The 71,339-nt window shown below is 48.8% G+C and overlaps 2 long non-coding RNA genes across 3 annotated transcripts; both read left to right on the top strand.

The window, feature by feature from the left end:
- Positions 1–10,743: 10,743 nt before the first annotated feature.
- LOC125613323 lies at positions 10,744–24,303 on the top strand. 2 transcript variants are annotated; one of them, XR_007343853.1, is made up of 4 exons: positions 10,744–10,807; positions 12,830–13,656; positions 18,955–19,190; positions 23,936–24,303. It is a non-coding gene; the product is annotated as an uncharacterized LOC125613323 (long non-coding RNA). The 2 variants fall into 2 exon arrangements; XR_007343852.1 differs by having other exon boundaries at positions 18,955–24,303.
- A 13,270-nt stretch (positions 24,304–37,573) lies between these two features.
- On the top strand, positions 37,574–56,050 carry LOC125613347. The gene is made up of 6 exons (XR_007343886.1): positions 37,574–37,590; positions 51,788–51,841; positions 53,312–53,471; positions 54,050–54,124; positions 54,507–55,064; positions 55,543–56,050. It is a non-coding gene; the product is annotated as an uncharacterized LOC125613347 (long non-coding RNA).
- Positions 56,051–71,339: the final 15,289 nt, after the last annotated feature.

The following is a 71,339-nucleotide window of genomic DNA, read 5'->3' as shown; positions in this document are numbered from 1 at the left end:
GGTCCCGCCTGGGACCTGGAGCCTCAGGCTCCCAATTCAGAAGGTGTGAGGCCTCCTTGGGAAAGCCCCTACTGCTTCCAAAGAGGCAGAAGCCCGGGCAGGTGCAGTGGCCAGAGTCCCTCCATACTCCACGGAGCTTCAAATCCAGGCTGGGCGGTGGAGGTGGTGGAGATGTCACTGTCAGCGTGGTGCTAATATGGTCTAGACAAGGGTCTCAGAAAAGGTCCCAGGGAGAGAGGGCTGTCCTGAGCCCCTTTGGAAAACATCCCTGGACATGGGTCAGTACAGGGAAAATGTTGAGAGCCATGGTCTCGAAGCTTTTCTATTTCTTCTCACTATCAAGAAAAAAAAAAAAAAAAGGAAAACAAACCCTCAGGTCACAGTCAGCCACATACGTACACATATTTGTTTATTCGTTATGTACATTTTATTATACTGTGAAAATGCAGATACAGAAATTTTGAAATGAGATGTTAAAATGTAAATAGCCTTTCTGTTACTCTTTTCCCATAGACCACTGCGCCCTGCCCTAGGGTGGGGGGGTCTGCACAACCCCTGGGGAGAGTGTCCAGAGGGAACAGGGCTTTGGAGACGGCAGACCTGCTTGCAAACCCAGGACCTTCTTCCATTACCGTGTGGCTGGAGGCCAGCTGCTGGGACACAGTTTCCTCCTCTGAAAGCCAGATAATGATTCCTACTTTGCTGCGGCTTGAGTGAGGTGATATGTGCCAGGGGTCTGGAGTAGGGCTCACAGGCTGGACTAGCTCCTGCATGGTAACCATGGTGATTATCACTATGATCAGCCTCACCCTTTCTTGCTGACATCAGTAAACCTCAACTCTAAATATCAGGATTCTCAAGCCTATTTTCTAGATGGCCCATTGTTAAGGGAGATGCTAGGTCACAGCTAAGCATAAACTTGTTGACCAAGATGACGGTTCCCTTGCCCTGAACCCGAGGCCCTCAGTGTGGATGTGGACAGCCGGACCCGGAACTCGGCTGAAGAAGGCTGACTTGGCACCTGGAGGATGGAGCTGAGAGGCTGGTCAGATTTCAGCTTCCTCTGTGTTCCTTTTGAAATAATTGAAGTGTCAGCTTGGGTTCATGGGCTGGTCACGGTTTCGATCCCTCCCTAACTTCATAAGGCAAGTCCATGAATTATACAGTGCCGGAGCAGACGGCGCTAAGAGGGATGCTTCACAAGCCGGGCTTAATAAGGACACTCCAGCTATTCTTGGAAGGCATTTGCAAGTCAAAAATATGGTGTATGGAGATCTGATGTCGACTTCAAATTCTGAAGATTTCAGCTGGGTCAGCACTATTTTATGTCACGTCCCATCAACAAGAAATGAGGAGGGGGCACAACACTTTGTTTGGCTTTGTTTTTAATTTTAACTTTTTGGTGATAGCACAAATGGTCAAATGGGCCTGTCTCTCCCTCCCCCACTCCCAGAAAAGTCAACACATACCGTCATGGACTCAGATGGTGCGCAGAGACGTTCCCTGGCTGTGGAATTGGAAAGCTCTCCTACCATTATAGTTTCGTGCTAAACAGAGAGAAGATGAAAGCTTTCTATCTTCTTTTTTATTCTTCGCTACGATTTTGTATGGCCCATTATCTGCTAGTCTCTATAACGTGATTGTACCACGTTCAGCGACTCAGCTGAGAAAGGGGGAGGAGGAGAGAACACATATTTTACCGGTTACCCTAAAATAGCACCTGACGTTTTATTTTAAAAAGCTAAATTGCACAGAGAGAGAAGAACCATAGTAAAAACGGGCAAGCAGTGTTTCATACAAAACACCCTCAGGTGGGAGGTCCGACGGTCCCAGATGGCTCCTTTGGGACTCAGAGAATGGCTGTGTCACTTAGCAGATGCTGGGTGCCGGTGAAGTTGGGGTGTCACTTGGACTTCCCTTTATGGGTGTACACGGGGGCGGGGTGTGTGTCTGTTTACAAACGGTATTTAAGGAAGAGGCAAGTGGGCCTCGTGTACCAAAAGGCAAGAGGTATCTCTGAGCTCCTTTTCTGGTCACTGATGAGGACCTCCTAACTCACTTCCTAGGATCCTGGAGAGCTGGTAGCTTTTATCTTCATGTATACAGGGGCCAGATGTGTTTTGGGAACTCCTAAGTGTACACCCAGTGTGTTGCTAATGTGATTATTTATGCGGCAGTAAAGTGTGGGGACAACCTGTGATTTGAAGCCAGTGGGCTGGATTAGTCCACAGGCTCAGAGGCAGAGCAGCACTTCTCAAACTTCACTATGTTCAAAAGTCCCCCCAGGACCTTGTTAAGATAAAGCCCTGGTTTTGGAGCGGGCCTGAGATGTTGCATTTCTAGAAGTGTCCAAGCAAGGCTGATGCTGCTGGTCCATGGACCCCCACTTTGGGTAGTTTGGGTGTAGACTAGGTTCATTCTTCCAAGAAGAGTTGGGGCCAGACTTTTGCGTATGTACCCTGGGTTCAGGTGCGGTGATGGTGGGCACCTGGCTTCATGTCTTCTTGACCCTGTCTTGGATACACAAGGCTGGGCTTGCTGGGCAAGTGTGGCCAGAGGACATGTATTGGACCATGAGTCAGGAGAAGCACTGGGTTCTCCTGGTACCACCTGGCTCCACTGCTCATGGGTGACACTGAGCAGCTTTGATGACTTTCTTGCCTTCCTCTGTGGGTCTGCCCTGGGTGAGGGGCATCCACACAGCACCCCATACAACTGGGTAGAGGTGAGATTCAGGGGCTGGATGACGCCTCAGACTACAAGCACTGTGGAAGAGGATGTCATAACTGAGTTCGAATCCTGGTTCTAGGACCAGTGGTGTGTCCTGGGGTGATATTCTTGTCTCCCCAAGGCTCAGAGATGAAGACATTGGCTGGATGACTGATGAGCACGACGAGCCCAGGGCCTTCTGGAGAGAGGGATGTGGGCTCTGCCTTGGTGTCCTTTCCTTTCCCCTCACGAGTGGAAAGATTGGACGGTGGCATTTCTAGGACAGACACAGGCCAGGTCTCCGTGCAGGTCTCCCAGCCCAAGCCTCTCTGTGTGAACCCTGCCAGCTGGCAGGAGCTGAAATTTAGAGTCCAAGGCCACAGTGACACACAATGGGTCTGTCTGAAGTCGGCCCATCTTCAAAGGAGAGTCAGCCTATGGAGGAATATCACTTCTCATCTGGGCAAATCTGACAGGTGCAGTTTTTCTCCACTTTATCCCTCAGTGTTACAACAGAAAATGGAGGAAAGTGCCTGCTCTCCTCCTGATTAGGGATAATGTGAGCCAAGGAAGACGACTAGAAAGGACACTGGCTAAGCATCCATAATATTTGCATTCCCTCTGAGACTCTTTCAAATGCCTTCTTTCATAGACACTTGTCCATCATCCTGGGATTTAGTCCCCCCCCCCGCCACCGCCCTTCTGAGCAACAGCTCTGCTTTTATTCCAGGTTCTTATTTGGGTCCACGAGGTCTGGTTGAGACTCAAGCCTCAGCTCCTGGAGTGGATCCCGTGACTGAGGCCTCCCCAGTCAGAACATGCACCACTCTGACCTTGAGCCTGTGACATGGGCTGGACAATCGGAACAAGTCTCTGGATCTTTGCTGGACTTGCTCTTTATCTCCACTGTCATCCATCACTGCATCCTTGCTCCAGTGGCACCCTCTTGTCAGCATCTGTTCCTAGGGGTGTCTGAGATTTGCCATCCAGTCTGGTCTTTACACATTTTTTTCCCCTAGCCTTGCTGACATCAGCTGAGAAGTGACAGTATCCTCATCCGATTCCGTATGACATCCTCTCCTGTTTCTGTGAGTCCCCTGGGAGGCTCTGCTTCTCGTGTAACTTCTTTATGGAGAAACCCATCTGTTCTTTCTGTACCAGGCTGGGTGAGTGGGGCTGTCTGGGTCCAAATGTCTGGGATCCTTCACTGGACAGGGAACCCTTTCCAAAGAGGGCTATCATCCCAAGGCCTCTCCTTCTCATTTCTTTCTTTCTTTTTTTTAAAAAACTTTTTAGTTGTAGTTGGACACGATACCTTTATTTTATTTATTTATTTTTATGTGGTGCTGAGTCTTGAACCAGTGCCTCACATGTGCTACGCAATTGCTCTACACTGAGCTACAACCCCCTGTAACCTCCCTTCTCATTTCTCAATCTCATCAGAGACATTTGGTTCTGTGACTTCCTCTCCCACTGAGATCTGAGCCATGAGAGGACTAGGGATGTGACTCCCTCCCCCAGCCCAGCACATCAGCAGCCCCTTCTCCCTGGTGCTCCCCTCTGCCTTCCCACCCTGTTGTCTATCCCGTCTCAACAGCTTGGTCCTCCAGCTATCCCTCTCCAGTCTACACTCTGCAACTCCATCTTAGCTTTGCTCCTGATGACACTTTTAGATGTGAAAAAAAAAATGTTTTTGCAAATCAAGAGGCTTAACTTTCCGGAATTTGTCTCACTATGAGAACCAGAAACCTATTTTTAAATGAAAAGTGTTGACTGCTTTCTCTCTGCATTCTTGGTATGACAATCATGATCTTTCTTGGAGTCAAGGAACCTTGACCAAATGGACACGGAGGGGAACCATGATTATCCTGCAGTGGCATTGGTGATACTCTCAGGTGCCAGAGATCTTGCTAGGCTCTTGCAGAACTCCAAGAAGAACCAACTATAGAGCTGGGTCACTCAAGTTCTGCTGTTTACTTGTTGCACGATCTAGGGAAGTCATTTAATCTTTCTGAGCCTCACTTATCTTACCTATAAATGGGGAGAGTGACAACTTCTTGGGGTTGTTTTGGAATCAAGGGAGATGACATCTATCAAACTACAAAGCATCCTGGAACATAAGGCAGCCTTACTTTTAAGGTTTTACTCAGATTAGCACTTCATGGTGCAGCCTTCCAGAACTCTTGCCAAATGCTTCCCTTTTGGTGTCCCAGGACCACTTGTTTATAGAGCTCTGCAAGTATTGCATTGTTTTGAGCTTACTTAATGCATCTGCTGTTTCCTTGCACTATACGTGAGGACTTGGAGGGCAGGGTCCACACCTACTTCATCTTGGCATCTCCAGCCCTTAGCCAGGGTTGGGCATGAAATAGGAACTTGGTATAAGTTTGTTGGTGAATGAGTGGGCACTTACTTCCTGTTGGAGAAGTGAGTAGCAATGGGACTGGGGTTTCCTTAGACTAGTGGTTCTGAACTGGGGGCAATTTCATCCAGATTTTTGACCCTCTGGAGACATTCTCGGTTGTCTTAACATGGGAATTCCTGCAGGTATTCAGTGGGTTGGGGTCAGGATGCTGCTCACAACTCTACAATGCACAGGACAGTCCCCACAACAAGGAAGTGTGCAGCTCCCAATGTCAACATGTCAACTAGGAAAACTGCTGTGGACTTTCTTTTTAAATATCTCAAAGAAAGAAATCCTATGAGACTGGAATTTGAAGGTAATCAGTGCAAATCTCAGTTAAAATTGGATTTTGGGTTGGAAAATGTTTGAAATTGGTTCTTGGTTATCTTTGATGAAAGGAAAGCAGGTGGGAAGATGATAGCTTAATAAACAATGAAGATCCTGAAAATTGTTTTTATGTGGGTGTGGAAGAGGAGAGAGGCTTTGGAAAATCCCATGCTGAAGGAGATAAATAGGGCTGGCTCGAAGCAGTGTGGGGCTGGGGCTAGGGAGTCTGGGAGGGACAGGAGGAACTGCTCAGTGGGAGAACTTAACAAATGTGACCTGGGTTCTGTGACTGTCCATCAGCTCCTGCCCTTCTTCTTGTAGGAGGCATTTTCTTCCTGCCTGTTGAATTCAGGCAAGGCCATGGGACTTGGTTTGGCCAGTGAAACACGAGGAGAAGTGACATTCAGTTGAGGACAGACACTTTCAGAGTGACTATGTACTTCCCCTTGTTCCCTGTGTGGTTGCTTAGTCAGCCTGGAACCCAGAACCAGGCAACAGCAACACAGAGCGTGGCCTGGAATTGCCATGAAGCCTGAGAGAAATAAATCTTGACTGTCATGAACCACTGCCATTTTTTGAGGGAATTATTTGTTTTTGAACCATAGCTTAGCCTATTCTGACTGATATACTATAGTTGGGCTGATTGAGAAAGTAATCTTGTGGAATTGGACATTAACTAACACTGGTCTTTCTTTTCCACCTTTTAAGTTGATTTGCATGGGAATCCCTGGGAGGTCTTGGTTGGTGAGGGATGAGTACAAGATATATTGGACACCCCATTTATCCATCTGGGTTCTTGGCACTTAAAGAGTTAGGATTCAGAATGGAAAGGACCATGGGAAGCCAAGAAAGGCTCCCAGGGGCCCCTTTCCTTACTGGTTAAGGTAAATGCCAACTTTACAGAAAGATAAGATGGTTCTATTTTTCAGTCACCACAAATGTCACTATTATCACAGATGACATTAATTTTTAAGAGAAAAGGAAGAAAATATGTCACAATTCTGTTTTGTGCATATGCTGATTGAATGAAAAGTTTATACCAGATGCCAACTTAAAATAAGGACATATAAATATTTAATTGTTTGTATGTATGTATACATTTCTGTAGCACAATATGTGCCTATATAGACACAGAGTACTGGTTCTCAAGCGGGGAGGGGGTGATTTTGCTTCCTAGGGGAGGGTTGGCAATGTCTGGAGACGTATCTGATCATCCCAGCAGGGGGCAGGGGTGCTGCTGTCACCCAGCCGGGGGAGGCCTAGGATATTGCTGATCATCCTGTGGTGCTCAGACAGCCCTTGTTATCTGGCCCCAAATATCAATAGTACTGAGGTGGAGAGATCCTGTCCCAGGTCCACACATGAAGCCAGACTCTGGGTGTGTATGTGTGTGTGGGGGGGTGCATATGTGTGTGGACGTGGGGTGCTGGCTCCTTTCTCCCAAGCGCTGTTGTCATGCGTCTGCTTGATGCACTTGACACGCTCCTCTTGTCTGTTTATGAGAAACCAGGGATCGCAGGCCAGAGGGCGGCCAGCCTTCATGGCCCTGAGAGACACAGTCTCGGGTACTCTGTGTTCCCTGAAAGCACACATGGGTCAGGCGCAGCTGTCCTGCTTGTTCCTCAGGATGACAACTGCTGATGACGTCTAGCATGCTGTGTGGCACACCTGGGCTGGGAGCTGCACCAGGAGAGGTGAGGAGGGGCAAGAAGGAGGCCTGAGCAGCTGTGCCATTTCCCATCTTAGGAAGGTATGAATTTCAGCTCATCGTTTTAAACATTACCCCTAAAAGAACTGCTTAGACATATTTTTTGTCTCTCTATGAAGATTCTGATTTTATAGCTATACAGGAAATATTTATACGTGTATCCAATTTGTTATACACATTAGTGATGAGGCTAAATAGCTACTGTCCTCACAGTAATTAGTAATTGAGAAATTTCCTTGATGATTCACTGGCCTGGAGAGACTCTAAGGGCAAAATGGTCAGCTGGAAGCCACTTAACAAGCTGGCCTGCTGGTGAGGATGCAGGCCTATAATCCCCAGCAGCTCGGGAGGCTGAGGTAGGAGGATCACAAGTTCAAAGCTGGCCTCAGCAATGGCGAGGCCCTAAGCAACTCAGTGAGACCCTGTCTCTAAATAAAATGCAAAACAGGGCTGGGAATGTAGCTCAGTGGTTGATGCCCCTGAGTTCAATCCCCGGTACCGCCACCCCCCTGCTGCCAAAAAAAAAAAAAAAGAGTGCGGCTCTGTATTATGCTGTCATTATAAAAGAAGAAGAACAGCCAGAGGGTGGCTGTAGGTAGCTTGTCAGGCAGTGTGCTCAGAACCACCCCAGGATAACTCTCCTGTCCCTCTAATACTTTCTGTAGCTGGTTTGTGCCGCTGGTGGGAAGAGGCTGGGCTTTGTGACCCATCCACGCAGTGTGTGTCGAGGTGCAGTGTGGTGCGGGCCTGAGGCTGAGCATGCTGGGGCCTTAGTCCGTGACCAGGAAGTCTCAGGGAGGCCTGGGACACCCGCGAGGCAAGGGTTAGTGGTTCTGGTCATGTGGATCTAGACTCTAAAGGGGCTGGGGCTCCAGCTGACAGTTGGGGAGCCACATATACTCCACCAAATGGTTAGAGCAGCTGCTAACTTACTTCCACAGCTTGGGGTGGGAGATACTGGAAAAGCACTTGGGCCAAGCAGAGCCAAGGATCTTAGGCAGACAAAGTCACCAAGGGATGATTCCAGACACAGCTGCAGAAGTGGGACTAAAACTTCCAGGGAGGAAAATTCCTGAGATTTCTCACCCATGTGCAGGGTTAGTCTTTCCCATTTGGGAACCTGGGCCAGGGTGAGAGGAGGCGGGGCTTATGGCATCCTGTCCTGGACTGCTTAATTCTCCTGCAGGCACTCAGGGGCTGGGTGGAGAGGCCTGTCAGCAGCACACCCTGCTGATCTGTGAACTCTTGCTGAACACAGAGCGAGCGCTGTGAGGCGNGGGGGGGGAGCGGTGAGGCTCTCCCATGCTGCAGGCCAGGTCCTTACTCTGAGTTCCCCAACCTGGGGCATTTTAGCTGGGACCTGAGGCGGGTACCAGGGATGGCCCTCAACCTCATTCTTACCTCCCTCTAGCCTTCCCACACTATAAGTTTGGGAAGATAAAAAATGACCTTTCTCAGACTGCCTTGCAGCCAGAGCTCTGACAGTGAACTTAGTTCTGCTTATTAGATTCCATCAGGCTGAGATTTGGATGCAGAAATGAAGTGAAGGTCACTTTTCATGGCTTTCTGTGGCTATGTGGGCAGGAGCTGGGGGACACGCCTGCCTCAGTGGGGTCCCTGCTCCGGCCTTGCTGAGTGGAGTGGAACAGTCAACATGGCTTTGTGACTCTGAGGTCTGGATTTGGATCCCTGGCCCACAGCTAAGGGACAGGGTATGGGCCTCCTGATTCTGCACCTTCCTGCTGTGTCTCCTGATGGGTCAGCTCTGTGGGTATTCAGAGAGACATTCTTGGAGGCCCAGGCAAGACCCAGTTGCCCCAGGCCTTCCTATGGAATTTTTGTTTGTTTGTTTGGTTAACAAAAATAAATCCCCGTATTGCATCATTTTCTGTTGGCAATAGCTACACCATTTCCGTTGACTGACACAGGACTTTACAAGGGCAGCCACAGAGCAAGGAGAAGTACTGAACTGGCACATTGGACTTAGAGCTACAAAGTTCTCAACCCCAGAGAGCCACAAAGTGGGTAGAGTGGCTTCCAGTTGGTCAGCACTTCCTCCTCGCTAAGGAGCGAGGGTGACCCTGTATTCTCATGATGGAGGGGACTGTCCCTCCTGCTCTGGGCCACTCAGTTCCTGCCTTCTGGACTGAAGTCCGGAAGCAGAAATGCCTGGGTATAAAGTTTAAGGAGGCCCTCACTCTCGGGCTGTGCAAGAGCAAGGTCAGCCACCAAGAGTGAGTGACTCCTTAAATTTTGTACCCTGAGTGCCTCACTAGCCTGGTCTTGGCTCTGCTTAGAAGTCAGGTCTGGGTGGGTCTTGTTGGCCTCCGTGCTCAGTACAGAGACTTCTCAGCCTCTGCTGAAGCTTGTCTTGACCCATAGTGTGTAAGAACTTTCTCTGGAGGGGTTTTGAGGCTGCCCTGCCCCTGTGCCCATGTGAGGGTTGAAGTTTGAGAAGCTCTCTGTGTTCCTTCTGCTGTGTTGTCCTGGTCCCACTATTGGGATAGAGTCCCTGAGGCCCCAAACTTAAAATGGTCCCCACTAACCCACTAGCCGCACCAACACGAGATTTTTGTGACACATCATTAGACACTCCCATAGACAGAGTGCTGGGGACAATAGCTACACCATTTCCTGGGAAGTGTAGCTGGGGACATCCACCTGTAAATTCTTCATGTCAGTACCCAATCATGAGGTCGCATGAACAGAAGTATAGCATTCCAAACAACGGAGAGGAGAGTTCTGCTCCACTTTAGCTGGTCAGATGTGTCTGGAGAGATCAGGATTCCAAAGGGAAACTGAAGGACTGGAGCCATTGAGAGGAGCGCAACTGGCAAAAGGGTAATCAACACACAGGCAAGGACAGGATGCTCGACTTTAATAGGAAGTGCGAATGAAAGCAGCAGAGTGGGAAAGCTCTGTGTTCACCTATCGGATCGTCAGAAATCAGAACCGCGGGTGCTCCCAGTAGTGGGACCTGGAGTTCAGTGCTGTCTCCTCTCAGCAGCCATTGGCTGAGAGGAGCAGGGAGGGCAATGCCAAGAGCAAGCTGGTAGTTTTTAAAGGAAGGAAATTATAGTGGGCTCTTCTTGCTCTGGCTCACGATGCCCACAGGCCTAGTGAAGGGCAGATAGCCAAGCCGTGGCTGCCCTTCCATCCTGTCTACTGTTGCCTCTTATCTGCTTGGAAGGCTCCCTGGGAGCTCAAGGGAGCACTTGCTGAGGCGCCTGGCAGGGCAGGAGAGCTGGCCTTTCTCTGCTTGGAGATAACCGCCTCAGAAGCCATTCAAACAGCGCCATTCTGCTTGCATGTGCTTTGACGATTGCCCAATCTGGGTTTCCAGAAAGCCCTGGGAACAACTGGGAGCTCCTGTGGAGTGGGGTGGAGGACGCCAGCAGACATACTCAGGAGCTGGCCTTACCTGCTGTCACCCGAAGGAAAGGGGGTCCCTGGGTGCTGGGTGGAGACAGGGTGCTGGGGCCAGCGTGGGCCCAGAGCGACAGGAGGCGGGAGAGGGGAGCTCTTCACATGAGGGCTGGGGAAGCGCCACTGCGCATGCGCCAGAGGGGAAGGGGAAGGGGAAGGGGAAGGGGAAGGGGAAGTGGGAAGGGGCTGCTGTCTCACCAGGAGGAGGCCTTGGGTGGCTCTGTGGTGAGGAGGTAAGTCTGACCTTGGCCTCACTGTCTCAGTGTGACCTGAACCTATTGGCTTAACCATGGGAGTTCCAGGGTGCTGGCTGTCAGGTGGTGGCACTCGTCCCAGAGTGTAAGGTTGAAGTGAGAACATAGGAAGCCGGGTTGAGATGCTTCGGTTATCACACACATGCAAAGGGCTGGGCCGCGCACCTCTTCCTCCTGAGCGGGTGGTTCTCGCTTCTCCAGCCTGAGGTCTGATCCTTTCCCTGGCTCCTTGTTACTCTGTCCCCAGCCTTACTGGCCTTCCTTTAGACTGTAGAATGAACTGTGTGCTCTTTCCTTCCTTGGTCCCCTGTTCCTGCACTGCCCTTCTATCCTCTGTATGTCTGGCGGGGAGAGCTCAGCCCAGAGCTCAGCCCAGGCACCCCTCCTCAGGGCAGCCCTTGGTGATCCTCCAAATGGGCCAACTCTTCTTTGTAGCCACATGAGCCAAAGCACGCCTTCCTCACTGTGCTCACCTCCACTGCCGTTTACATGCATTTGTACGTCCCCTGTCTCATGGGGGCATGTCCTGAGGACAGTCAGGCAGCCCTACCACAAGGCTCCCCAGGAGGAACTGAACCCTTAGCTGGTTCCCACCCACAGCCATGTGACTGAGCCACCTTGAAGAGTATCCTCCAGCTGTGTCAAGCCCTCAGATGGCTGCAGCTGGAGGTATTGGGCCAGAGCCACCCAGCCAAGCCACTCCACCTCCTGACCCTGGGACTCAAGAGCCAATATGTGATGACTGCTGCTTCCAGCAGTAGGTTTGGGGTATTTGTTACACCAAATAGACAACTAGTGCAGATCCAGGTGCCTGGAAGTGGGGTGCTACCATGACAAATGTGGGGGTGGCTTTGGGACTGGACATGGGCAGAGCTGGAGGGAAAGGCATTTGAAAACTTAAAGGGAGTGTTTTAGTCAGCTGTTTTTTGCTGCTGTGACTTAAAGACCTGAGCAGAACAATTATAGAGGAAGAAAGGTTTATTTAGGAGCCCACGGTTTCAGAGGTCTAAATCCATAGAGAGCAGGCTCCCTTCCTCAGGGCTCGAGGTGAGGCAGAATATCATGGCAGAGGGAAACAGCTCACATGTTGATCAGGAAGCAGAGAAGGTCTCCCATTGTCAGAGACAAGTATATACCCCAAAGCGATGCCACCAGTGAACCACTTCCTCCAGCCACACCTCACCTGCCTCCAGTTACCACCCAGTTAATCCCATCAGGGGGTCAATACACTGATTAGGTTAAGGATGAAACCTTCTTGCATTGTCTCACATGTGAGCTTTTGGAGGACACCACATCTAAACCATAGCAGGGAGTTCAAGAGACTCTGATGACCTCCTTAAACATCAGTAAGAACAGAAAAGAAAGTGAGGACATGTTATTGGAAAATGGAGGACAAAGGTTCTTTAGTATGCTATCATAAAAAGTTCAGCGGTGCTGCCACTTGTAACCTGGAACCCAGAGCATGCTCCTAATGAACTGGTGACCAGGCGTGGAGTTTCAGGCAGTGTTGGAGTATCATTACTGGGAAATAGTGGGACTGGATTCTAACCAAGGAACTGTGGACATCAGCTCTTCTGGATTTCAGAATTGCTGTGGACCAGGACTCCTGCAGACCTCCTGTTTCCCCCCTTTTTGAGCAAGGAGAGGGAATCCAGAACAACTATCCCACCATCAATTCCTATCCCACCATGGAAGCTGGGTGTGTGGGGTGCAGGTGATTTGCCTCTTAAGCTGGGAGTCCTCAGTTTGAGAGAAACTATCCTCAAGGCACCGCAGGCCCATTGCTACCCCCAGATGTGATTTGGATGATGAGACCCTGAACCTGCAGCGTATATGGTTGGGAGCCATCTTGGGAGCTTTGGAAGCCTCAGGAGTGTGGTAATTGTAATGTTGAAGGAATGTAAGTTACTAGGGGCCAGAAGACCATGATTCCAAGTGTCTGAGATGTCCCCAGTGAGCCCGCCTCAGGGTACGCATTCCCTTTGTTGTTCCCTCCCACAGTGAATTCAACCTTTGTGACCAACAGACTCTGTGGAGATGGTGCAGCTGTGACTGCTGAGATTGCTCAACAGCTGTGTTCATGTTAGTCTCTTGGACGACTTGCCCAGGGAGACATCAGCCACCATGTCAGGAGGACACTCAAGCAGTGCACGAAGAGGAACTGAGGCCTCTAGCTGACAGCCAGAACCAACCTGCCAGCTATGAGAAGGAGCCACTCTGGAAATGGACTTTCCATTCTCTACCCCCAAGGTCAAGCCCTCAGGGTCTGCCATCTTGGCCAACAACCTAGCTTCCACCCCATGAGAGACCCTGAGTCAGGACCTGTGGGGGATCAAAAGTGACTGCCATTGTTTTGGACCACTAGTTTGTTAGGCAACAGTAGAGGATAGCATAGGCCCCTTCTGCCAGTTTTCTCTTTTCCGGCCTTCTTTATTTTGGTTCGGTTGGCTGGCCTTAGCCTTGTGTCCACACACCTGAGCAACCAGGATGAGGGTAAGGTGAGGCAGGCACCCAGGCTTCCTTCAGTTTTATGCCCTGGCTGCCTGAGCTTCTCACCCTCGTCTGGCCCTGTATCTGACTTCTGCACAATCCCATAAAAGGCCAGTCCTGGTGACCTTGCCCTTGACCTAGCTGCCTGACTCTACTGCTGGTCCCTGTGCACCTGCCTTACTTCCTGTGGAGAAACCTGCAGGTTTTATGGCTTATTAGGGCTGAGGGTAAACCCCTGCTGTCCATTAAGAAAGTAGGTGGAGAAACGGAGGGGTTGGCCACCACCAGTTGAGGACGCCCCACATGGACCTCACCGTGGCCCTTGCACCAGCCCTGAGGTGAGTGGAGAGGGCTTTGGCTGGGAAGAGTGGGTGGTTGGTAGCACCTTGACCTTAGAGGGGAAACAGGCCTCTTTGCAGCCCCAGAATGGGCCAGGAAAGGATGGCCTTCCTCAGGGTAGGGAAGGGAAGCCCCCCTGGAGCCTGGTTGGGACATTCTCCTGAAGGAACAGAAGAAAAATCACACTAGTAACACATCAAGTGACTCCTGCACATGCTTCCTCTCATTCAATTCTCCTGACAGCCAAACCCACCTGTTTCCGGTCCTCAAAATAAGCTGAGTCCCTCACCCCCAATTCCTCAAATCTGCAAAGCTCTGACAACCAAAAGATTTTTGAGGACAGAACTGAGGTGAGGTTATATTTGGTCTTCATCATCCCATGGACTGTAAATATCAGAATGCTTCCCTACAGAAAGATCAACGTGTTTGTTTGCAGGGTGCCCCCCCAGAACCCACTGGGTGTTGGGTCATGCACCAGGTAACTTTTCTAAAATCTAACATTTCTGACTTTTGAAACATCTGGTCCGAAGATAAAGCACAGCGGCCCTGAATTATTTCCATTTTTACCTACGAGGAAAACTGAGTTTCCTTGAAGAACAAACCTAGCCCAGAACCAGGAAGCTTCCAGGGCAGGTGCAGATTTGAACTCAGGGCTCTCAGCCAGCACATCCCACTCTCTCAACCCAGGAATGAGCCCTGGGCTCCTTACATGCCTGTGAATTCACAAGTTTAGCGAGACAGTGTTTGCTCCCTGCACGGTGACAGTCTGTCCCATCCTCTGGTCCTAAGGAGCGTGATGGCCCCGGGCCTGAGACTGCCATCCACTCCTCGACCCACCAATCTCGAGGCCCATTAGATCTGGCACTCTGAGATCTTCATGGAGCCCGTTCAGTCATTTTTGTAATGAACTTCAAAAAGCTTTCTGTGTTTGGGGTATTTATTGTTCCTGGACCCAGTGGCAAGCGGAGATTTATCCTCAGAAAGCCTGGGGTTTAATGAAGCTTTTTGTAGTACAAATATGTTCATGTGACTGAAATAGAATAAGCTCTTGGGCATTTCTTCTCATTGTCCCCTTTTGTGTCATCTCTCCCTCACTCCAAACCCTTGCTTATCCTCTGGCCCTGCCAGAACTTCCCTCTGATCCTATTCTCCTTCAGTAATTAACTCATCCAACAAGCACTCAGTGAGTCCCTGTGGCTGCAGACAATGTGGTAGAAGAGGTTTTATGGCTTATTAGAAGAGCACTGGTCGGACAGACAAAAGATCGAGGTCCTGGTGCTGTAAGCATTTAGACAGGGCCCTTCTCTGCTCTGGACCTCCGCTTAACCATGTGTGAAGTAAGAAGATAATTGAGAGGGTGAAAAACACATCAATCACAAAGTGCAGAAACTTCAAAGATTCAACAATAAAGGAGTATGGGATTTGGCACAGTCTGACCAAGGACTCTGGCTCTACAGTTCTCTTGATTTAGACTTTCTCTGGGAATCCTTTTAATCTTTAGGGTGGCTTGCCTCATAATTACAAAAAGGCTGCCAGTGACATCTCCAATCATATGCTTCACAGCCATGGAGAGAGAAGCAGAGCTACTTCAGGCATTAAGCATATTACCAAAGGGATTGTTTAGAGCCAGGCCTATTCTGATTCATAGGTTTGTTCTCCTGTGAATCAGAGCCTGGCCTGGATAAGTTATAAAATATTTTGACCATCACTCCTGGAAAGAGAGTATCATTAGCAATCATCAAGCAAATGTCTAGGATTTTAAGCTGACTGCCATATTCTAAGTTACCCATGCCAATCCCCATGGTCAGGGCGGGGGGCAGTTAGGATTGCCCCAGGTGGCTTAGAACAGTCGGGACCTCCCCTAAAACTGGGGTTCTGCTCAGGACCTCCCCTAAAACTGAGTTCTGCTCAGACTGTGTGGTTACTGCACCATGGATGGTAGCAACAATTTGGGGGTTGTGTCCAGGGGTGCAACTAAAATGTGTCTTTTTATCTTTCCCACTTCCCTCTCTCACTCTTCTTCACTTCTACATTTGCACTTCTGATGCACGACCTTGCAAAGTGTTTTCGCTTTCCGCCACTGTAACAAAACACCTGAGGGAATCAACTCAAAAGGAGAAGAGATTTCCTTTGACTTATGGTTTTAGAGGTTTCAGTCGGCCCTGCTGTGTTGGGCTTGTGGCACATAGGACATCATGGCCCGAGCACTTGGTAGAGGAGGCCTGTTTACCTCACGGAGTCCAGGAAACACAAATATATAGAGATGAAGAGATAAAGAGATAGGGAGAAAGAGGGTGAGCACACGCACCTTGGTGTCCCCATATCCTTTCAAGGACATGCCCCCAGCGACCATCTTCCTCCAACGAGGTCCCATCTCCTCCAGGTTCCACCACCATCCAGCAGCACCATAGGCTGTGGCCAAGCCTTCAATACACGAGACTTTGGGGACATTTAAGATCCTTCAGCACAAAGGTTACCTCCCACCTTAATATTCTGTTGAGCACTCATTTAGTTTAGGTTAGCGGTATTGTCTGGGGGCTCCTACCACTGTCTAGATTTCCACCCTCCATTTCTAGTCTTTCATGAATGTTCTTCTGAATCTGTGGACAAGGAGAAGTAGAAACCCAGGTATGGGCACTGCCGGTTTGCAGCATCTCCTGGGCTGAGCAGCGAGGGGTTTGCTGAGGGTGAAGCCTCTGTGTCTGAGGCCGCCCCTCAGCGTGGCTCACAGTTGGTATGTAACACCCGACTTTGATTCAGCTTTTCAAAATGTAAGACTAATAAATGGCTCATTGTAAAAACTTCCGATGGCTATGTGGAAAACGCTCTTTCCTGTCTAATACCTCTGCTTCCCCATTCCCAGTGTCAATCAGAGTCACATGTTCTCCCAGTTATGTCCTATTACACCTCCTGATATGTACAAACATTAATGTGTGAGTGTAATCAAAACCTCCTTCTGTCTGTAGGAATCTTAGTGGGAATGTGTTTGTTAAATGAACAAATGAATACCTAAAACAGCAGGAATCTCTGCCTGGGGAAAGTTAGGGGGTGAAGCCTTATGCCATCCACAGCGGCCAGTCAGAACAACAGAACCCATTATTTTAACAAAGAGGTTTTAAAATAGAGAACTGAGGACTGGAAAGAAGTTACAGAGACAGTAACTTCACCCTAAGAGCAAGGGACAAAGAAAGAGATGGGGGTTTCTAGAAGTTGGAAGCTCACAGAAAAAACTGTGCAGAGCTGGAGCTACTACTTGTAGGCTGGGGCGCCGGCAGACTGCTGCTGATGTCTCTCAGGGGCATGTGCCATGGTTGGTTCTGAGTGTGTGACACGAGAGATGAATTGGAATCCACCGTGGCTGCTGGTGAGAAGAAGGCTGGCGGGCGATGCTGCCAGGAATAGGAAGCAAACAGTTTGGATGCAGCCCCTCCTTCTCCTCCTTCCTCCTGTGGTCCTCCCAGCATTATGAGGAGGGAGCCAGGAGGTGAGTAGCTGGCAGTGTGGTTGGCAGCAACCCCCTGCAGTGCCACAGAGTGAAGGAGTGAAGGGCCCCCCGGAGCGCGACGGCAAGGGTTAATCACCAGCTCAGCCTGCTTCCTCTCACTGAGAGCCTTTGAGCAAGAAAAAAGTGCCCCTCTGGGCAGAAGTGACCTGTGTCAGGGAGAATGTTTGGTGATCAGAGGAAGGCACTGTGCTACATACACCAGGATGTCCTGCTGGGCAGGGGAATAGAGACTGGAGTTTAGTCCCGAATGTCCTCTTGACCAGATGCATGCATACAGGCGACAGCCCACACGCTCATTCCCCACCCCATGTGTAGTGACCCTGCATCTGCCCAGCTACAGGCAGACAGTGCATTCTGTGATACATGGACGTAAATATTAGACACAAATCCAGGCGCTATAGAGAAGTGCTTCTGCAGACAGATTCCTAGAAAACAGAGACGCCACTTCCAGCGAACCCAGGCCAGGAGGCCATTTCTAAGGAATCTGTGCTGAGCGGGTGAGAGTTTGGGGAGTTAGGCAATTCCAGGAGGGAGGCACTTTCCAAATTCTTCAGAATTAACTTTTGGATGGGATGAGATTCTAGACATGATCTGTCCTTGAGGATGATGATCATCGTGATATTTAGGTTAGGCTCTCTGGAATCAGACTTAGACAGGGTGGGGGTGTGAGAAGCTGGGGTACTCATGGGAGACACACCTGTGGGGAGGGGAGGAGGCAGGTCCACCCGAGGGACCAGGCAACAGCCAAGGCTCAGGCTGGTGCTCTGGGAGCTCCGGAGCTAGGATGGCCCTCCAGAGCGTCTCCAGATGAGGTAGGAAGGTCGGCCATTCATTGGCCGTGGCCCCCTCAGGAGGAGTGCGACCTTGGAATGGGCAGTTTGCTGCAGCCTAAGGCAGTTTCTAGTGAGAGAAGCAGAGTCTTCCAAACCGTCAGCTGGAGGTTGGTGCGTTGGCTCTGAGGAGGAGAAGTGTCCACTTCAGGAATGATAATAATAAGAAGGGCCGCCATGGTTGCCACCCATTGACCACCTACACCGAGCTGGATGCTTTGTGCGGAACCCTGGTCCTCCCACGCCTTCCCATCACAGTGAATGGCACCCACATCCAACCCCACGGCTCTGGACAAAATCGTTGGTGTCATTCTTGATCCTTTCCTTTTCTCCCCTTCCTAAATTAGGATCCATCAGTGGGATTTATTGGCTCTCCCACCAAAATACACCCTGAATCTGTCGACTTTACTCCACCCCTATCACTTTCGTCCAGCTCATCAGTCTTCCCTGGCCACCTGTCACGGCTCCCTGACTCTCTCCGACCTGGATGTCCTGCCATCCATTACTGTTCACACCACAGCTAGAACGGCCTCAAATATCATTCTTCTGAGCAAAGCTCTTGAATCACTTCTGCTGTACTTAACACAAAGACCTAACTTCTTACCATGAATGATTTTATTGGCTCCATCTCAATCTCCATATTTTTCCTGACTTGCCATACCAGCTCTCTCTTGATGCCTTGAACATGTCAGGCTCATCCTCGCCCCAGAACCCTTGCTGTAGCTCTTCCCTCTGCCTGGAATGACCTTCCACAGAGCCTGCTGGGCCCTCCTTGTCATTCAAGCCTCAGCTCTCCCATCACTTTCCTAGTCAGGCCTCCCCTGACTATTCCAGTTCAACTGTTATGGAGACCCTGGTCCAACCTGGTGTCAAAGACCAGGCTCCCTCTTGCAGCCTGGGGCCAAACCTCCCTCTGCGCATCACAGTCTGACAGCAGGCTATGTCCTTTGGTCTATTTTCAGGATTCCAGGGTCGTCTGGAGATGGCTATGGCACATCCCAAGTGGACACTGCATAGACGGAATCAGGAGACATAACTCGGCTTTGCTCCTGCCAGTGAAACAGTCACCTAGTGGAAAAGAAAAGCCCTCCACCACTGAATCTATCATTGCACCGGAAACTGCCCAGCCCTTGGTGGAACAATGAGGGAAATCTGGTTACGGGTCTACCGGCCTGGGGCGAGCAGAAACAAAGATGAGGTTGGAAATATTTTTAACATGTGTGTTTTCTTGGGTCATTAAAAGAGAAAAACAAGTTCCAACACTGTTTGAAGGAAACCATCATCCAATTTACAAGTACTTATTGGGTTCTGGCTGTGGCCAGAAGGACTTGGGTGCGGCTTTGGAGCCACTGGGATGTGGTAAGGTCCCTTTTTGTCAGGGACTGACATCTAAGAAGGGAGATAGTGCAGAGGAAAGGGGGCCTGGGGACCACGGCCATGGGGATCCCATGCTGCCTCAGTTTCTGTGCTAGGGGGGCTTATTTATTCGAGCTCCTGACAAAGAGACAGCAGGCCTGGGATGCCTTGAACCAAGGGCCTGGGTGGGCGTTGAGGGCAGAATTCCCAGACAGGAAGCAGTGGGCTCCATGGAGCCCCGGAGGTGAGAACAGTCTTCCTGCAGATGACGGACTTGGAATGGATCCCAGCGAAACTGCGGGCTTTAAACGAGCAGCAGCGGAATAATGGGCCATCTCATCCATGTCTTCAGCAGCCTCTGTTTCTCTGTCCTTCTTGTCTCCCCACCATTTCCCTCCCCAGCTGGGGAGCACGCAGGAATGCCTTGCTGTGCCCCGTCAGCGCCCTACCTGGCTGATGTGTGATTATCTCCAGCAAAACACACACCAGAGCCGGTGTCTCTTGGCTGGGAAACACGTTGGCACCTTGGAACTGCTTCTTGGAAAAAGCACACAGTTGGTGTGTGACCTTCTCATTGATGCCTCTGGAGGAGGCGGGAGCCACTGCCCAGAGGGATGCCGGGGTGAAGTGGAAAAACATGGGCTGGCTTCAAAGTGGAGCATGGGGAGGCTGAGAACCGTTCTGCTTTGTGAACAAAGTCAGGTGAAAGGCACAGAGAGAACATGAGAGTGAGGCAGGGAGAGAGTCAGCACTTGCTAATTTGAAGTTAATTTTGAATTGCCTTGAAAATCACCACGCAGCATCCAGTTCTGCCTTTGATGGTCGAAAGAAAGCAGCTGCTTTTATTCCTCTTCAGGACTTGGTTTCCCCCCAGCAGTGAGGCATATTAGGCTGAGCAGCAGTGGAAGTTGCAGTCAGTATAATTTCCCAGGAAAAGGTCAGGCTAATTGTTGGTGAGGAGCTAATGGAGATGGGGCACACTATGGGTGGTGCCGTTTCCCCCATCTGCTCCATCCTGCTCCCGGTAATGGCTCTTTGGCATCCTCAAAGAGCCAACTCGGCTGGCTTTGTTACAAACTGAGGCCCCTTGCCCTAACCACCAGTGCTCAGCATGTAGGGGGACACGAGGCAGGGGAGATAGGTTCTCTTTGTCCACGTAGGGCAACAGGAGCAGCAAATGTTGACACATTCAGCAAGATTCCCTGTGACGCTGCTGTTTATTTGCAACTTGAGCAGCTCAAGTGATGGCCCAGGAGGAAAGCCTCGCTTATTTCGGCTGCCTTCTTTTGGTCAACAACTCAGTTGTAAAAATCAACATCATGGCGGCTTCCTTGAAGGTTAGTGCATACCTATCTCATATGCACCTCGGCATCAAACATAAACCGCTATTTGGGAAGCTGGCCTGTGCTGTTCGCAGCCTTTGTAGAGCTGTTTTGAATGTGCAACATGCTGCCGGGATGTCCCCTGCCCCAGAGAAGGGACAGGTAGGGGATTGATCCTGTGATGGGTGGAAGATGGAAAAAATTGTCATTTCAAAATCCCCAGTGGTTCCTCTCTTGACAGAGGTACAGAATTTCATCTGTAGGGCAGACTTGTCTTTATGCTGTTGAGATCACCCTTGGGTTCAGGAAGTAAGTTGGCGCCTACTGTTTTGGGAAGCTGAGAAGTAACTGAATCAGATATTTTAGATGAGCGCGAGGGAGATTAGCTTGTGGCAGATGTTTATGCCACAGCTGGGTCATTCCTTTCTGTTTCCACCTCTTCCTTCCTTTCTTCCTGGCCTTTGACTGTGCTTCACTCAGAATTCAGATTCTACCCGATCCTTCCTAGGAATGATGTGGCTTTCTTTCCTCCTCCAAATGGAGGCCTGGCAGAGTCAACTTAGCTCAGACTCGGCCACCTGGATTCTGTTTATGGATTTATATGATCTCTGGCCTTCGCATAGTGACCACTGGATGAGTAGACCTGGACCCCTTCCAGGGGTCCACTTGAGCCAAAGTTGGGGATATAATGTGTCTCTGCATGTTTTATGATAGTGCTCTTGACTCTCTTACATCTGGGCAGGAATATGAGCAGGAGATTATTGGAAAGAGGGTGACATTGGTATCTGCTGGGCTGATATGGTGGGCAACAGCCCTGGCACCCCGGGCAGGGAAACCTCAGACCTTCACTTGTCCTTAGAGGTCTGGGATGGTGGAACATGAATGAGATTTTTCTTTCTGAACCATTCTTGGAGACTTCATCACAGAAGACACTTCCCTAGTATGGTTCTCCCAGACCTTCGAGTGCCTTCCATTAACTGGCTGCTGCGCCTATCCGTCCCCTGCAGCTGGCTCTGATGGTGATTTGGTCCCCATTTCCCTTGTCCCTTGTCCTGCACTTCCCAAGCAAGGCACCTGTTAACAGGTGTCTGGACATCTGCCCCACCCCTATTCTTAGTGTCTTTACCCAATCACTCCTTGAGGTGGGTGAGTGTCACCTGACAAGGGGTGTGGACTGTCAGAACTGGTTGGATGGACACCCTGGGGGAGGCTCCAGAAATTAGGGCTGCACTCCATGCTATGCCAGCTGAAACTCTGACAGCTCGTCCGGCCACCCCTGAGAGGCTCCACTGAAGGCAGCCAACCTATGCCCCCCACTGATGTGGCTCCCACTTGGGGGTCCCCAATAATTCTAAATAATAACCTTCTTTTTAGGGTCACCATGTGTACCCCTGGGACTCCACTTCTTTTGTGGAAGCCAGACATTAACTTGTCTCCTGGCCTGATCCTTAGAAGTCATCCCAAGAGACCTGCAAGTGCTTAAGCAAGCAGCCCTGGAAGGTGATCATAGTTACCCCGGGAGCTTCCCACAGGGGCAACTATTGCTGTGTACTCTGTGGACCGTTTTCTCTATAATGGGAGTCCTCCTACAAGAAAGGGGACTTTGAATTTGTCCCCATTTGGCCCTAGGTCCTAGAAGGCAGTCATGTCAGCCTGGACTCACTGGTCAGTACTGTCACAGTTGATGGAATGTCCCGAGTCTTTTTCCTTGCAGGCCAACGTGGAGCCTGTGCAATCCCTACTTCTCTGCTTGGATCCCTGTCTGGGTCCAAGTGGAAAAGTGAGTCCAGTGACAGAAGGAGGACTCTACTTTGCTCCTTTAAGATAGACCCTGAGTGCATGTGCCTTCCATTTAGATGACTGGGCCTATGACGCTCTGAGGGTGTGGCTGGAGTCCTGTTGGCCGTGGCCTTAATTAAATGCTGGAGGAGAATAACTGAACAGGTTTGGTCCCACCCTCTTTTGGTCAAATTAGAGTGGCTTATCAAGTAGAATTACTCAAAGGGAGACTTTGCCAGAAGCTAAGACTGTAGAAACGAGGAGTGGATATTGTTGGGAGACAATTCTGCATGGGTCTTTTGAATTTCTGCATGTTTTTGGAGCAGAGGCATGGACAGCCTTTGTTCCAGATGATCTTTTCAAGGATGTTGTATTACAAACAACCTTGGCAGATAGTGTCTCTCATCAGAGCCAAGGGCAGGCAAGCTTAGTGTTCATTTGAAAAGATTTACCTTCCCTACTTGGGGGGGGGGTCTCTCTCCTGTGATGCAACCTCCTGTGCAGGTGTCATCTGGCCCTGATTGTGTTGTCTTATGAAATTTGGGGCTTAGGGAACCAATACAAGAAAATGCTGCTACTCTGGCCTTGCTACTTCTATGAGCAATGAACTCCTTTGTCTCTGACCCGGGAGCCTTGTATCTTCTGCCAGATGAACACCTCTGCTCTGACCGGGGAGCCTTATATCTTGCGCCAGCTTCTATGCAACTGCAGCAAGCTCATTGTTAGTTTGAAATAGGATGATATCTCAAATACCTCACAGGTCCAGGCTGTGTCTGGCTTGGGCCACCCTGAATGTACTGTGTATGTGGACATTATCTATTGTGGGCATCCCAGGAAGATAAAAACAGAGAACCACAGCCTCAAGTTGTGCTAGCCTGAACTGGGTGGCATGGGGCAGTCACCATCTGGCTCTTCCCCTGCTCAGTGCATGCAGTCAACCCTACATAAAGCTCTGGAAGGTTGGCTGGAGAGGGCTGGGGGCAGCCTCTGGGGTCCAACCGTGTGAATTTCTACCACAATTCTCCACGTGTCATAGTCTCTGTTTTCCCATCTGTCAAGCAGGGATAACAGCAGCACTCGCTTCTGAGTGGTTTTGTGGGGACAAATAGTTGAGTTGGCACAAACAAGCCCTGATAAAAGTGGTGATTATCATTTCCTCAATGACCTCACCGCTCCTACCTTGACTTATTCTTTGTACGGCTGTCTCCCCCTCTTAACATCCTGTCTATAATCTAAGTTTATCTCTTCTCCTCTGAAATTGGCCAATTTACATGGCACCCCTCACCACGGTCTCTGAATGTGCCTGTAATCTAATTAGACTAATTTCAATTTCCTGGATTTAATTACTTTTAATTCAATTAATTTAGAATGCAGTACACAAGGTGATTAATTAGGAAACATTACTGAGAGATTCGGAAGGTGAATTGCAGTGTGTAAGTGTTTAAGTATCATTGTGGCCACAGCCACCCATTGTCACTTTGCACAGGAGACCACCAAGACCCTGGGAAGGGCAGAGTTGGAGAAGCCGGCAGGAAAGGGACTCAAACGGAAGCCTCCTGGCACCAAGCACAGAGCCCTTTCATCGTGTGGCTTCCAGCATCTCTCAGGGGAGGCAAAAAGGAGCAGTTGATTCCAGTTACAAGCAAGTCGGAACTGAGGCATGAACTGTGGGAGGTGAGGACAAAATTTGTCTTTCAACAGAGTGATATTTCACAGTGTGCTTTTTCTGTACATGGTATGTAAGCCAACCTTAGTGCTCCCTCTGAGCTACCATGCATGTCCCTTTCTTCCCCTTTCTTGGCTATTCAGGTGTACTGAGTACCTGGAATAATGAATAAAAATAATCTTAACAAAGATGTATGGAGTGCTGCATTCCAAACACTGTTCCACATGTGTTTATATTGATCTGCTCATTTAATTGTCATAGAAGTTAAGACACACGTCTCTTAGTGATGGGGACACTTTCCGAGAAATGTGATGTCAGCCCATTTTGTCATTGTGTGAACATCATGGGGTGTGCCTATGCAAACTAAGATGGCTACGACGTCACTTAGTGACAGAATCTAATGGAACCACCATTGTGTATGTGTTCTGTCATTGACCCAAACATCCTCATGCTGTGAATGAAGTACTCTTATGTCCTCTGTCTAGGGGAGGAAGCACAGAGCTAGCTAATTTGTGTCATCCTAAGGGACTAACCATAGTGAATTTCAGGCTATAGCAGGCAGGTATGGGGACAAATGAGGGCTGGTCACTGTTTTGGGTGGCCTTCAGATTTCGTTGTTTTGCCTGGCCACTTCCAGGAGGTGATAAGGATCACATCACTGGTAAAGCCCCTGCTGGTGACCAGGTACACTTTCAGATGCTTGGCATGTGTTGATTGAGACATGGCTTCTCCACCTCTGCTCCCTGGAAGGGAGCTGCCTGGGACTTCCCCACAGCTCAGCTGGGGTTCCAAACCTGAGGATTGGGTGAGCCACATCATCTTCTTCCCTCTGGGCCATTGATTTGAAAAGGCCATGAACCCTGCTCACGGTCAGGACTTCAGATTGTAGTTTTGATGGGCCCTGGGAGCCAGAGCTGGGCCAGAGCCTCTTCTTTGATCTCGACCCTCCACTCTGAGCTAGACCCTGCATCCTGAGCTATGCCCTATGCGAGACCCTTCTCTCTGAGCAGGCTCCTCTGTTCTTAGCTAGACGCTCTGCCTTGAGTGAGACTCTGCACCCTGAGCAAGCCTCCTGCCCTGAAATTAAGCTCCAATTCCAACATCATTCATTTACCAAATGGGTCTCTTTGGTATTTTTAGGGCTTTGACCCCTGTCTCTTAGAACGAAGGAAGGAAGCCAGCATGGTGTGGGGCTCCATCCTCAGATGCACAAGCAATGTCAGATAGGCCTGGACCCACCCATAAGGCATGTTCTGTGAGTGGGCGAGGACCAGTGACAGAATTCATAGGATAACTGTGAAAATGGATTTTCAGATAGTCAGAGCTGGCTTAGCTGGAATGGGGCTTTTCAGCAGCCTGGGAGCACACGGAAGCTAAATTGACAATGATTTTTCTCATTTGGTCTTTTCTTTCTGGATTGCTCTTTCTGGTCCTTTTTTTCTAGTCCTAACTCCTATTCAACCTTTGAGAATCAGCTCATGAATCATTTCCTCCCTTCCCTGAAACCCCTCACCTCCTCCCCAGAATGGACAAGTGACCTCTGTATTCCCATAATGCTCCAGATTATCTTTATTATTGCATTTGCCATATATTGCGATGACCTGCTTATGACTTTGTCCTGCCCATGTCACACTCTCCCCCTCAACCCCCATCATCCTCAAAATAGGCTTAATTTTTCCCAGTTGAAGGATGAGGATCCTGAGGCTCATAGTGGCTAAGGACCTTGCCAAGAGGAGGCAAAGGATGCTGGATTTGTTCCCCAAGCCATGCTATGTCTACCACAGGACACTGCAGGACTCCAGATTTTGCCTTTTGTTGAGGCATGGACTTGTGTGCGGTTTGTGTAATTGTATTAGTCAACTAACTGCATTACTACAAGATTAACTTATGAAGGCCATTTAACTTATGAAGAAAGAACGACACATTAATTCACAGTTTGGGAGATTTAAAGTCCACCACCAGGCAGTCCCCATTGTTTCGGCCCCTGGTGAGGGCAGTGGGCATTAGCACATCATGGTGGGCACCGGTATGTGTGGAAGAGCTCACATCACCAAATAGGAAGTGAGTGTGGGCGGTGGATACTCTGGTGTCACACAATCCCTTTTGAGTGCACTCCCTCAGTGACCTAAGGACCTCCCACAGTTTCCAGGGATTCCATCACCACCCAGTAGCACTGCCTTGGGGACCAAGACTGTAGTCACAAAGGACCCTTGGGGCACACTTAGACCACATTCAAAGCAGCAGCAACTGAAGCAGCAGGGGCAGTGCCACCAAGGGGGTGGCACAAGGGCCATCTTTGGGGTGATGTCGGTTGCCCATGCCTGGCATTGCTGTGCACACAAACAGTCCCACCAGTCCTCCTCCTCCGCACACGCTTACGCCAAGCCTTGCCGAGGCCACGGAGAGGCCAGGAGGAAATGAGAACCAGAGCGAGCGAAGCCCCAGCCTCCCCCCCCCCGCCACGGATGCATGGGACTGGTTTGAGCCCGAGCCAAAGAGCCAAAGCCCCTCTTCACGCCCTTATTCCTCCATTTCACAAAGGTGAGGAGAGCCCAGCCCTGGGGTTTGAGGGCTGGATTCCATTTCTATTAAGACTGCTGCTGGCCCCAAAAGATTAACTCACAGTCACCCTGTGAAAGCTGATCCAAGTGGAAAATCGAGTTAGAGAATTCCGCCTTCCCTTCCCTCACACCTCAGCAGATTAAGGGGAAGGTCTGAGGCTGAGTTATGGGGATTTATGGGAATGTGCAGTTGCTGCTTTTAAACGCTCACTCACTCTTTGGGATGTTGGCAACCTTGCTTCCTATAAATCGTTGCTGGTATTTCTTAGCCTTTCTTTGCCAGCAACGCGGAGGCCGGCAACACCTTTTCCGTGCAGTAGCCTGTGAAAATATTGAAGTCAGGCCCAGAAAAACACCAGCACAGAAAGGGGAAACTTTGATGTTTGCTAGTTATTTTCAGACAAACCTTGCCAAATCTTAATTTTTCTAGTTTACAAGTAAGGGATTCTGACCATCTGTCTGCTGTCAACCGATGTTTGTTTGGATGAACATTTTATTTTTTTTCTCCCAATCTAGCACTCCTGTTCTTACAAGTAGTTTATTGGACTTCATAAATGTCAGCTTTTTGCATGCATTTTGTAAGCAGCTTATGATTTAGTATTTAATCAAAATTGAGCAGTCAGCGTCTGTAATCAATCTGAAGCGGGAGTAACAATGAGATTGAAGCTCAGAATGTACCAGGACCACAATTTATGTCTCCCCACTGTCTCTGGAAGGACTAGGTTTGCCCCTGAAGTCATGGGTGTGGTTGAGCAATGGGGGAGATAAGCCCTTCTTCAGCTCCTACTATGTGCTATTTTGTGATTATGTTAGTTATCAACTGCCAACCTAATACTATATATCAAACCATCCCAAACTCAGAGGCTTGAAATATTTACATTTTTTTTTTTTTAGCTCATTGACCTATTGAGCCAGCTGTGGGGTCTTTCTGGCCTTGCCTGGGCTCTTGTCATATCTAGGGATAGGTGGGCTATTGGGTGACCTTGGCTGACTTCATCTGGGACAAGTGGGGCTGCTCGGCTCTAGTCCTCGCGTTCTCATCCTCCAGCTGGCTAGCGAAGGCCTGTTGTCATGGTGATGGCAGAGCGCAAAGACAAGCAGACTCGGTCACGCAAGCACTCTCTCAAGCTTCTCTCCCATCACTTTTGTTAACATCCTGCCAGCCAAAGCAAACCACATGGCAGAACTCTGAATCAAAGAGCGGCGTCTTAGTCTGTGCAGGATGCTGTAACAAAATACTGAAACTGGGTGGCTTACAAACAGCAAAAATTTCTCATCGTTCTGCAGGCTGCAAATCCAAGATCAAGGTACAGGCAGATTTGGTACCTGGTGAGGGCCTACTTCCTGGCTCATAGATGCCATTTTCTCACTTTATCCTCACATGGTTGAAGGGGCAAGGCAGTCAGTCCTCTGAGGCCTCTTCAATCAGGGGGAAAATCCTATTCGTGAGGGCTGCACCCTCAGGGCCAGTTACATCCCCACGTTCCCCCCCCCCCCCCGTGTGTGAACAACATCACATTGGCGATTAGATTTCAGCATATGAGTTTTAAGGAGGTGTAAACATCACACCGTATCAGGGGATAGACTACATTTCTTTATAGTGAGAGGAGTTCCAAAGTCACAGGCAAAGGCTGTAGGCACCGGGAGGGTGGAGGAAGCATCAGGGCCCTAACGCCATCCATCTGTCACCGTGATGCTCCAAACCCCACAAGGAAGGCGATTGTTATCCTTCCAATATCCAGATGGAGAAATTGAGGGATTGAGTCCTTTGCCAGTTTCTCAGCAGTCAGCAGTGGAGCTGGGATCCTTTGGTGGCCTGACTCTTAAGCTATTAACACATGACTTTTTGAACCTACTTTTGTGTGAGAATAGGTAAAACAAAGCCTGCAGTAGGCACCTTTGTTTGTCATTCTTATGTTAAAGGACAAAGGGTCCAGGAGGAGGCTGACACAGATGCCTGGCTGATTGTTCCTGTCCCAGAGCAGGGGAGGGGGCTTTGGAAGACACTGTCATTGCCTCCTGCTACTGCCCTGTGGAGCTCCCCAAGGGGTCGTACCTGGAGACTGAAGATTGGTGGAGCATCAAATCTGATGTTTTCTAAAAACTTCAGATTCATGGATTCCGGTGACCCTGGCCCCTTAGCTCTGCTCTCCTTTATCCTTGATTCCCAGCTGGGGCGTGGAAAGTGCCCAGGAGCCAGGAAGGGCTAAGAGTGGCAGGCACTGATTGGCCAGACCAGCTGCAAGGAGCAGTGCTGAGATGGACATAGGGACAGAAGAGGTGGCTCGCTCTCCTCTTCGATAGCAGCTTCCCTGATGCTAAGGCTCAGTTTCATGTTACAAAGACTAGGGGAAAACTGTCATGAGTGAAGCTCATGAGAGAAACTGGGGCATTGAACTTCCAGCTCCTCCCTGCCCCATACCTGTCTGCCTTCAGCCTCTGCCCCCCTTCCCACCACTGTGTCCTCCATTCTCTGGGCTCCTCCCAGTCCATCTCTCCATACTGGCCTCTCTGTGGGGATCAGCATATTAGTAAAAGAGCCAACTGACCTAGGTAGGCTCCACTCCGTGACTCTTCATTCCTGGGCAGTCAGTACACCTCTCTGTGTCTCAGATTCCTCCTCTATAAAATAGGAGGCGGGGACACAGGTTACAGTGTGGTTGTCATAAAGACTGTACACTCACACCAAAGAGGGTGCTTTGCTCCTGGATGTTCAATTGATATTCTTCCATTGTCCTCTCCCTCTCTAGTGGCTCTCCTCCCTCCTCCTGTCTATCCAAATCTTCATACCACTTTCCTGGCCCCCTCAATAATTTAACATTAATGGTTTATTAACCAGAGGCTTCCTAAGGGACTGTTATTGACCTGGCAAATAGCAATCTTCTACTGTGGGGCCGCCAGACCCCTAGGGAAGGGTCACTGATGGAGCGGGCTGCTGATAATGGTGTCCTCCAGCCAACAGGGCATGGCCCAAGAGAAATCCTGATTCTGTCACCTTCACGGTTTTGGAAGTCTCTGGGCCTCCTGAAACTTCAGTTTCTGCAAAACGGTGTTCATGTTACCTTTGCCATCAGGTGTCTATGAAAACTGAATCAATGCATGGAAATGTATGGGAATATATGGAAAATGTATGGGAATGCATGGGAAGCTCCTAGCCCCTCCCCTGCTCAGGCCAGCACCAGCTCTGGTGAGTGACCCGCCTCATCTATCTGTGGTATCTTAATACCCAAGCATTGCTCCAGAACTGGACACCTTGTTCTAAACATCACCATCATAGATTCATTCCTTGGAGTCCTAACAAGCAAGCACTTTCACTTCCTTAGACGTCTTTGACAAAAAGAGATGCCTCTGGGTTGGGGAAGCTCATGAGTCGCGGTGGCTGTGGATTCAGAGGCAGGGTAGAAAGTGGAGGGAACCCCAAATGAAGAGCTGGGATTCTTGCTGCTAGTTCCACCACTGACACTCTTCTCCTATGTGACCTTGGGTAAGTCACTTCCTGTTTCTGGACTTCAGTTTTCTCAGATGCAAAATTTAGGGCTTAGGTTGTATGGAATCTAGGATTTCTTCCATCTTTAAATGTAATTACCATGAACTTGAGATTCCTAATGAGATTCTGAAGAATTAAAACTTAGGATGGGGGTTTTGATGAATGTTTGGTAAAAGGGTAGGAGCAGGGGCATGAGGAACCTGCCTGGCTACGGAACCTGTGCTGATCATGCCTGTTACCCTTGATGTGAACTTGACCTGAATTAAGGACTGTTAATTTACCATCGATGATCAAGCGATTCGTTCTCTTTATAATGCTCTCTGACTAGCCCAGTACAGAGCACTCTCTCCCTTCTCTGACCTTCTGCAGCCCCTGCCTGTGCCCTATGGTGACATCTTCATCCCTCCCATTCCCTGAGGACCTGGCCATTCCCAGGAGGTCCTGTACCTACTGCTCCATGCTTTGACGCACTCTGTGCCCTCCCACTGCGAGGTCCTTCCTTCCTCTCTATCTCTTCCTCCCAAAGTCCCTGCTATTGCTTCAAGGCTTGCTCTGAAGTCACCTCCTCCAGAAAGTCTTCCTAGACCTCTCATTCAGAATTCTTCCCTGTGCTCTCTGTGCCTATTTGGTGTCCTCTAGCGCTGCCTGTTGACATACGACAGGGCTGGAGTCAGTGCGCACCCAGCCTCTTCACTCGTTAGCCAGCTCCAGTGATGCCAGCGTCTCTCCTCCGTGCAGCGCATAAGCTGCTTCTGCTGCCTGGCAGGTTCACTCCTCTCCTTGTCCTTGGTGAGGATATTTAATGACTTTGGAGACCCAACTCTTGTCTGCTGTACTGTTACAAGTTTATTGTGTTCCTCTTTTGGTCTGTATTCTCCTCTTTGCAGTGAGCCAATCTTTGTCCCTAGATAGAGCAACACTATATTATTTGTCTCCAATGTCACAGTTTCGCATAGGACTTGACACATAGTAGGTGCTCAGTAAACATGACATCAAAGGGAATTCTCACTGTGTGTGTCTATCATAGCACCCACCAGAGGCTGGAGCCATGGCAGGTATGTTGATGGAATGGTTAATTCAAAGTTTTTTTGCAGAAGCTGTGGGTTATGGGATGGAGCCATGCAAGTGGCTGAGCTGGGGAAATGGCTCCTGTGGCGAGTTGGGTATGCATGTGTGTGTGTGTGTGTGTTTGTGTTTGTGTGTGTGTGTGTTAGCATAATCGCAGCCATCTTCCTTTTCTTTGACCCCACTTTATGAATACTATTCTTATTCCCAAGAAATAGAAAGTAGCCTGAGATAAAACCTACTGGCCTAGAGACGTGCTGGTCTCTCCCTGTTTTCTCATTGAGAGATAGGAGACAACTCACCGGCCCCTGAGATGGGGACGTACTGGTTTCCCTGTTCTCTCTTTGAGAAGATAAAGGGACATACCAGTTTCTCTGTTCCCCCTCTGAGAGATAGGAAAAGTGCCTGTCTCTGTTCCCAAGAAACAAACTTGCCTTCCACAAGATCAGGGGATGCTGACTATGTCAGTCAAGACTAAACCCGCCCCTAATACATGGTCATGATTCTAGCCTATAAAAGGTAACATTCAAAGGGGGGCTGCTGCTGCTCTCCCTCCTTGCTGCTGCCATCTCCCTCTCTGTGCAGAGCAGCCTTGAAAAATAAACCTGTTTCTTATCCCAGGTGTGTGTATGATCAGTCCTGCACCTCTTCTCTCTCAGTGAGTGTTCATACCTGTGTGTGTAACACACCTGTCTCTATGTGCCTGCGTGAGGCTGTGTAATGTACCTGAGTGTACATGCCTGGGTGTGTATGTGTTCTCCGTGAGTATGTCTCCTGGGGTATTGGTTTCTGTCTCCCCTGGGAAAGGTTTAGTTCCTTAGGAATTCATGCCTCTCCCCTGACTTCTGGAAGTTTCCTTCTGGACACCAGCCTATCAACTCCATAATCAATGCCAAGTTGCTCCTGAAGGGTCTTCCACAGTCATATAAAGAGACAATGTTCTGCAAGGGACCAAAGCATGGTCTTGAGGCTGAATTGTCTGGACTATGTGACCTTAAGCAGGTCTTTGACATTTAGATCCTCTGGGAAAATTACTGATGCAGGGCTTGCTGCATGCAAAGTGCCGGGTATAGCCTCTTGTGTTGGTGCTCTGACTTGGTCTTCATAAACACCCTAGTGTGCAGAGGAGAAACTGAAGCACAGAGAGATTATACTGTCTTCCACCAAAAAACAGCTGCAGAGAAATGAAGTTAAGCAGTCTTAGCTCAAACACCGGGCTCCTGAGTGCTGAGCCTTTTCCCTTTCATATAATAACATCTCTCAAGGCCTCCTTGCTGGATTCATGCAGATTAAAAGACATGTCTGAAGTGACTGGCACATAGCAAGCATGCACTCAGTGGAGGCTGGTGTTGTTGATACCTCATTCAACCTTTTCATTTTATTTTTTAAATTTTTTATTGATTAATTTTTTTTCTCAGTACTAGAGATTGAACCCAGGGGTGCTCTACCACTGACCTGTATCTCCAGCCCTTCTAACTTTCTATTTTGAGATAAGGTCTTGTTAAGTTTCCGGAACTTGCTCTCTGCCTGCCTCAGGCTCCCGAGTTGCTGGGATTCCAGGTGTGCCCCTCTGCACTACAACCCTCTCCTTTTGGAGGTGAGGGACCTAAGGCACAGTTTATGTCAATGACCATCCCGACACGTATGCTTGGGTAGACTCAAAGTCGACTCTCCTGATGGCCACAATTTTCATTTTCCCTTATGCTATGCTCTTTGGGGGTAAAACTTAGCAGGAAAGGGAACGTAATATTTTGAGGGATTTGAGGAAAAGGGTAGGGTGGGAGGCCAGCCAAGGACATATGAGGAGCCAGACCCTTCTCCAGAATTTCCCCAGCCACAACGAAGTAGGTCCTATTATTCCATTCTGCAAATTTCAGATCTGAGCACAGAGAGGTAGTGGACCTGCCTAGAGCCCTCACTCGGTGAGGAGAGGGCTGATATTTGAACTGTGGCCTCTTTGACTCCAGTTCCAGTGCTTTTTCTGCATTGCCAGCTCAGATATGGGGCCCAAGATCAAAGTCAGAGTAGATACAATTGCGACCTCTGGTTGTGAGATGGGATGGGCAGGCTATTGAGGTCATTCCTTCAGAACATCGAGAAAAATCCTGGACTTGGGGAGTTGGCCTGGGATGTGGGGGCATTCTACCCCAGGGGAGGAGACAGCAGTTCTTGAAATGCAAAGTGGAAAGATTTTTCCTTGGCGTACTAGGAAGCCATTAAGAACCATTTGGTTTCCACACATCTAAGAGAGCCTCTGAGCCACTTTTGCTGGGTAGGGTGATTTTCAAATGGCAAGGAAAGTGACATTGCACCCACAGGCTTTGGGGTCATATGCCAAGGGCAGATAGGAAATGTTCTGGCAATCTTGGGCTTTATTTTTTAAATTCATGCAAAATTTAAAGAGATGCATTTCTTTCCACAATATATCCTCCTGTGGGTCTGTGTTTGCACACACATGGGCACATGTGCATAGACACACACCCCAATCTTTAAGCTCTGATACAGGAAGAGCTTCTGGGCCTTCACAGTGGCTTCAAATGCTCTCTGCCTCCCTGCCACGTACCATCGTCCCCACCCTGAGGTACGTGTACCCAGGTCCAATACTTAATTACCTGAGCCAGGGAAGGAACTGAGGTAATGGTCAAGGTACAAAGGGGCATAGCTGGTCATAAGGACCTGCTCAGTGTGGCTCAACTGAAGCAGATCAGGGAGTTACAAGACTAGCTCCAGTTCATGCAGTAGCTGTGACACTAGAGCCTTGGTCCCTAAGTCTTGGTCCGTGTGCGTCAGCACAAGCCTCTGGGCAGCAGAGCATACTCATCCGATGGGTTGCCTCTTCTGCATGCCTGGCATGTTCCTGGGAAATGGTGCTTCCCTCTGGGACCTGAACATTCTCACAATCAGTTATGAGGTACAACTTGCCCTCAACCCACCTGGGTCTACCAGAGTTGCCAAACACCATGATTCTCGCACCTGACCTCTCCTTCGTGTCCTTTTGGATGACTAGACAGACAGATCAGAAATATGGAGTCCTGTTTGGACTTGAGCAAGGCATTTGACAAGCCATTTCATGATAGTCCCAACATGAAGAGGGGGACTGGATTCTGGATGGACTTTGTGAACTAGGAAAGGGTCAAAGGGCCACATCCAAACGGAATGGGTGAATCCAGCTACGTCAGCCTAGATGGCATTCATTCTTGGGGATGTCAAGGAACCCTGTCTTGGGCCGCATCTTACTCCACACTCTTATTAACAACTAGAATGGTGGAGGTGGAGGAAAAGGATGAGGGTTATTGAGATCTCCAGATGTCTATTTTACCTAGATGATTTCTTCTATTTCTCACATTCTGCCGGTAAGGTAGCCAGTGTCGCTCCTCTACAGACCAGGAAATGAAGGCCTAGAGAGGGTAAGTAACTTGCCTAAGGTCTCACAGCCACCAGAGGGTCTGACCCCCAAGGATGGGCCAGGATCCACGCATGTCACAGATCTCCTCACTCAGGGGCAGGTGACAAGATGGCAGGGATAGACAACACAGAATTTCAAAAGGCTAGAACTTAACCCTGAGGCAAAATGACTGCACACCAAGATAAGAGACAAGAGACCTCTGCTCACACTGGGGTTCAGAATATCACCAGACCCAGACAGGATGTGGGGGACCTGGGTCAGCAGCACAAGTGAAACGGTGCTGGGTTTTAGTTGACAGGAAGTTTCATATGAGTCAGCGGTGGGATGCGGCAGCCAACAAAGCTGGTGTCACCTGTTGCCTTCACAGGGGAGGAGAGATGCCCAGTGAGGGTAATGGACCAGCTAGGAGCCAGGAAATGGAGCTCAGGCCTGGATGTCTTGGGGGAGAGGGCTCCAGTCACCTGGCTCTGGGGAGGGCCAACGGGGAGGTGCATGCATGCACCACTCTCCTCATCCTTGGTCATTTTCCAAGAGAGTTTGTGAGTTCGTATCTTTCTGAATAGTTGCAGCCACTTTTTGGTTGTTATGCATAAACGCACTATGCATTCAGTTTTGAATTTTTATTAATATCTCTGAGTAAATGTGGGGATTCCTTGTGACCCAGTCTCTAAAGTATAAAGTTACATTCCAAGAAGCACAATCCAGGACCAAAATAAAGTAAAAGCCATTTCAATCTCGACCCACTGAGGTATACCCCTTCACTTCTTCACCTCCTTATTTTGTACTTCAAAACTTCCCCAGAAACACCCACTTTAGAAACACCTCAAACTCTCCTGACAACTAGCCAGCCTATATGCCGTCTCTCTTTGGTCCTTCCTGACCCTATTATATAGGTGGGCTTACCATGGGTCTTCTTTTTTCATTTTTCTTTCTGTTTTTGTTTTGTTTCATACCAGGAATTGAACCCAGCATCACTTCACCACTGTGCCACATCCCCAGCCCTTTTTATTTTATATTTTGAGACAGGGTCTCATTAAGTTGGTGAGGCTGTTCTAGAACTTGGGGTCCGCCTGCCTCAGCCTCCTGAGTCATTGGATTGCAGGCATGCACCACTGCGTCCGGCTGTGTCTTCTTTTTTCTTGTCCCTCCTTCTCATCCACTACATTATTATTATTATTATTATTATTATTATTATTATTATTCTCCTCCTCCTCCTTCTCTTCCTCTTCCTCGTTCTTCTTTTCCCTGCTTTACTACTGACCTAAATTCCTCCTTACCAAGGGAAGGTCAAGAACTGATTTAGCAATCCAGAAGGCTCCTTCCCACAGGCTGGGCATATAACTCAGCGGTGGAGTCCTTGTCTAGCATGTGTGAGATCCTGGGTTTGATCCCAAGTACCACAAAATAAAGACGTAAATAAAGACAAATAAAAATGAATTAAAAGACTGGACAGGTGACTCAGTGGTAAAGTACCCCAGGCACTTTAATCCTCAGTACCGAGAGAGAGAGAAAGAGAGAGAGAGAGAGAGAGAGAGAGAGAGAACAGGGTGGGGGTAGACAGGGAGGGAGAGAGAGAAAGAGAGAGAAGAACAGGGTGGGGAGAGAGAAAGAGGGAGGGAGAGAGGGAAATAGAGAGGGAGGGAGAATTCAACAAGAATCCTTATTCCCGAGGCCTCTTCCCTCCAGTCCCCAATGCTGTCCATCACGATTCCCCTGGGAACTGTGAGATGATCAAGACAGACATCATCTTTAGACCTGGGGGAGGGGAAGTAGAGGAAACAAGGACCATATTTCTGGTGGTGGTGATAGTAAATGTGGTGACAGGAGAGACAGAGGGAGGCTGGGAACAACCTCCTCCTCAATGCGTTAACACCCGGGCACTGTGGGCAGAAGAATCTGGCCACTACGCATGACAATGCCAACACAGACTGCATGAGAGCAACTTGCAGTGAGTGACAGCAGGAGAGACCCTTCTTCATCCATGGAGTCCCCGGTATCTTGCATGCTTGAAGGGGACTGCTGTTGCCTTGCTGGGCTTCTCTTCTCTCAGAGGTGGCTCTTGTTTCTTTTTTGATACCAGGGATTGAACTCAGGGGGGCTCAACCACTGAACCACATCCTTAGCCTTATTTTGTATTTTATTTAGAGACAGGGTCTCACTAAGTTGCTGAGGCTGGCTTTGAACTTGCAATACTCCTTTCTCAGTCTCCCGAGCTGCTGGGATTACAAGCATGCGCCAGCACACCTGGCCGGCTCCTGTTTCTATGTGGCCTACCCTGATATCTGTGGGACAATGTTGGACCATGGGAGAGATGGCACACTCCACATATTTCACACGCTTCCCTACACTTCCCAGGTTCCTTTGCAGCAACAACAGAGCCACGCTTCTCATTCAATAAATGGAGACTGAGGCTGACAAGAGAGGTGTCTTCCTCTGTTTTTACTGTAGTGGCTTTGGGGACCCGGTGCTCCTTCTGGCATGCAAAATGGGAAAGGACCTCACAACCCCCCATGGCCCCATGGCACCTTTGAAGAGCAAGAAACCAACTTTAAACCCTGAGATTTCAGTGCTATTGCTGTGGCGTAGTCTGGTCTAGCCCCTGAGAACACCCAGAATGTCAGAATTAACTGAAAAATTGTTGCTCTCCTGTTCTTTACTGTGATGAAGGAAAAAACTGTCGCTGGAGCCACCGGAGCAGCTGATTGATGTTCTCCTCGCTGTCATCATGCAGCCCAGATGGCACTTCCTGTTTGGCAACACCTCACGTGGGCTCCCTGGTCCCCCACCAACTCTGCCAGTCACCAACCCACACAGTCAAATGTGTACAGCAGTAGAGGTTTGCCAAGAACACATCCTCGTGTCTGCCAAGGAGAGACTGCTTGGGGAAGAACATTCTAGAGAACGGTTGGAGGCGCAGGGCACTGCCTAGGAAACAGTGAGCTCTATCTTAACTAAGGTGGGCAAGGAGAGGATGATGTCCATCAGGGTTGGGGGTGGGAGCAGGAATGCCAGCCCTGAATGGGGAGGGACAACATGGCCCGATGATTTTTAAGTCTCTCCCAATCCATAATGCCCCACACAATATATAATTTTGCCAAGGGTATGAATAGCTTAAATTCAGTCATTAAGAAAATGAGGAACTTAGGAAATAAAATAACTCGATATTATGAACAAATAAGAATTGCCACATTGAAATTATCCTTTCTGAAAGGTACAGTCTCATGAGCTTGATGTTCTCAGCCCTCGTGAGGTTGACGGATGGTGGTGAGTGGTCAGAGGCGTGTGAAGCGTGTCAGTAATTTACACACCAACCACAAAGAGGGCTGAGCTCAGGGAGGAGTCAGTCTTGAGACGTGGAAGTCATCATGATAACAGCCCCATAATAAGGACACCAGTGCTTTATCATGCACAAAGTGTTCTCCTGACATCCTGAGCACACAGAGATTGTTATCCTAAGCTTATTATCATATATCACAGATTACCGTGTATCTCTGAGCTTATCATAGCCTCGGGGGAGAAAAGCTACCAGTCCCATTTTATAGACACATAGGCAGGTTTTGGGAGGTTTCCCCAAGATCACAGAAAAAAGGGGGAGATCTAAGACTTAAACCCTGATCTTTTGACTTGGAGTGACAGATTTTAAAATAAAAGAGTGTATCTACTCTTGATACTAGAAGCTGGGACCGCAGTCAGCTCATATGCTGCAGGTCCCAAGGAACTTCTGCTTTCTGTGTGTAAGACTCTGTTAGGGAGAAGACAGTTCTGGGCAGCTTTGGAGGCAGGAAGGATTTTCTTGGGAAAAAGTGAAGGACTGGGTAACAAAGAGTCTTGGAGTTCTCGCACTAATTCTCTGACCATGATGGAACCTTAGCTTCCTTATCTAAACATGGGAGAAATGTCATTAATCTGGTTCACCATGAACGAGTTTGGTGTGAATCCAATAAGAGGGTGGGATGAAAACATTTGGAAAACCTACGAAAGCCACAGTTCTTGTTCCAGTTGGGAATGCATTCAGCTGCAAGGAACAGAGCACAGCTCTGGGTCCTGATCAAGACGAAGCTTTTTTTTTTTTTCCCCCTTTGACGTTAAGTCCAGGGTGGTAATGGGGACCAGGAGCAAGTGATTTAATAATGCCATTGGAGGCTCTGTTCCACTCTTCTGTGCCCATTCCATCCTTGCACATCCCACCTTATAAACACAAGATGGATTCTGCCCCTTCAGGCTTTCTGTTCAAGTCCAAGGTAGGAGAAAGAAGGAAGGAGGATATAAGTTGGCATTTATATTAGGACTGCTGAACTTCTCTGAGTTGTGCAATGTCAGCCAGCACTGCAATTATAGGCTCATCCTCTAGGTACGAGGAGGAGAGAGAAGCAAACATTTTTGCTGGGTATACTACTACCTTAAACAAATCTGGGGTTTCCATAGAGAAATAGGAGGTGCTGGGATGGACTGTGAATGGCAGCTGGCAGTTCCTATCACAGCTCCATACCAAGAGGGGCACTGAATTCCCAGGGATCTTTTACACCCAGTCTCTGGAGGTGAGAGAAAGCAAATTGCACTGAAGCGAGGGTGAATCCACTGTAGCCCACTGTCAGAACGGGAGACAGAGGTGGGCTGAGGTCAAGAGGATGGGAGCATGCTGCCGCAGGTCAGGAAGGTGGGGCAGACGGAGGCGGGGTGGCCTCTCTGTCCTCCATTCCTTCAGTCTCATTAGCCCGTTGGCTGGGGCCAGGAGCACTGAATCCGAGAAGTTCATTAATAGCTGCTGTGTTTGTGTACGTCTCCACCGAAGATGTCTAACCACAGACTTCCTCTTGACTCCTGGCAACAGGGAGAAAAGAAAACCACAGCAGTTTTCGTTGCTGAAAAAGACAAAAACCGACTCATTTGCTTAATAGGCCCAGACGGAGGAGCTTTATTTCTGGGAGGAAATGCTAATGCCTCCAGGCCAAGGAGTCTTGGCTGGGCCTCGGAATGGCCAGAGTCTGCAGCAGATATCCTGGGTCTGCAGTTTAGAGGCCACGCGGCCGGGGGCAGGAGGACCACCAGCGCAGGACCCGGAGGATCCAGGGGTCGAGCCCCCAAGAGTGACGGGAGGTGCCTGGCAAAACACCGTCAGTTGCGCCATGAAAATGGAGCCCGCCGCATCACCAGGCCTCTCTTGCTACTTCTGGGTCCAGGATCCGTTTGTTTATTTGTGTTTTCCTTCCTCTTATTTTCTGTTATTAATTTTGGCAATCGATCAAGTCCCGTTTCATCTGTTCTCTCCTCATTGGCCTGTTTCCCTCGGGTCTCATGGCGTGTTTTCAGCTTCTTTATTTTCAGTCTTTCTTCTTTATTGATGAAGGTGTGGTAAGCCATCCATTTTCCCCTGAGTTGAACTTTTTTTCAGGGACCCATTGGTTTTAAAAATAAAATGTTCCCCTTTTCATGTGTTTTTCGATGGTTTTCTTTGATTCACAGGTTATCTAGACATAGGTTTGTTGATTTCCAAGTGGTCAAGAATATTTTCAACCACTTTATTCTTTTTTATTTAAAATATTTTAGATCATAGTAAGAGAGTGTGGCCTATACAGACTCTTAACTTTAAATTTAGGGAAAAAAAAATTCCACAGAAGAGTGGACTTCTAGAGTGTTCTTGCTCTGGAGATAGGCTGCTTACTTTTCCAAACCTGGCTTCTACCTCTTTCCAGCTGTGCACTTATGTACAAAACACCGAATTTTTCTAAGCCTCACGTTCTGCCTTTAAAATGGGAATAAAAAGAACCTTTACCCCCTGGCACTGCTGGGAAGGTCATGAGATTATGTACGTTAATATACCTGCAATGGTGCTGGCACAGGAAAAAAAAACCCACAAAATAGAAATATTGTTGGTTTTGTTATTTTGTTTTTACAAAAAAAGGAGGAAGCATCTCAGTCCATAATCCAGGGCTTCATCCCTAACCCAGAACTGTGGTTTCTGGTTCTTGTGGGAACTGGAAGAAAAGAGGAAGCAATGGTTGGTGCAGCATTAGCCCTCCCTTTGAAGGAGGCACCTGGATACTAGGGGCCATTTCCTCAGTGAACACATATGGGGCCTTTGGCCGAAGGAGCACTATGATTTGGTGGCAAAGCCAGGCCTCAAATTCAGCGGTCACTGCCCAGTCCCCTTGTCCCACAGCTGCTGCAGTTTCCCTTTCGAAGGAATAGCCGGTTGACCGGAGGTCCCCCTCTGTGGTGTCGTGTCGGTGAGCTGCAGGCACTGTGTGGCCCCCCTGAGCTGCCTCGTGCTACACCTTTGCTGTCTGGGCCAAGAGAACTCAGTGCAGCAAGTTCTTAAGAGAAGCCACGGAAAGGGAGTTGAATTGGGCTGAGGTTGGATACTTGGGACGGTGGGTGCTGTCTCCTCTCCTCTCAGTAGGGACAGGGGAAGGTGAGACTTGATCTGTAGGAGCTCTCATTGGCACCCCTCTAGGCCTCAGCCCAGGCTCCTGACTTCTCTAGCCCAGGGATGGACCCTGCACAGGCGAATCCTCCTGAGATCCTATCTCCATTTCTCTGGAGGGTCTTCAAAGGGCAAACTTTTAGGGTCGGAAGCCCTGTGTTACTTACCTGGGTGAGTCGGCTGCGTGGCCATGTTCACAGGGATGGGAGGAATGGGGATGACAGCCTGAGCAGAACCCAGGAGGCCTAGTGAAGACATAGGACCAAACACATACGGGGCTCAGCTACGCCTGCTGCTGACAGCCAAAAGGGGCAGCCAGGAGCCACCGAGAAGTCCGGAGGCAGGGGACCTTCTCTTTGGAGGGAGGTTGGAGAGGGGAGGGAATCCAAGTCGGAATTACCAGGTGAATGATGGCCAAGGTATCTAATTGGGGCCATTGACCTTGGAGCAAGTGATCATTTCTTGACCAATGACTCCCTGAATTCATAAACATCAGGGAACCGTGCTGTGTGACCTGCAAGTGGGCAAGATGCCTGCCACTGAGACAGTGATGCAGGGTTAAAGCACACATGTGGATAGGTTTGGGCAGCAGGGCCCTGACCTCAGACGCACACGTGCGCTGTGGGGTAGGCCATCGCCAGGTAAAGCTCGGGATGAGCAAGCAATGCTAGAAGCTCTTCCATGCATGTTTTTAAAACAAATTTGTGGTGCCTCATGATTATCATGAAAACTAAATATGCCCATGAATGCAGAAGTGCTCTGTAAATATCAGCACAAGTACAGAAGAAAGTCCTGGTATGTGTAACTTAGTTAGAAAATGCTGATTCTTTACTGTGTCCTGAGCCCTATGTTAGAAGCTGTTAGGTCTCATTCCTGACCACATGAGGCTTTGGACCTTCTCGGTGTGAAGTGCTTTGCAATTGTCACCTTTCCTTCCATCCTCCTTCCAATACACCTTAATTAAGCACCTATTATAAGTCAAGTTCTGGGCCAGGAGCTGAATAATATAGAGCTCACTGTCCACCAGGGAGAGTCAAGAGCAAGGGAGGAGGTAGGAAGCCCAGTGTGGTAGCCATTTCTCTCACAGAGAAACACACGGGTTCAAAAGACACGAAGCAAGGAGGCAAGGAGCAATGATTCCAGAGAGGTTTCTGGAAGCTTCAGACAGAAGGGGACTCCTGGGTGAATGAGGGAGCAGGAGTGATGAAAAAAAATCCTACGGGAATGGTGGGCAGAAAGAGCAGCCCACCCAGGGGCAGGGAGGGTGGAATCCTTTGAGGGAGGTCTCTATGCACACAAGGGCATCAGTGAACCACGGAGGGAGCCTAAATTCCACTTCTAGGTCTCCTGGTGCAGACCAGGAGGTATCATGGGGCTTAGATAAGTCGATGGCCATAAATGGAACACGCACGTTTCCATAAACTCATCACAGTGTCACATGGAGCAGGCAGGTGTCACATGGAGCAGGCTGAGCCAGCCTGTTAGTGAGTGGAGCCCAAGAGCAGAGGGCTTGAGGCAGATGGTTGAGCTTCTAATTCAGACCCTGGCACTTCCTAGCTCTGTGACTTTGGGTTGCTATGAACCTCTCTGAGCCTCAGTTTCATCATGTCTAAATAGGGACAGGTGACCTGGGCATTCTCTTTGGAAATCATGCCCTTAGTTGGGAAGACAGTCAGAAAGTGGAGTGGGTGGGTGGGCAAAGGCCAGCTCACGCTGTATGTGGCACCAGGGAGATTGAGAATAAGCTGTTAGTCTTCCCCGAGTTTTGACAGGCTGCGAGAGAGTCCAGGAGAGGTGTGGACGCCCAGAGGAGGAGCACTTCTCTCAGCCTGGGAGGTCTAGAGTTTTCCCCAGGAGCACCAGAAGCAGCACTAGGCACCTCCCTGCAAGATAAGCCGATGTTAGCAAGTCTGAGAAGGAAACCAGGGGAATTCCAGGCCCAGGGAACAGTAGGAGCCAAGGAGCCAGGAGAAAGCCCAGGGCAGCTCTGTCCAGCGAAGACACCAGATCTCCAGTGGGGCGTGCTGAGGCTGGGGAGGTACACAGGGGCCTGAATGCTGTGTCAGGGAAATTGGATTTTTTTCTCTCACTCGCAGCAGAGAGCCATTTGGATTAGAAGCATGAGGGGAAGAATTAATTAGGCTCTGGCATCTGGATGACCATGGAGGGAGGTCCAGGGAGAGGCAGGTGGCAGAAGTCCTGGATGCCGGCCTGGAAGGCACTTGTCTGAGGTCAAGCTCATCATGACAGACACCGATGTCCCCAGGCACCTGGTGGCCTCTTTCCTGACACAACACTCCCTGCTCCAGAGAGGACTGGGCCCCGGTCTTCAGGGAAGCCCCTCTGCAGGGCGGCCCCCCTCAGGCCCAGAGGTCTGACTGGGGCTGTACTGCCTGGGGCCCACCTGACCACAGGGAACAGCACTTGTGCTCAAGCAAAACAGAGCCCTCGTGGGAAGGACACACCAGTATCTCACAGGGTGAAAAATGCAGCCCCACCGCTGAGGAACTAGAATCAGGAACTGCGAAGTTAGGCACATGACTCCGCTCCCACCCTCCCCACCCCCGCCTCGCACACGGCTTCTCTTCTCCCCTCTTCTCTCCATTTTCCTGACAGCCCTCTCTGTGTGTAAGAAGTGCCCAGCTGCCAGGCTATTGCCCTGCCCCCAGATGTCCTGTTGTGGAGGAGGTGAGCACCTTGGTCCTGGCTCCAGGGTCCCGGGAAGCAGACTGGCTGCCTCCAGGCAGGGTCCCCTGCTCCCCTCAGCCCTGTGGCCAGGACAAGGGTGGTCTTGTCCTGAGGTCAAGATAAGCCGATGTTAGCCTGCTCCTGTGGTATGTTGGAGGGTGCCACTGGATTTGGCCCCCAGAGGTGACCTGTTCTATATAGACCCTGTGCCTGAGCCAGGTAGAGTCTGTCCCAGGGCGTGGGGGTGACCTGCCCTTGACCTGTACAGTAGGAGCTAGAATCCACAGGCGCCTCCACGGACTCTTCAGGACAGGAGGCAGAGGCATTGAAAGCCAAATTCAGAATTCTCCCCCCATCTTGCTTTTGTGGTTGGTAAAACCAAAAAAAAAAAAAAAAAGGTCTGACATGAACTTGTGTTTGGGAACAGTAAAGAGGGGGGACACTGGCAGGTTGGGCCTTCTGCTTCCTGCTGGGGGACAGGTTCAGGCCCCAGGGACCCAGTGAGAGGCATAGCTCTAGGAAAGAGGGGCCCTGAGACTGCAGCCTGGGGCTGGGGGCCCAGGATTTCTGGGGACGGCAGGGGCTGTGTGTTCCTTTGCTTCTCAATTCCCCTCAGACTTCGTGCAGCACCAGCCCGAGAAGCCAAAGCCGTTGGGTTGTTTTCCCCAAATGTGAAGGAGTCTTCCCCTTCTGGATCTCACATGCTGCTGAAGTTGGGTTTCTGAGGAATTCTCATAAACCCAGGAAGCTCTGCAATCATTTTCATATATAACAAATCCCCAAACAGCAGAAGCGGCCAGCTGTAGCTGGTGGGACAGAAAATGGCATGGGCTGCTGGGGGAAGGGGGTTGGTGGTGAACTTGAGGTCCCATTCTCATGTAAGGCAATCCACCTCCCGGGAGACAGGATGTGGCGAAGCGGCCAAGCACATGACCTCTGGCCCCTGTTCCACCTGGTGCAATGCCAGCTACTGATACCTCCCCATCGGGATCTCAGGCCAATTGCTTGATCTTGCCAAGTCTTAGTTTTCTCATCTGTGAAATGGGAATAATGATAGTACAAGGAGGATTTAATGAGATGCCTGGGGAAAGCACTTAGCTGGTGCTTGGGCAGGCTTGGTGATGTTAATAGTTTTAATTATTGCTGTCTCTGCTTTGGCACACACTGCAAGGCCTCCGCCCCAGTTTCTTGTGGTTTATTTGTTGGTTTTCAGTGGCCAATTATAATGCATCTGATGTGCTAGCTACCCTGCCTCCCCTGTGTTCTTTGAACTCCCCCTCTGGGATTTCACGTGGGCTCTTTTCTCTTCTATAAACACTCTTTGTGAGCACCAATGGACCAAGACCTCAGCATCCCTTAGGGTGATGCTCAGATTGCTCCTCCTTCACCATAGCTTTGCACTGAACCCCAGAAGGAGCTCCCCCCACACCCAAGGCTCAGCGTTTCAATGAACTTCTGTGAGAGAGAGAGGCAAGGTCATGTGAAGCATGGAAATGCAGTTCTGGGTGCCAGTTCAACACACACACACTGAGCTAAGGGATCTTGGCTTTTCTCTGTCTCAGTTTCCCTATCAAATGCAGAAAATACAAATAGCACTTTCTTCATAAGGTTATCGTGAGAGTGAAATGAGTCAGTACTTGCAAAGCTCTGACAATACTGCCTGGGAAGGGCTCAGTGAAGCTTGGCAATTTCTATAAAAGAATCTTCAAAAATATGAACATTAATGACTGTATAAATTTCTATTGTGTGGGTAGGTCATAATTTATTTAACCAATCCCTTGTTGAGCATTTACTCAATTTTTGTTGAGGCTGGTTCCAATTTTTCACTGTTATAAATAATGCCACAGTGAACATCTTGTATATAAATCTTTCTGTTTATCTCTGATGACTTCCTTAGAACTCCCCCCAAATTGCTTGTCTTAGAACAAAGTCCTGTTCCTCAGACTTTTCAACAATGTCCTTTGAAATAAAAGTAAAGCCTATTTTCCATCGGAGAAAGAAACATATGGAACATGTTAGCCAAGAAGTGGTTCAGGAGGAAGGTAGAAATAGGTTCAAGATGGGGTTGGATCGGTGTCAGCATGTCTGACACAGAGACGTTTTGAAGCTCCCCTCTAGCCCCGTTCCTAGAGGAGAGGCAGGGTCTTGATCCTCAGGGATCACTGATTTCTCTCTTTGAGGCAATTCCAAGGAGCTTTGACGTTCTTGGTGTTGGAGCAGCAACAATGACAGACCAATAAAGGCCAGTTATGCGGTGACACGCGACTCCTCCAGCCAGTAGGGGGCGATATCGCCCGTTGCTGTCAGTGATCCGAGGTGGATCGCTTGCTCCAAGGCCTTTCTTTGTTGCTGCCTTAAAACTTTGTTTTATTTTCTATGTGCTTCTCTGGCCTGTTTTTCTTCCCTTCCTCCCACCTTTACACTTTCCAGCATCCCTATGGATTGTCATGTACTCACCCCCTTCATTTAGGAGGAATCCAGCACGTGCTTCCCCTAGGCCAGACATCAAGATTGTTTTCAGACTCAGATCCGGACACACTTGCTTTGGAGGCTCCACGTCATGCACATCAAACAGATTGAATATAGTTATTTTTTTTTCCTGTGAAAAATTATAGGAATTATTTTTATAACTTTGCTTTTGAAATTCTTTGGCTACAAGTAATTCATTTGATGGATGGTTGGCTTTGATTTCTCTGCAATTATCAGGGGTACTCAGGAATTCTTGCAAAGTGAGAAAATCTAACCTGCCCGTCGTTTTCAAACATAATGAAATTTTTATGAATACTACATGAAACCATTAATGAGGTTGATGTAATATTTTGTTTTGTAGACGTTTTATTAAAATTTTATTCAATTCTATCACAAAGTTTTCCCTTCATGTTTTGGAGCCAATGATTTGGTTTTCTGGTGTGTGTGTGTGTGTGTGTGTGTGTGTGTGTGTGTGTCATTTTTTTTTTTCAGAGATTTCTGAAAAGTTCTCAGACCCTGTAGTACTTAGAGGATAAGAGAAGCCTCCAAGGCTGTGTTAGATGAAAGGATCAGTGCAGTTTGTAGAGCCCAGAGCTTCCAGGCCACAGAGGGACATATGGACAAATTACTGTTACAAAGGAGGAAAGGTATTGTTATAATGGAATGTGAAAAGGACACAGGGAAAATACCATCTTCCCCAGTCTACCTGTGGGGCAGAGGAGTCAGGGAAGATGTAGGTGGTCAGGCATTGCCCAAGCCAGAACCCGAATGACATCAGGATTTTCCTAAGCAGATTCCAAGAGGAAAGGCATTTAAAGAGCTGCACCAGAAAAGGACCTACAAGGAAACAAAGCTGGTTGCCCACTCACCTGGCCTATGCTGATCTCTAGACCCTTGTCCTCCCAAAGACATTGCTCAATCCCCTGGGAACTTATCAAAAATGCAGAGTCTCAGGCTCCCAGACCTTCTGAATCAGAACTTTCATTTTAACGGGATCTCTTTGTGTTGTGTATGCAGATCAAGGTCTGATTCCTATTGGATCAGGGAGAGGCCTCCTGGATGGGTTGGGGATGTAGAGGCTGGGGAAGTAGGAAGGTGGCCAATCTGAGGTCCTGAAGTTGGAGCACAGCAGCAATTGTTCCTCAAGTTGTTTGCAGGTTTGACCTGAAAGTCCAAGCCCTGGGGGCCCAGGAAGTTTCCACCATGGCTTGGAGGGTGGAGGCTTTTCCACCCACTATGCCCACACCATTGCTTCTGCTGGCCTCTGCTCCGGACAGCCTGTCTTGCCGGCTGGCTCCTTCAGCCAGCACAGCACAGATTACCTAATAGGCTGAAGGCTGTGTGCATAATTTATTCCTGTGAGTAATTGATCACATTAGGATGAGCAAGGGGCAGCACCAGGAAGAGAAGGAAGAGGAGACATCAATAACCAGGGGAGGGGAGGGAGCTCCGGTCAGCTAATCAGACGCCTCGCTGAGCCAGCTCTTTGAACATAATGGTTCATCTTGTGGCTGTTGGTTGACCACAGCCTCCCCTGCTCTCTCTCTCTCTCTCTCTCTCTCTCTCTCTCTCTCTCTCTCTCTCTCTCTCTCTCTCTCTCTCTCTCTCTGTGCGGCTAAGCCTTGAGAGGAGTTAGAGTTAGTGAAAAGAGCTCTAGACTGTCAGGAAACTTGGCTACTAGGTTAGGGGACCTTAGGCAAATCACTGCTCTCTGGGCTGAGGATTTATTGGCTACAAAAAGGAGAGAGAGCTGCTGCTGTGATTCTACACCTGGCTGATATCAGAATCTCCAGAAACACTATTTAAAATAGACTCCAAAGTCACATCTTCTAAATGCTGCTCCAGGAGTCACAGGGTGAGGACAGACACGCTTGCTACAGCAAGCATCTCACATAACTTGGGCATAGCTGGTCTAATGGGCAGTGGGGAACTGGGTTAGAAAGATAACATCTGAGCTCCTGCCCAGCTGACATGTCCAGGTGGTCAGTATGAATGGATTACCCCCTTTTGTGTGCATGTGCGTGTGTGTAAAACTAGGGATTGAACCCGTGGCCTTGCACATACTAGGCAAGTGTTCTCTCACTGGGATACATTCCCAGTCTTCCCAAACTTCTTGTGGGGCATCAGCAGTCCGAAGAGGGGGGGAGGGAAGACAAGAAAGTCAGAAGACTCAACTCCCACATTCTGTCACTGATTCATTACAATTCCTCCCCGAGTGACACATAACTCACCTATATATATACTGGCAAGTATCAGAGTCCTTCTAACGGAGCATCATTTCACTGAATGCAGAGACTCCCAAGCGTGGGGAGATTTAAAATGTGCAGATGCTGGGTCTCCTCACTTCCACACAGATTCTGCTTCAGTACATCTGGGGTAGCTCAGGATGATCTAGGTTTAAAGGCTGCCAGGTAATCCTGAAGGTCAACCAGGTTTGTAAGCTGGTGACCTGCCCAAAGGCATTGCTCAGTGGGACATGGTATCCATGGAAGTAGGGAAGGTCTAGTCCAGGGAGGCCACTGGCATGTTGGCAGGAAGCACAGGCACATCCTCACTCACCTTTCAGCCTTCAGGTGAGCCCAGATGTATCCTGCCAGTGGAATGCTCCGCGGTGTTGCACCAGAACAAAGGGAAGACCTTCCTTACTAACATGGTAACCCTGGGCCAATCATGGGAGCTCCCTGAATCTTTTTGTCTATATAAAGGGACCATAGTAATCCCAACTCCCAGCCCAGTCAGGAGGATTTTGTAGACAACTTAGAGATTGTGCTCTGGGAGTGGCATGTTCAATGCACTTTGCCCACCCGTCCCTACGGCCCTCCAGCCACCTGCACTGGGACCACTGAGAGCCAGCCCAACTGAATGTTACTGTCTCTCATCCAAGGAAAGCAGGACTTGGAGAGGGTCTGCTTTGTATCAGGCCAGGGGGGCCAAAAATCATGCAAGGAAACAGACCCTCGGGTTTTGGTCTAGGAGGTCTTTTCTGGAATCATTCTACTCTGCCCATGGTCTTCTGCCACGTACTTTTGTGTTTCCTCTAATCTTTGGGGCCTTGCTTGATATCCCAGTTGGTTAACCAGGGAACCCAACCACAGACGGAAATCTCTTGCACCTGTCACCTTCTCTACACCTGCTGTCTACTTCTCATCCAGCCTGGACTATTGCAGAACCCTCCCAACTGGTCTCCTTGCTTCCATTACTGCCCCCTATGGACACATTCTTCTCACAAAAGCCAGAGAGTCCTTTGATGACATAGATTAGATCATGTATTGCTTTTGACTGACTTCCTGATCTCATAGAATAAATTCTTGCCATACAAGGAGTACCATGGTATGCCTTCTCATTCTCTGAGGATGAAACCTATAATTCTTACTCTGGTGACAAAGACCTTCATAAGCTGGACATCTACTTCTCATTTTGTGGCCATGTTGCCTATCCCTACTTGCCTTGTGAGGCAGAAAAAAAAAATTGCTGTATGTTCTAACTTGTTTCATTTTCTTCTTTGGCATTAGCTAAACTCTGTTTCACAGACCCTCTGTAGCAAGGCAGGACCACATACTTGAGTTCTAGCCAATGGACTATGAGTAGAAGTGACGTAGGTCATCTGCAGACTTGACCCCCAAATATCCCAAGAGCCTTCTCACATTGCTCTTGGCTGCACACAGAGGGTCCTAGGGGATGACAGAGTGGCTGATTAGAAAGAGCTTGGGTTTTGGATCACTAAGTAAAACCCATCCACCAGACACCTAAACATTTATTGTCTTAAATCACTGAGATTTGGGGTTGTGTGCCCTAGCAGACAGCATTACCCACCTTGACTAATGGCCTATGCTCAATTTCTGGAATATGTCAAGATTGATCCTGCTTCTCCTATGAATGCTTTTCCCTGTTGGTCCTCACATGCTAGTCTCCATCTTAACCTCCAGGTCTTTACTTAGGTCATCACCCAGTCATGTAATGGAAATGTAATAGAACAGAATGGCTTCACATCTTGGTGAGTGTAAGGCCAAAAAGCACACCCAGGAGGTAAGAGTGGAGAAACAGTTATTACCTGCTATGGGTAAGGAGAGCACTGGAGTTACTTCAGGGTTCACACTGAAGAAAAGAAGCATGACATTTTTTTTTTTTGTACCTGGAATTGAACCCAGGGAGCTCAATCACTAAGCCACATTATGCATGGGATTTTATTTGGGGAGATTACACATATTAATATAGGAATGCACATTAGGTGGTGGGAAGATGGCTGGGCATGCTCAGTTTAAGGTCATGGTTCAAGAAAGAAAGATGGTGGACACAATCCTGGGCATGTTTGTTTCGAGATCATAGAGCTTGTGTTCAAAAAGGAAAGATGGTGGACACAAACACTTCTGGGCATGCTCAGCTCCACTGTATGGGCCAAGTTTACTCTAGGTAGGTTGCCAAAAGAATGAGTCTAGTCAGAGTAGCTCTGTGATCTTGGCTGGTTCTCCATAAGTTTTTCCAGAGTCTTAGTTGAAACAAAAGGAAAGACAACTCTGAAAGTTCTTAAATTCAGGAATTTTCCCCTGAAGGTGCTTCCCTCAGTTAGTGGTGAACACAACTATTGGCCTATATTTATGTTCATGTTGAGATTCACATGTGTTTTCCATTGTGTTTCCTCCTAGAATCTAAGCTCCCACAGGCATGAGTCAAGTCCTTCTAGTTCACCTTTCTGAATCCTTTGCCAAATGAAGTCTCTGACAAAAAGTAGTCATTCAACCACCATTAACTGATGGGTTCAATGAACGAATGAACCAATTATGTATGATTCAGTTTAATTCAATTCAGACATTTACTGGGCATCAACTTTGCAGAGCGCACTTGCACACAACAAATGCATTTTGTATTCAATTCTCGTTACGACCCCAGCGAGGAAGGTATGGTTATTATTCTCACTTTAAATACAAGAATCAAGAGGCACGGTCAGCAATCATAGCAGAGACCCTTCCCATATGGCATCGTCTGATGGCCATTGTTAGAGAAGTGTGCTTAGACAGACGTGAGGGAGGTGGGGAAGGAAATCCAGTACTGCCTTGGGCCATACCCAGTAGGCCAAGACTCTGCCCAGGAACTGTCTTCCTGCAGTCAGACAGCTCCCTGTCAGTCTGAAAAAAATGGACAAGATCTATACTGGAAAATTTTCAAAACAGTGAAATTTGAGCAGGCACACTAAGCCATGTAACTGCCCCAAGCTGCAAGAACTGCCCCAACTATACGAGGAGAGAGGTTCCCCGACCTGGAAACCCAGGTCATTTCGTCTCTTGGAGACAGTCCCCTTAATGTCAGGATGTACTTCCATTTCACTAAATTAATCCTTTATACTTTTCTTTCTTTTCTTTTCTCTTTTTGGTACTGGGAATTGAACCCAGGGGGGCTCTATCACTAAGTTATATCCCTATGCCTTTTTTATTTTTATTATGAGACAGTATCTTGCTAAATTGTCCAGGCAGGCCTTGAACTTGCAATCTTCCTTCTCAGGCCCTCGAGTTCCTATGATTATGGTTGAGTCCCACCATGTCTGACCCCTTAAGCCTTTTCTAACTCTCTCTTTCAGGCAGAAAAGAACCAAGGAAACCTCCACCCAGTAACACCATCATATTCCTGAAAGGTAGGTCTTATATCTCCATTTTTCAAAAGGAAAAACTTAGATTCCGACAAACCAAGTCCCTTTCCCAAGATCGCATAGCTAATGAGGTCATGGACCTGGGACTGGAAGAGAATACAGACCCAACTCTTTTATGGTGCTATTCTTCCTGCAGTCTGACAGCCTCATTAGAAATCCCCAAAGACTATCCTGACTGTGGGAGAATTGAAGGCATGGAATCTCCAGGGTCCTGTGAGCGTGGTTTGCAATGGAATTTTGTTTTAAATGCAGGACCCGTTCTCCTCCTCATGCCTGGGACTCACGGATGCCATTTTGCATCTTGGGCATACAGCTCCCGTTTCATGTGTGAGCCTGGCTGGTCTGGCCACCATGGATAAGTTGGAGATGGGAGTGCCTAGGTTCATTTGGGCAGAGCAGCCGGAGCTGTTGATAGGCAGAGATAATCTGTGATTAATTATGGAAGATGAAAAGTAGGAAGCAATGAGTCTTTTCTGAGGGTTGGGCAAAATGAGGAGCCTCACTCTGCGAATGCATTTGGAGACGGCACAGTCCCTTCTGAAACCAGCAGTAAACTTTAATGGCTGCAAGTTCTGCGACTTGGCGGGCTTTGGATTGGATGGCACACAGAACTCATGAATTCTCTGGGGTGGGAGCTTAATTAGGGTGCAATTTTTCAATTATGGAACATTGAGCAAGCTTCTCCCCAGCCCCCACCCCAAGCCATCCCTCAATGGATACACTCCATTTGTCTATTTTCCTTTATTTCTTAATCATTTGATGATATGACAGCAATTATTTGTCATTTGGAAGAGAAAATTGTCACGGAGCTATTGTTTCCCTCTCGAAACCCCAGCTCTTCGGTGGCAATGGTTGCATTTGATAAATGTTTTGCATTCCTGCCGCCCTTCCCCCACTCCCACCCCGGGTTGGGGTGGCAAGGGGAAAACATTAGCCAGTGACAGTGACGTGGGCCTGCTGATGGAAACGCCATTTGTGAAAAGGCACGGAAAGGAGCAGGCTCAAGTTGAAAAGAGCCACAGTCCAGAGCTCTGGGCCCACCCACAGTCACCTAGGTTGGGGCTGTGGGACATTTGCTTTGAGAAATTTGGTCATTTCTCAGAGCTAATAAGGCTGCTTCAGAGTCAGGAATGTGAAACCGAAATGGAGCAAAAAGAAAAAAGGCAAAGAAAAAAAGAAGCACGCCACCAGGAAAGGGAAAACTTAAATGACTTTGTTTAAATGTCATGGTACTCTCAAAACCCTGTTCTCATATGTATGCGAGTTAATTAAATGGAAAAATGTCAAATTAGTTGCTTAAAATATTAATGGCAGGAATTATCCCAGATTCTAGAGCCGGCAGAGTAGAGGAAACTAACCTTTCAGGGCTTAACCCTTTTTTGGTCTTCCTCCTCTTGCAAAATTTGCATTTCTTTCATCCAGGAAAATCTCCATGCGTGTCTTTGGGCTTTGTAGGTTTCAGGATGGGAGCTCTCTGGGTGCTTGCACACTGGGATGCTCTGGTGACAGAGGACTCACTGGTGACATTTTATTTCTACAACATCCACTTTGCCTAGGGGATTTGAGATCCCTGGAAAGGCCTAATAATCATGCATATGTCTGTTGTGGAATCCGGGTAATTTACCAATTTTTCTTTTGGTTTTCAAAGGGGATTTTGGTTTGAAAAGCTCATTAAAATGCAAAATTGAAATGATGACACAAAAAGCGTGTCCATGTCCTCATCATCAAATGTTGATTCAGTATCATGGGATCCAAAAGCCTGAGCTACTTGAGTAAAATGGTGAGAAAATGGAGAGTCACACACTCAAGGGTATAGGGTCTGCTAGGGGCAGGCCCGGAGCTCCCAAGGTAGCAGTGTGTTAGTGTGTGGGGAAACCAAAACCCCAAGAAAACGGGGAGCATTCCCACAGCCACGTAGCTTTGTAGCTTTCGGGTGGTGAATCAGGCTTGCTTATTTATGCAACACTGGTCCTGCCTGCCTGCCCCAGGGACCTGTAGAGAGCCAGGGAGGACAGGGCAACTCAGTATGGGGCGGTGTCTGCCACATGCTTAGCTCAAGGAAGGGGAGGGGAGGGGAGGGGAGGGGAAGCATGGTGGTGGGTTTCAGGGAGGCCCTGCCTCCATCAGCCAAAGAGTGTTCCCTGTCCACCTCGGCAGCCAGCTGTGCATAAGACTTATCTTCTCCCCATTCAGGCAAAGGCCGGCAGGCAAGGAAGGCCTTTTATCAAGAAGTTGAGGCTGGTCCAGTGTGGAACAGAGATATCACAGGTAAATCAATCATCAGCTCAACCCTGGCAGGGAGACGCTTTCTCTGCTTGACAGGTTTGGCAAATGGGAGTGATTCTGGAGGAATGTGGGATCCGGCCACAGGCAATGGGGTATCTGTTTACTAATAACAACAGAACTAGTATAGAAATGCCAAGTAACAGGTGTAGGGCCCGACTTCCAAAAGGATTATCCACAGGAGGAAGGGGGTATTCTGAGATGCTCTGTGAAACAAACAAAATCCAAAAACAAAACAAAATAAACCCCAAATAATTTAGTATTTTAATCCTTTTTCATGTTAGTGGGTAGCTTGAAGCATGGTCCTTGAATATATCCATGTTTGAGTGCCTGAAACCTGTAACTGTTACTTTATATGGCTCTGCAGGTGTGACTGAGTGAAGCATCATGAGATGGAGAGATTATCCTGGATCACTCGGGGGCCCACTTTGAAAGGAAGGCAGAAGGGCAAATCAAGGAGCAGGTGATGTATCAGAAGGACAGATTAGAGTGAGGAGCTTTGAAGATGGAATACAGGGGGCCCCTGGGAGCTCAGAAAGCAAGGCATCAGACTCTTTTCTGTAGACGCCAGAAGGCCCCAGCCCTGCCAACAGCTTAACTTGAGCCCGGGGGAGCTAATTTTATGCCTCTGCCCTGAACTGTAAGAAAACAAGTGGTGCTGTGTTAAGCCACTCAGTTTGTGATGGTTTGTTATAGCAGCCACGGGAAACTCATACATTCAGTTATTGATAAATAAAACTCTCCATGCTGTTTTCTCATTTCTGGCCCAGGAATCTGCTTCCAGCTATGAGTTGGGTACAGTTTCCCCCTCCTGTTGCATTCTAGGACAGCAACTGCTAGAGGTGTGCTCTGCTGCGGGAACTCCAGAAGACCCTTGCTGTGCCTGTGCTGGCCACCCCCCTCTGCCTACCTTCCATTTGCCAAGGTGAGTCCCAGGACAACCCAGCACAAATGGGAACTAGATTTAGACACAGCCTACCCCAGCGAGAGGCCCTGCAAGGTCACATCACAAAGGACAGAGATATATGCTTCTAACGTGGGGGAAGGGCAGTAAAAAGTCAGTCAGGAACAATAACCAACCTGTCACACTTTTCTGGAGGAGTCATAACGCACATAACACGTAGGGAGCTCTGAGAAGCCCTGCAGGGCCTCAACCTGCCTGTTTAACACAGAGTTCCCGAAGCTTCTTGGAGCCCAGGGTCCGACTCCATGGTGTGCCATGAACGTTTTGAGAACTGCAGCCTCAGAAGTTGGGGGAGGAGAGGGTGAGGAACCAAGGGCCCTGAGGAGTGAGTTTGAGGAAGCAGATTGGGGCGGGGTCAGCAATGCCAGAGAGCAACTGCATGCGTCCTTGTGGGTGGAGGGGACTCCTTCTCATGAGTTTCGCACTCTTTGCTCTATAGCAAAGAACTCAAAACGAATTGTGCCGTCTGGAAGAGCAGACACGGCCCTGCTGGGGTCCAGTCTTCACTGATCCCAGGGTCTCTTCAGAACCCCTCAGTCACTGAAGGGCTCCTGTGTCCCATCAGAAAGAAGAAGTGGGTGCAGCTGGGCGCCAGGCAATCCCAGAGGCCAGGGAGGCTGAGGAAGGAGGATCACAAGTTCAAAGCCAGCCTCAGCAATTTAGTGAGAACCTGTCTCTAAATAACATATAAAAAAGGGCTGGGGATGTGGCTCAGTGGACAAATGCCCCTGGGTTCAATGCCTGGTGCACCCATCTCCCCCCAAAAGAAGTGGGTGCGACAGGTCTCCCACTGAAGTCTGAGCCTCTCAAACGCACTTACAGAATTTCTCCTGGGATGGAGAGGTGAGCGTGCCCCCATTTTCCCGAGAACCTGGGGACTCTCTGGGGAATAGGAGGCAAGTTCCCTGGGATGGGTGCCTGTCAGAGCCTCTCTCGGACGGGTGGCATCTCACGGACTGCCGCAGTCCGGCTGCAGCAAAATAATCAGGGGGTGACGAACAACTTGTGAACGTTGATACAGCAGGAGTGGGTAGCCGTTTATTGCAGGACAGGAGCAGTATTTATACATTCCACACAGCTTATCTAATTAGCATAAACTAGATACATCAGTCAACCAATAAGGAATCTCCACACTTAATGGCTTGCTTTTGTTACTTCTCCAACCACTCCCTCTGGTATTTTGCCAGGCACCATCCAGACTTGTTTACGAACTTTAACATTCCCCTGGCAAAATGCCAGGTGTTATTTTGACTTGTTTACAGACTCTAACAACGGACTGCAGGAGACACTTGGGAGCGATGAGGTGAAGCCTTTGACACCTGCAGGGTCCTCTGCTGGTCTGTGTAACAAGATGTCCCTGCTTCCTGCCTCCTATGCAAAGAGCTGCCACTGTGCGGGGAGGGCTGGCCACTCTGGGGAAGGGTGACTTATTGGACGCCCATAATTAGCCTATTTCCATGTAACACATTTTAACAGAGGCCATTACAGGCTAATAAAAGGAAACAATAGTGCCATAAATCCCACAATCAATAGAGGGAAAGCAGCGAGTCTGGGAGCCCGCTTCCTCTGAAGGACCCAGAGGGCTTCAGCAATGAAATGTCCCTTGAAACTGAAAGATAAGGGGAAAGCGGATTCGCCAGCTCACTCGCTCACTCATTCAGCAGATCTTTGGAGGCACAGACCAGGTTCCAGGCTGTCCTCCAAACTCCTAGGAGAGAGATCAAAGCTCAGGATAGCGAAGGAGAAAGACACAAGGACAGAAATGGCACCCTGCGGTGTGACGGACATTATGGATAACAGCTAAGGGAGCCCAGGCTTCTAAGAGGCACAATGTCCGAAGGGGTTTTGGAGGATCAATAGGAGTTTTCTGGGTAGAGGAGAGAGCTGGGGAGGCTGATGCTAAGAGAAGAAAGGGCACATGGAACACTCAGAGATAGGAATGAGCCTGGTGAGTCTGGGAACAAGCTGCTACAGACCCGTGTGGCTGCAGAGGCAGGGTGGGGAGGCGCCCTCTTTGCAAGCTGGAATTTAGGTTCTTTTAAAGGCCAGAGAGGCTGGTTGGAAGGCAGTTCCTAGAGGAGGTGCTGCCTCAGAGGAGACTGGGGACGAGGAAGCCCCTCGTCTCAGGCACTCGTCTCGGGCCTCAGCCTGCCTCCCCCTTGATAATGACCAGAAACCTCACAAGTCCACACGTTGCACCAAGAGAATGAGATCCTTAGTCTTGTGGTCACCGTGGGCCATACTTCATCTCTCTGAATCCCAGTTGCTTTATAGGAAGTGAATTCTCCTCAATAACTCCTCCATTCAAACATCTAACCAGTCACCAAGGCCCACTGATTTCACATACCTAGTGTGTTTCCTTCCTTTTAGTAGAGGCCACCAGCCTATCTCACCTTGAAACTGTCAGAGTCCCTTGCTTCTCATGGCCTCTGTGACAGGGGTCCATTGAGAGCCCACTACAGATATTTAGATTTTTGAGGCACAAACAACTTTTGCATATTATTCTTTGGTGGAAACAACCCAATTGTCCCTCAACTGGTAAATGGATAAACAAACTATGGTATGTCCATTCAATGGAATATTACTTAGTCATGAAAATCAGTGAGGTCCTTATACAGGTACAACATAAAAGGACCTTGAAAATATTATGCCAAGTAAAATAGTCAGACACAAGTGGACAATTATTAACAATTCCATTTATATGAAGGGCTCAGAATAAATACATCCATAGTGGTCGCTTAGGGCCGGGGAGGGATGACAACATAGGTGGATGATGGCTACAAGGTATAGGGCTTCTTTTTGAAGGAATGAGGATGTTCTAAAATTAACCCATGGTAGTGATTGCACAACCCCCTGAGTACTGTAAAAGCCATTGAATCGTATACTTTTTAATGGCTGAGTTATATGTGAATTGTATCTCAATAAAGCTGCAGTTGTTTTTAAAAAGATAAAAATTATTTTTAATTCACAGGTGGTAAGAAAGCCATCATGGGCTGGATTTGATCCCTGGGCCATGGTTTGGTGATCTGGAATCTACACTGCTGCCAAAATGAACTGTCTAAATGCAAATCTGCTCTTGCCACTCCCCTGCCAGGAAGCCTTTGGTGGTTCCTCATTATGCCCAGGATAAAATATGAACCACTTGGCTGTCTTTCAAGGTCTTCCTCCATGTCCCCATATGGTCTTTCTGGGTTCATGTTCTCTGCACCTCTCTGTACCATCACATAGACAAATGATCATATATTTGGTTCCCTTTGACTTCGTTTCTGCTTACTCTCTACCCTCAGTGTTTTGGAAAGTTCTTGATCATGTCTCAAACTCTTTCTCTTTTTCCCTTCCTCTGTGGACTCTTCCCCAGTCCCCCTGGAAGATGAATCAATACTATGGTGCTTCTTGTTGTCTTGTATTATCTGTTTGTTTATCTATACATCCCCATGAGATCGGGGGTTCCTGAGCAGCCAAGAAGCAGAGACTGTGCCTTTTCTTCTTGGTGCAACTAGTACTTGGTGCCAATGCCTGGCATGAAGTTAGCCTCCAGGAACTGCATTCTGAAGAGTCGAGGCCCAAGGAGAAGCAGACCAGCTAAGCCATATCAGAGAAATTCAGCAACATCCCATGCTGAACAGCCTCTGAGAGCATCCCCCGTATTCCAAGCCCCTTGCTTTCTATGCTAAAACCCAGGTCCAGAGAGGGTAACTTACTTGCTTGGTGTCACCCAGCTATTAGGGGCTGGGCCTATCTGGAGTCTGAGGCTCCAACCCCAATCTGGGGGCTCTTGTGGCTCCTCTCCATGTCTTTCTGCACCCCCAACAGCAACACTGGGAGATCTGACTGTTTGCCTCAGCCGGGTTTTATAGCCATGTCCCTGGCCTGGCTAAGCCGAACATCCCAAGGGGCAGCAGCACGCAGTCCTCATCCCTTCTTCTCTGGCCACTCTTGAGCTCCTGAAAAGGGGACAGCCACCTCAGGAGTGACCCAAGGAGAAGCCAGAACTTCTGGGCATCACTGGCTTCAGGAATGGAGCATGGCCCGGCTGGACCCCACTGGAGCAGGGGTGGGGTTCTGGCCTGGATCCCAGGGTTGGAGTGACCGCCTGAGCACCTGTTCTACGTGTGCTTTTCCTATGCCTGAGGACACCCTAGGCTGACTGGGGTTTTCCCTTTCCTTTGGGGTCTCTGTGTGTGTGTGTGTGTGTGCGAGCGCGCGCCTGTGTGTAAATAGAGAGAGGTATTTCTGAGCCAGTTGCAAGATCAAGATCTTTAGAAGTCTGCTGAATAATTCAAGAAGACCTGGCTTTCACTCAGGCTCATTTCTTCCACACAAACGCACACGTGGTCAGTTTTTATCTCTGCTGCCTGCAGCTGAGCCCCTACTATGCGCGGGACACTTAATCCCTTAACGCCTCACAGCAACTCTTTGCAGTCGCTGGTGGAATAGTCCTTATTTTAAGATGAGGAAGCCTTGCTGAAACTCACCACGTGCCTAAGGCCCTCGGGTGGCTGTGGTGGAGCCTCAACCAGACTCAGGAGTTTCAAAAGTCTAGCCTTTGTTCCGGCCCCACTGGCCTTTTGCCCTCCTGTCCTCGGGGTAGGAGGGCTCCTTCGGACCAGGCACCAGGTTATGGCAATGACTCACCTGCAGTCTTCCCTTCGTAGTGCTCCGTCCGTGTCTACTCAGTGCTCTCTGCCTCCCAGCCTCGCGGACAGCTTTTCTAAAACGGATCAAACTCCAAGCTACTTTCCGGGTCCAGTCATCTTTTTTCTTTTTGGTACCAGGGATTGAGCCCAGGGGTGCTTTACCACTGAGCCACATCCCCAGTACTTTTTAAAATTTTATTTAGAGACAGGGTCTCACTGAGTTGCTCAGGGCCTCACTAAGTTGCTGAGGCTGGCTTTGAACTCACGATCCTCCTGCCTCAGCCTCCCAAGCCACTGGGATTACAGGCGTGCACCACCTCATGTTTTCTCTTGATTCTCTGACTTCTGAAGCTTAGAGATTGTTCCAATGTCTGTCGTTTAGCAGAGGGAGAAATCAAGATCCTGGGAGGTCAAGCAGCAAACCCAAACTTGCACTGAGATTAGAGTCATATCGAAGGCTGGAAATGGCAGGCTTTGCTGTGGGGTGTGGCTGCAGTTTGAGGGGCCATTTGTCTTTTCCTGTGTGTCTGCAAGTGGAAGAGTGAGAACAGTAGCTCTCCATGAAACAGGCAGGCTGATGCCAGCTCCTGTGAGGAGGCACATCCTTATGCTCGGTGCTTTCAGAATCGTGGAAGATTTCCTGGAGTGGTAGTGAGCTCCCCGTGGCAGGAGAATGACCAGCAGAGGCTGCAGAAGCCCCCAAGGGCTGCAGAGCATGGATCCGATTGAAGGGGATTGATGGCACTGGTGCCAACCCAAAGAGCCATGACCTCAGGGGCTAAGACTCCTGCTTCCCGTCTTGGAGAAAAGGGGAGCGGGGAGGCAGGGAGTGACTTTCAATGAGGGAAAAAGCCTTCTGCTCAAAGAGGTCTCGTTATTGGCCATCAACCACCGTTTCTGTGAAACGCAGGTCTAGGTCTCTTGCTTTCCCCCGAGCACCCCCAGGAGGTGTCCAACTAGATGAAAGGCCTGTGCACTTTGAGGTTGTTACGGAACCTTCACTGGGGAACTGAGTCTAGGAAATGGGTGGGGATTGTCCCAGACGCTCAGCTGGAATTGATGGTGCAGATAAAAGTACAGGAAATGGCCAGTGGCTCAATTCTGGGCAGCAGCCCAGACATCTCCACAGACCAAGGGCTACAGACCTCAGGAAACGGCATCCCTGAACCTTGGAGAGGGGTCCAGCCGGTCTCTTCCGGTAGAGATCTGCCTTCATGGCTGCCTCCTCCTAGCCGCGTTCAGGGACACTTCACTTACTATCTCTGAGTGGGTTTCTGCATCTGTGCCATGGAGACAGTGAGTCCTCCCTCAAGAGGTTATCAGTACTTGCTGAGAGCAGGAATATGATGTTCCTAAATAAAGCTGGGGAAGGAAGTGGTTTGAGCCCCACATCTTGATTTACTGAGTGGGGTAGTCACCCTTCACAGTTTCTTCCTCAGCCTGGGGCCAGCCCAGACTGGATGTGGTTTCCTGTGTGTGTGTGTGTGTGTGTGTGTGTGTGTGCGCGCGCGCGTGTGTGCATGTGTTACCTGCCTTTCACTGGCCCTGAGGTTCATGTCCACTGTGATGAGCTCAGAACTCTCTCTCAGACCTGCTCAACATGCCCCAAAGAGATAGCAAGACACTTGGGCGGAAAACAGTGGGTGCCAAGGGCACACCGCTCTCCTAGGGTGGGAGTGGGAAGAGGGTATTGCTCCTGGAACACCAGATAATGATGCAAGCACAGATAATAAAACAACACACATAATTGGGATTCTCTTCATTGAAAGTTTTTCTCCCACCGATTTTCTGAAATCTTTGATGTCTGATGCTACCTCTATTTTGGAATCTGTGATAGGTCCGTATCTGATGGAGCAGCCCGTCAACTAGTTATTTTCTTTAAGTATCTCTAGGTCTTCTCAAAGACAACCTTCCCGCCAGCCTGTCTGCCACACACTGAACCCCTGCTTCCAAGTCAGGCTATTCTTCAGGAGGTGGGAACCCGGGGGTCAAGCTGTGGCCCTCACTCTTCCAGGGGAGCAGTCCTTCCTCACAGAGTTGGTTCAAGGCATGAGGGGACATCGGGCAGTGGAAGAGCTCTGTGAAAGCTGGCCCAGTCTCTTCTGGTTGGTGTTTGCATGAGTGAACTCCACAGTGACAGTGGACAGCCTCTGTACCAATGTTGTGCTGGGCTTGGTGACTCAGAGATAAACAGTACCTAACTCTGCCCCCAGGAGCCCACAGCCTGTTCTTGTTTCTGGAAGCAGACTTGGATTCTGTGGGCCTTCTCTGCCCACTTGGTTTTCTGGGCACAGTCTGCTCCCCTGTGACTTTGAGTAAGGAGTTCTTCCCAGGCTTCCCTCCCCCGGCCTCCCAGTGCCCCACCCCCACGTGCTCAGTCTGTGGGAGTGAGAATGGGAGGGGCCTCCATTCACCCCATCCAGGAGGCAACTGAGTCCAGAGAGGCTCAGAGGGTGGTCTGAATTGTCCCCAAGATCAATAGCAAGGTGGCACCATGCAAGCCCAGGTCTCCTGCCTATTTTTTTTAAAAGTCTTTCCAAGAGTTTATGTACATTTATTTTTAATTGGAACATATAGTATAATGATTTCATAACAAATAAATGACTCAGCCATAAAAGGGAAAAAAGGAGGAATGGGTATCATTTTGACTACATTATTTGATCTACAAACATGCAGGTTTTATTATTGGAAAGAAAAATCTCTGTGGTGTTTCTTCACTGCAGCTGGGAATGCACTGAGGACTGTTGCACACCTCGATTGGAAAGAAAACAGCAAAACAAGACCCAGAGAATAGTTGATGAAGTTATCTGATGGATGATACAAGGACCGCTCAGCACCATGCCAAGGTGGGTGGACAGTGGCTGGAGAAGGGGCTGTCGGTTCTCGTTGTACAGGTCACCAATTTGCTGACTTATGAAAGGGTGACACCAATTTGCTGACTTATGCGCACTGCCAGGACCTGGAGGGCACATCACAGGTGTGCGTCAAGTGCACACATGACACCACGTACGCACATGTCTCACAGGTACGCACGCACGTAGCGTGTGTGCCCAGCCCTGGTGTCGCCTGTACCCAGAGCAGCACAGCACTGCTAAGTTCAAGGGCCTCTGGCTGAGAGGAGGCAGGCTGACTCAGCTATCTTGAGGGAAGGCATCTTAGGAAGGGCCCTTCCCAGCCCTGTAGACTAAGCCTAAAGGTGCCAGAGCCTGGAACACTGCTCTTTGTCACCTGGCACCCACACAGGCCGGGGCAGGTCCAACTTACTGTCTGGACTGGGCCTTCCCACCCTTCATCAAGGGAAGACGTGTGGTCTTGGCCCTTGGATTTTTCCCAAAGACTGTCTCACTGAGTTCTTCCATGGAGGACACTAACTGGAGACCCAGGAGCCTTCTGTGGCCTGCACACAGGTTTTATTTGACCAAAATATTTTTCAATACTTTCAGTAGCTGCCCGTGTTGAAACATGAGGCATTTTCACATGTTAAAAAAAAAAAAAAGCAACCCACAAACCTGGCCTTTCTTGAAAACTTGGGAAATATGACCACTGACCACAGTGGGCTGGGTGCCTGCACAGCCACTGTCCCCAGAGCCAGCAGAGTGCTCACTGCTCTTTAGCCAAGGGTGTGTTGGCCAGGGTCCCCCGCCCAGCCAGCCTCACTCATCAGCATGGCTCGCCTGGCCCTGTGGCTTTTGTATTTGTGACACATGCCCAAGTCTGTCTTTATATCACAGAGAAGGAAGTTGAAGACCAGCTTAAAAGTTATGAAAAACAAAGCTCCGAGAGCCCTCTTTTTCCTTTTCAACAAGCTCTGGGCCCCCAAACAGCTGGGCCCACAGGAGAGGCTGAGCTATTGGACGTCACCCCACCACCACCAGGGAATGCATGCCCCCCCCCTCCCCACAAGCAAGGCATTTTCCCAGATTAAAGATTCCAGGCAGGCTGGGGCTTATTTTCCACCCAGTGTCTGGGTCATATTTTCTCCTTCAAGTCATTACAAGCTCCCCGACTCTGCAGCCCTGGGTTTTGAAGGCAGGGCCCACCTCCCCTGACAGCGCCAGCCCACTGGTGCAGAGCTCAGGCGGCTTTTCTCTGTTCCCTTTCCATGTGCCCCCACCCGCCTTTGCGCTCACTGGGTGCAGCTTGTCAACATTAAATAGCCACCTCTTGTGGTTTCCTCATAACAATTCCTTAGCTCTTGGAAGCTGGGCTGTGGAGCTTGCATATGTAGAGACCCAATTTTCGCACGACAGGCTGCTTGGCAGATGGGGACCCAGACCAGCCTCCAACGTTTAGCTGAGTGTTAAGACGTGGGAAACTAGGTGGCTGTGCACCAGCCCTGACTGCTGCCAGCGCTCAACCTTAGAGAATTTTCATAGAGGAAAACAACAACAACAACAAGAAACCCAGCAACAACAGTGACACACATACACACACAACACACACACAAACACACACACATACACAAACCCAACAAAACCACAGTTTTCCTTGCTCCCCCAAACCAGATGGCAGATGGTATGGAACCAATAAAACACAGATTCAAACGTTTGTTTATTTAACATTGAGTGTAATATGGCTTTGTGGTCCCTTGCAAGGAAACACCAACCTTCCAACCAAAGAAAAGACGAATGTGAGTCAAACCTCAGGGCAGTGTGCGGACGAGATACTCCTGGGAGGCCCAGGAACACTGGGGCCAAGGGGAGCTCAGTGCCAGGCGAAGCCTCCTGGCCTGTTTACCTCTCTGGCTGAAGAGCTAGGAGGTCTTCATCGGGAGCCCGGACCGAAGCTCCGTTTCTGATGTCTGTCTGCCTTTTGTTGATGTCCCGTCCAAAAGGCAGCCAGCCACATGAAGAATGTTTCTGCGTCATTTCTGAAACAGCTGTGGAAGACATTGCCCTGGGCTGCCAATGCAAAAGATCATGAGAAAAGGGCCCAAGCCCTTGAGAAAAAGCTCTCTCTGTTTTGGCCCTTCGGCTTTGGGATATTGGAGAATGAGAGCACGATGAGGCAATGCAGCTTTCCCTCTTTGCTTTGACTTCTAGGAGACTCGATCCCAAATTCTATGCTGAGATGAAGTAATTATCTGTTAAGATTTTTTTGAGTTACAAATGACAGAAACTATTTTAAATAAAAAAGATGATCTATCAGGTCAAGGAAGTGCAGATGGCTTCAGAGATGGCTTGATTCAATATTAAGAGGCTTCCCTTTCTAGAGGTCAGACATACTTTCCCTACAAGCCAGTCACTCTTTCCCCAGACTGCCCCAAACTCACATCCTATCAGTTCAGCAATGCAGCAGGAAGATCTTTTACATCAGCTCTGTCAGTACAGTCCTCCTGGAGGGACCTGAGTGCTCTTGTGGACATCCATGCTCATCTTCAAACCAGAGACTGGGGTGCTCTGATGAGCCAATCCTGGGCCACACGACCCAGGTGGGAAGAGGGCAAGGTTAGCTGTGCCCTAAGTACATGGAATATATATATATATTTTTATAGAAAATGGGAGGGAGAAGGGGAGCTGTGCAAATAGATGATTACCCTCCTGAGCCTGAAATTCTGGTATGTCTGTCTATCATCCTCCCCCATACCATACATTTTTTTTTGAAAAAAATGTATGGTATTAAATATACGTGTCTTTCATAGGAAGCAAACCTGAAAGTTATTAAAGCTAGGAGTAGCCTATTCTGAATGAATGAATAGAGAAGGAAAAGTCTGAGTCAACTCTAAGATCTGCTGTTCAGAGAGGTTCCTCAAACAATCACTGATGCAGAATGTGAGAGCCAGAAGGAATGTTGGAGACCAGCCTGCCCCCAGTGCTTGAGTGCAAGATGCAGCTCTGAGCTGCTGCCTTGCCCAAGCTGGACAGCAAATCCCCTGCAGGGTCTGGAACCTGGAGCTTTGACATAGAGCTGTTCCTGTCCCAAGGCCTTCTGTTGCCTCTATTCTTCCGGAGGCTCTCCCCAGGCTGACCTCCAGTTTCACTTCCCCGACCTTGTGGACTCTGGCTGTGAGGTGTCCTGCAAAAATGTCTTGCCAGTGGATCAATGAATAAGAGTAGAACTGGATTTCCCAGGACTCTTTGGGCCTTTCGATCCAGATCAAGAATGTATCTTTAATAACGATTTATTTATCAGTTTGTTAGTTGTAACAAATCATCACCACAAAAGTAGCAACTTTGAATAAAGTAGGTGTTTAAAGTGTCTGGGTCCCCCGGTAGGGAGGCTAGGCAACGCTCAGCCCTCACTAGGTTGCAATCAGGCTTGTGTTCTGACTGCCTACTTCCTCCAGTGAGCAAGGAAAATCTCTCATTCCAGACACAACATGGAGTTTTATATAAAGTCACAGACTCATGAGATTGACGTCCTACCACCCCTGTCATATCTGATCACAAGAGCGGCATCCCTTCAATTTTTTCTCTTTTGTAGACCAGAAGCAAGTCGCAGGTTGTGCCAGAATGGTTAGGATAATAATAATTATAAAATATTATTAGTATTATTCTTTCTGCACCATTCCTCACACTGTGGAGACTCGCCCACCGCACAGCCACGCCACGTAGCGGAAGGCCCTACACGATGCCGGGGGCCCGTGGCTGTGCACACAGAGCCCTGTGGGGCTGATGAACCTGTGGACGGAGAGTGGGCTGCAGGAAGGTGGGTGCAGAAGGCTGCGTGTCTGAAGGAGCTGGGGTCAGATGGCATATGTGACTCTTCCTTGGCCTGGAAGAACAAGAAGAGGAGGTGGTCAGAGTGGGTTTCCCCTGGGAGATGACATGGGCACAAGCTTGATGGGAGAAACGAAAGTGGACAGGGAGACAAAAAGGTGGCAGAGAAGGCCATGACGGGGAGACAAAAGAGCAAGGTGCATCTGGGGAGCCACAGTAGTCCTGTGTGACTGACAGAGAGCCCTGGGTGACCGGGCGAGGCCAGCTCATCCAGGGATGCGGAAACCAGCATTAGAGGTTCCTCCTTCTGGGGTCCGTGCAAGGCCACCATGAGTCCTGGCAGGGCCACTGGGGCAGCGGCTATGGGCTGGGTAGGCCTGGCTTGTGTGTGTGGAGGAGGAGTCCTGGCTCTGCCCCCCAAAATCCCCGGGGGAAGGCAGACCTTCTTAGGGTGATTTCGGGCAGCCAGGCTGTCAGAGTGATGAGTTCTGCAGCCAGCAGCTGAAGGGAAGAAGAAAAAAGTCCCAACAAGCCCTGCCTCACTGCCCTTGACCTAGCAGCACAGCGCTAAGTGCAAAATCTGTCATCTATTAATCTGTTACAACTTGACAAAAGGGACTTTGATCAGGGGTTGTTTTTCCCCCCTTCTTAAGTTTCCTGATGACACATAATAGCCCACTTCAGCCGTAGGCCCGGAAGCACGGCCATCATTCTTTGCTCATTTCAACCCCGTGGCCTCCTCCCCCTGCGGCTTCTCCCCGCCCCGATATTAATTGGCCTGTAAGTGGTTACATGTGTTCCTTTTTATGTGTCAGTTGGGGTCTGTTATTTGAACTTCACAGCTATTTGGGAACAGAGAAGTGATGCTCTGGGCCCAAGCTGGGAAAGGGACCATCTAGAACATGTCACATGTCCTCCTGCCTCCTTTTCTAACTTCTATTCTTGAGGCCTGGGCACTACCCACCCTCACCCCCACTTCTGCCTCACCTTGCCCCTCTGGTCTCAATCCACCCTAACTTGGCAGCTCTGCTCTTAGAACCATGGAAGTTCAAGGCCAGAAGAGACCTGAAGGAGCTTCAAACTTTGTCTTCTTACTTAAAGTTAAAGAAATTGAAGGCCAAAGAGGGAATTTTTTTTTCCAGTAAAAAATGTGCAGATTTCTTACATATGTTCTCTTATTTCACTCTCAAAATAGCTCTCTGAGTTAGGGATCACATTACTGTTACCCAGGTAGGGAAACTGAGACTCTTAGAGACTAAGCAGAGAAATCCTTGAGACTAAATTGCCTAGGATTATACCCTGGCTCGAACACTTACCAGTTCTCTGATCTTGGGCAAGTTATTTAGCTTCTCTCTGCTTCAGATTGCTGGTCAATAATGGGGCCAGTGTGAATACCCCCTTCAAAGGGTTATTATGAAGATTAAACTAATGTTATAGTTTTTGATGCTTAGAACAGTGTCTGGTACACAGAAAGCACTTACTATATGTCAGCTGCAGCTCCTCTGAGAGGCAGTACCGCTCAATGGTTTCAAACACTGCTTCTGGGGTGAGATGTTCTTGGCCTGAATCTCAGCGACATCAATTACCAGCTGTGGGAACGTGGGCAAGTCAATTATTTTCTCAGTGACTGAGAAGTGGAGATGTTCCTGATGGCTGTGGGTCACTCAATAAAATAGTTACTTCTCTATGTCACCACCTTGCGGTGAATTCCACCCATTGACAATCCTTCCAGCCTCGTGGAGATCTTCAAGGTTCCCATCAGAACTTTACTGACCTATGAATCAGTAAAATTTTAAAAAAGAAAATTATAAGTAAAATTTTATAAAATTATAAAAACAAAAAATTATAAGTAAACATCATCAGAAAGATGAGAAGGTAGCGCATCCCAAAACAAAAGCAGAATATAAAAGAAAGAGAGAACAACATGAGAATACAACAAAAGATTTGAAAATGAAAATAAATAGACCAAAAAAAAAACTATTAAAAAATCTTTTAAAAAAAATAACACAATGTGTGGAACATGAATAGAATTGTCAGAAAATAAAAAGATAGACATATTGAAATAAGAGAGAAAGGTAAGAAGACACACCTAGGATAGCTTGCATTCAAATGGCAAGAGTTTGAAAAAGAGAAAAATAGAGAAAACACAGGGAGGGTGATCTTCACGGAAATAATACAACAATAAAATTCCCAGAACTGAAATCATGAGTTTACTTCTCTGAATCCAACACATGCTCAGCACAGTAAATGACAAAAAGACCCACATCAAGGCAAACTATTAGGAAACTTCAGAACATCACGGGTACAGAGAAGATATTGAAAGCTTTCAGAAAGGAAAAATGGAAAAGCAAACAAAAACAAAACCATGTACAAATGATCAGGATATAGGCCGGCACTGAATTTCTCAACAGCAGTTTGGCAAGCTGATTTAGACAGTAGAATTCTATACCCAGCCAAACTATTAATCAACTGTGGGCTTCCTGGGAGGGACATTGAAAACTAGAATCACAAAGAAGCAACGTCTTCAAACTTCTAAAGGAGAGAGAGAGAGAGAAAAAAAAAAAAAGATTTGTGATGCAGAATTTACACCCAACAATAATCCTGTAGTAGAGACATTTTAAAAAGGCAAATCCTCCCAAACTGCCTGCCATTCTCCTATTCTCAGGATTCTTCAGGAAAACATGCTCCACTAAAATGAGAGAGTCAACCAAGAATGGGGAAGACACGACACCCACAAAGCAGATGGTCCCATGGAGGAGAAACTGATCCGATGATCAAGTGTCCATCTGGCGAGTTGCCAGATTTCCAGCCAGGCCCGGCACAGAGCACTGCCTCTTCTTGCAGACATGGCCAGTCTTGTGATGGCTGGTGCCCTAGACTCCCCGACAGTGACTGACTCTTGTTCTAGTCTCACCCACTGCAGCTTCCACACCAGCCTCTTCTTCTCCCTTCTATGGGCACACAGGGACTTCTGAAGTGCCCAGAAGTGGAGTTCCCCCAAAGGAATTGAAGAATTGATCACTGTCTTTGGTTGTCTCTACTTGAGTGGCTCACCCTAGTTGCTTCATCTTTTAAATGAGATAACAATACCACCAACATCATGGGGGCCAGAGGGAGGATTAAAGGAGTTAATGTTTGCAAAGCACTTAGCATCTGGCACATACGATATTGGTGTTTGCTAAATAAAACACTTTCCGGAGTGAGGCGAAGGTGAACTTATAGTAGGTTGGAAATACATCACTTTACCTTGTAGCCACAGCTGAGGCAAATCCATCAACTCCTGATGGTCATGTTTAGCTGGACACTCACAGACAGGCTTTCCAGAGGTACTTCAACTTGTGATGCTAATACAGGTCTGACCACACCAAGTGCTGCTACAAACACTCTAGCAACCCCACATTGCTCTGAGGAAGAAGCCAGGGTTCTCTTCTCAGTGCACTAGGATGCACTTTGGCATCCTCTCCAGACTCACCTCAAACCAACCCTCCCCAGCTCGGAAGACCCTCTTCAACCAGCCTCTCCGTGAACAGGGCTTCCTCCTACCCCTGCACCTTCATCCCTGCTGATCCTTCTGCTGGGTTCCTCTGATTGCCACCGTCTCCTCCCTCCTTAACTATTTCCTACTCACCCTTAGCTACGCAGAAGACTTTTCTGGACCTGGAGGAGATTAGAACTCTTGTGATATGTTCTCATAGCCACATATATTCTAATATAGTTAAGTATTTCATTCAGCAAGACATCTTCAATTTTTGCATTATTTATTCCTTCATTTATTTAGTACTGGGAATTGAACCCAGGAGTGCTGCACCACTGAGCCACATCCTTAGCCCTTTTTGTATTTTATTTAGAAACAGGGTCTTGCTGAGTTGCTGAGGCTGGCTTTGAACTCTTGATCCTCCTACCTCAGCCTCCCAAACCTCTGGGATTACAGGTGTGCACCACTGTGCCTGGTTAATTATTTATTATTCATTCAGCATACACTTAGAGGGTACTTGGGCATACAACCAAATGGAAGCCCCTGCTCTCGGCAAGGGTACATGCTAGCAGTTATCTGATGTCTTTTCTTGCTAATCAACAACACAAGGACAGGAATCCTGTGTGATTCTTTGCTCACCACTATTTCCCTAGTGCCTAATGCATACCTGGTGGAAAGTGAACTTTAATATCTGTTTGTTGTGAAATAAACCATAAGAATTGCTGCCTTCCCTGAGAGAGCAGATTGGATTGGGGACACTGCTACTAAATACATAAAGATCTCCTCAAAGTGCTGGCAGGAAATGAGGTGCTGATGAGCAGTTTTGCAAGAGGTTAAAAGAAGAAAAGAGGGGCCCCACCCCAGCGGAAGCTTGCTGTGGTTTCTTTGGTGAGTGATCTTCCCTCCTCCCTCGTTCTGTGCCCCCTGTTAATCTGGCCATGTAACCAGGCCAGTCTTCCAGATTAACAGGGGCTGAAGGGGGGTGAGGAGGAGCGGTTCTGAGCTGGCAACCCTGTGACTAATCTGGAGAAACAGTTCCGGGCCTGGTGGTTCACCCCAGGCTTGTTTGTGTCTCGTTTCCCCAGGGGCAAATCAGCCCCTTAATTTCACTCTGAGGTTTAGGGTTTTCCCTTGTGCTCTCAGTGAGCCTCAGCCAGAATGTTTTGCATAAGTGTGGGAAGTCTTGGAGTTGGAAGGGGAGGCGGGGTAGGGAGTAAAGAGGAGGCAGGTGGGGGCACTCAGCAAGTCCTCTCTGGAGAGCTTTGGCCTCATCCTCAGGCACTCAATCACTTCTTCCTATGCCCCTTTGCGGAACAATTTAACAGAAAGTCAAAGCAGACAGAAAAAATGCTCAGCTTCCCCGACCCCCAGGGGAAAGGTGGGGAAAGGAATAAGAATTAGAAGCATGTGGTCCTGAGCAGGTGAGGAGTGCTGGGTTCATCTTTTGTAAGCTGAGCCAGCCATA

Source organism: Marmota marmota, unplaced genomic scaffold (assembly GCF_001458135.2).
Source record: "Marmota marmota marmota unplaced genomic scaffold, marMar, whole genome shotgun sequence".
Lineage (NCBI taxonomy): Eukaryota > Metazoa > Chordata > Mammalia > Rodentia > Sciuridae > Marmota > Marmota marmota.
The sequence above is the reverse complement of the archived record's forward strand: the minus strand, read 5'-3'. Positions and strand labels throughout refer to the sequence as shown.